The sequence below is a fragment of the Anguilla rostrata genome, chromosome 6 (genome assembly GCF_018555375.3).
Source record: "Anguilla rostrata isolate EN2019 chromosome 6, ASM1855537v3, whole genome shotgun sequence".
NCBI lineage: Eukaryota > Metazoa > Chordata > Actinopteri > Anguilliformes > Anguillidae > Anguilla > Anguilla rostrata.
This window is the reverse complement of record NC_057938.1, coordinates 49863664-49933774: the sequence shown is the minus strand read 5'-3', so window position 1 is coordinate 49933774 and position 70111 is coordinate 49863664. Positions and strand designations below refer to the sequence as shown.

The 70111-nt window shown below is 46.8% G+C and overlaps 4 protein-coding genes across 7 annotated transcripts; 3 read left to right on the top strand and 1 right to left on the bottom strand.

The window, feature by feature from the left end:
* The first annotated feature begins 245 nt into the window (after positions 1-245).
* dcbld1 (discoidin, CUB and LCCL domain containing 1) lies at positions 246-29992 on the top strand. Of its 3 annotated transcripts, none has more exons than XM_064340320.1 (15): positions 246-534; positions 4487-4705; positions 8241-8387; positions 9519-9570; positions 10169-10241; positions 15566-15699; positions 18970-19010; positions 20768-20968; positions 22883-23004; positions 23201-23348; positions 24092-24199; positions 24291-24375; positions 25163-25212; positions 26236-26352; positions 27734-29992. In XM_064340320.1, the coding sequence occupies exons 1-15, from the start codon at positions 459-461 to the stop codon at positions 28261-28263; spliced, it is 2103 nt and encodes a 700-aa protein (XP_064196390.1). In that variant the 5' UTR covers positions 246-458; the 3' UTR covers positions 28264-29992. The 3 variants fall into 3 exon arrangements, with proteins under 3 accessions (XP_064196390.1, XP_064196389.1, XP_064196391.1); XM_064340319.1 differs by having other exon boundaries at positions 26233-26352; XM_064340321.1 differs by lacking the exon at positions 246-534 and adding an exon at positions 3776-3809 and having other exon boundaries at positions 26233-26352.
* Positions 29993-31641: 1649 nt separating this feature from the next.
* On the bottom strand, positions 31642-47421 carry gopc (golgi-associated PDZ and coiled-coil motif containing). 2 transcript variants are annotated; one of them, XM_064340315.1, is made up of 9 exons: positions 47149-47421; positions 40585-40749; positions 39726-39749; positions 36985-37160; positions 36321-36486; positions 36062-36157; positions 35797-35961; positions 34924-35092; positions 31642-34619 (listed from the first exon to the last, which is right to left on the bottom strand). In XM_064340315.1, the coding sequence occupies exons 1-9, from the start codon at positions 47419-47421 to the stop codon at positions 34501-34503; spliced, it is 1353 nt and encodes a 450-aa protein (XP_064196385.1). In that variant the 3' UTR covers positions 31642-34500. The 2 variants fall into 2 exon arrangements, with proteins under 2 accessions (XP_064196385.1, XP_064196386.1); XM_064340316.1 differs by lacking the exon at positions 39726-39749.
* A 470-nt stretch (positions 47422-47891) lies between these two features.
* On the top strand, positions 47892-52228 carry LOC135257516 (nephrocan-like). The gene is made up of 4 exons (XM_064340317.1): positions 47892-48060; positions 48893-49028; positions 49987-50888; positions 51434-52228. The coding sequence occupies exons 3-4, from the start codon at positions 50086-50088 to the stop codon at positions 51858-51860; spliced, it is 1230 nt and encodes a 409-aa protein (XP_064196387.1). The 5' UTR covers positions 47892-48060; positions 48893-49028; positions 49987-50085; the 3' UTR covers positions 51861-52228.
* Positions 52229-52529: 301 nt separating this feature from the next.
* nus1 (NUS1 dehydrodolichyl diphosphate synthase subunit) lies at positions 52530-64330 on the top strand. Its single transcript, XM_064340318.1, has 5 exons — positions 52530-53098; positions 55282-55413; positions 57612-57764; positions 58872-58971; positions 60626-64330. Exons 1-5 carry the CDS (start codon positions 52735-52737, stop codon positions 60714-60716), a joined length of 840 nt encoding a protein of 279 aa, XP_064196388.1. The 5' UTR covers positions 52530-52734; the 3' UTR covers positions 60717-64330.
* Positions 64331-70111: the final 5781 nt, after the last annotated feature.

Below are 70111 nucleotides of genomic sequence, written 5' to 3'. Positions count from 1 at the left end.
TATTTATTATTCCAGAACTTTCATCCACAACATAAAATAATTCAAATTAATGCATAATTCTACTTTCAGTCAGCCTGAGGATATGACTTTTATAAATCAAAAGTTTTTGGTATATGTCGCCAGTCCTCTCACTCATAACTTAGTATTATAGAAAACCTTAATATACACTGTGATCGATAAATACTAGGCCTATGTGCGCTGATTGTTTCGACTATGGTGAGTGTGCTCCTCAAAAGCAGTCAGACAGGTCGAGTGACCGCTGGGTGCCGCCTGTGGGAGAAATCCGGAAGAGTTCATTCAAGGAACCAGTGTTTGGAGGGGCAAGCAGGACTTCAGTGCGGCTCGTCGAGCTCCCAAACTCAGCGAGGGAAAATCTGCACGCGAAAGGAAATGTTTTACTGAGGATTCGCAAATGTTCTCTACATCTCGTCGCTGTTTCGCAGAGATTAACAGCCGAGATGTCTGGAAACGAAAAACTTTATGGATTCTTTTTCGTTTGCTCCACACTTTCTTTGCTGTTTGGTGAGAAACCGGGTAAGTAACATTAGCTAGCGGCTAGTGAATGCAGACGTTTGGTTAAACCTGAAGCGCTCTTCGGAAAACAAAACATTCAAGACTTTTATATATTAACCATGCATAAAATGAAGTCGAAGCCGTAGGCTATTGGGACAAGGTTAGCTGTTAATTCAGAGATTTTACTGGACGTTACGCTTCTTGGAATACTTGTGACGGTAAAGGGTTAACACATTGTAGCTATGCCGACTGTTCCTACAATTTGGAACTGAACCTCTCCTGGCTGATCTGCCGGCTAAAACTATACAAAGCTGAAACATCACATGTCCGCGCTAAAAGGTTGCTGTGGGGGTTTTGTTGAGTTCCATATTTAGGCTGTGTGCCGCCAAACTGTCATTTCAACGAATTCTGGGGATTCAGAACTTTTGTCGAGGGAAATGACAAAAAACATCGATCCATGTAGTGCTTTCTTGGCGTGGGAAATGAACGAATTAATTTTCCTCAGATTACCCTATTAGTTTTGTCATCTGCTAACTTCTGCCACGACCAGGCCTGTATTGTACAAGATTTATAAATGATGGATGTTGCGCTATTGGGACAAATAAATGTAAGATAAAACTCTGCAGCAGGACGCGTTAATGCATGGGTTGAAAACCAAAACAGTTTCTGTGGTCACGACCATTTCCACTGGCAAAAATGGCAAATAAATCAGTAATTTTAAAATGTTAAATGGTTGCAGGATGGTTAAAACGTTTAATTTCATTCCGGTTAGTTCTGCTCATTTTGAAGCATTGTAGTTGCTTTTACTGTTTCAAATGATTAGAAATGGAATTCGCATTTTCATAGTCTATAACCACCTTTTAGTCATGTGCACCTTACAAGTTTGAAACGACCTCAGCCGTCGTGTTGCCATGAAGTGGTAATACTGGTGTGTAGCCTATCTTGCTTATTCAACACGTACTGCTGTTATGCTGTCTCCTGTTCGTGTGTTGCGCTTGTACGCGCTTGCCAGTTTACTTATCTGAAGTAGAGTTCGTGTTGCAACGGACTTATCAGGCGTTGGTATGGGAAGACCGCTGTCAACGTTGTTGTGCATTGAGTAGTTTTTCTTTTAATTTTCGGTGGTTGCACAGTTACACTAATAATCTATGTCGGAGTCAATGAAGGTGGTTTAAATGTTAATAAAACAGTTGCATTCTTTAAAAGGGAAAGCATGTAGACCTTTGAGGTGTTTGACTTTGCCTGGACCTGCCTCTGGGACTCTACATCACACTGACAGCGGGGTTGGCGGCCGAGATTTCATTTCACGTTCCCAGCGTTTGCCTGCCCAGAGGTCCGTTGGGTAGGCTGGGGTGTCATGGGAATGACAATGCGGCGGTCGTCCCATTGTGCCTGCGAGCCTGTGCCATTGTTGCACTGCGCCGGAGGGGACGGTCAGTCCCCTCACCGCTGAGGAATGCGAAGGAGCTCCACGCATGCCTAAGCACTCGCGCTGCAGTCCCACTACGTTCAGTGGCCCAAGGAGGGCTGCCAGATCTGTCCAGTCTGTCAGTTCTTGATGTTTCGTGTGTGCTCGCGCGCGCCCGTGCGTGTATACTGTTCGTTTAAGTTAATTGCGGTGGTTATTTGGCACCCCTGAAGTTCTGGCGTGACGTCCTTTCTGATATTACCGTGCACGTCAGGCTGCCATCGCGGTGCTCGTGCACGCACGACCATGCCCTGAGTCAGATGTGAATTTGTAATGCTTACTTGGAGCAAAAAAAAGATGTGTAGGTGTGCACACAGTGGATAATTGTGCTTCAGATGGCACGAGGACAAAGCTCTGTACTAATTAAACATATAGCTAGTGAGTCATAGAATGCAGTTTTGGTCTAAAAACGTTGCATGAAAATGTCTGTTATAAAGGCCTGTTTTGAAGTGTCAGGTAATTATCCTGTAGAATAAGTTGGTTTTGTACATTTTATCCCACACAAGTTTCTGTATTTTTCTTGTCTTTTGTAGAATGTATGCAGTTTAACAGTCTGAAAATGGAAATGGTGTCAGCATTTAAATGAACCTGTATTTTGTTCCTTTTTTGAAGAAAAGCTGTTAATATTTAATCTTGCCGTTGTTCCTCAACATGTGGTGGAGGTTATCATTGTCCTGACGCTCCATCCGAACTGTTGTTTGGACAATCTGCACCAAGTAAATGACACTTGCAGAGCTGTGTGATAACTGCTTGGCAACCTCCACCTACACACTTTCTCTGGGTGAATGCATTTAAGAAAACCTCTTTGTGCAGCTTAATGAGGACCGCCAGATTGTTATTGAAAGGAACACAGCCATTACCATTAACCCTTAAACACACTGCCCTTAAACACACTGAGTTCAGTGTTGTCGTGCAGAGCTCCATTTCATAATTCCTCGGCAGGGTAGTAGCCTTTGCAGTACTGTGGTCAGAAGTGTTTAGGTGGGGCCTGGCAGCGGTAGGATTATGATGTCAGTGGTCTAGCACCTGCTCTCAGGTAGCGGCATCCTGTTTATGTTTCTCCAGTACTTTTTCAGTCACCCGCGCAACCTCTTTTGGACTCTGGCCAACTGGTACCATAATAGGCTCCCTTGTCTGGCTGCTAACGCGCTAAGGGTGCGGTAACGACAAGCAGCGTCGAGTCGGAGCTTTTATTTTCGCAGCGTTTCCCCCGGTGAGGAGTGTTTTAGAGTTCCGCTTTGTGCTCGCCTCTGTCCAAAAAGAAAGGCCGTTGCGCTACAACGCCCGCTATTGATTTCCCGGCTTTTGTGAACAGAAAAGCAGTTAACACGTTCAAAGCGGTAGATTTCCGTTAGGCAGTTACGGGCGACGCAGCTGTGAAGCGGTCCCTTGACTGGCGTGCCGGTGCAGTCGCAGGTGTCGGCTCCTCGCCCTCCGAGACGGCTGATTAACCACAGCGTGAGCGAGGTGTGCCGTGTCAGGTGGCCAACTGTCTCGGATTCAGCCAACTGGCGTCCGCAAACTTTGACTGTCAATAATAACAAAAGTAATACATTTTGTATAAGCAGCGCGTTCCGAAAACTGACACTTTATACAGGGAAGCAAAATACAGGTGTTTGTTTTTACCTTCACGTGTACAGTTTGTCGAGTTTAATAACCACCAGCATGTACTACCTACCTAACTGTTTTCATGAAAAAAAGCCAACACTTTTTTTTGTAAGGTAAAGTTAAGGGCAAAATTTAGTTAAATCCTGACCCAGTCTTTCCTCCCACTTAACAGAATGCAGGATTTGAGGCTCAGTTTTTCTCATGGATTTTTCCCTAACTGGTACGTTCAGAGGCACACTGGTTGTGTGGAGTCACTGTATGTGTTTTGACTTGTAGCTCTGTGAAGCCAGTGTTGCCTCACCCTGACTCACTATTATGTGATTAGCATGGTTTCTGCTAGCTTTTTCTGCTGTGCCTTTGTCTGGTGCAATAAAATGTAGGCATTTGATTCCCTGTTGACCTGTTGAAACTAGTTTTATTGCCATAATTAGTAATTATCCAGGGTTGCTCATTTCTGTCACATTTTATGGTATAAGGAGACCTCTTTGCAGTTGTTCGGTTTTGTTAGCTGGCTTCATTGGCCGTTGGCTTGGTGAACATACCACTGTTTTGCGAAATATGATAGTTTGGTTAAATAAGAAAAATGTGGATTGAAACAAGCTGTGAAGTACAGAAGCACTCATGGCGTTTTGAGCAATAAAGTTCATTCAGAACACCCTTGTAACTAAAACTTGTCTAATGTAATGTTCTAAAGACTATTTTTGTAATTCCCAAAAACTAGCCTTTTCGGTGATTATTAGTTTTTCAGGATGCCAACAGTATGGTGGTGCCCAGAAAACCTTTTTTTTGTCTGTAAACATGCGTTTGTTCTCTGCAAATTCTTTGTCTGAACTTGTGAGATCGGCATTGAGTTTTGCGATCGCTCATTTCCGCCTCCTCCTCCTCCTATCCGAGCAGGAGACGACTGTGGCCACGCCGTCCTGGGCCCCGAGAGCGGAGTCATCTCCTCCAAGAACTACCCCGGCACCTACCCCAACAACACCTGGTGCCAGGTGAAGATCCGCCTGGCCGGGGGCGCCGGCGTCCTCCTGAAGTTCGCCGACCTGGACATCGAGGCCAAGCAGTGCGACTCCGACCACGTCGTGGTCCTCCAAGGGGCCTACGGCGGCGACCCCGGTGAGTCGCGGTGGGCCTTCGTCTCGGATTCGCGCGCGGAACTCACCTCATGACTGCGCTGGCTGCGCTGAGGCCTCAACGCAAGCCGGGGCTTTGTCTCGGGGAATCGCGCATGGCGACCGTTTCCGTAATCGCTCTACTGAGGTCAGCAGGGCAAAGTTGTGTACTTTTCTAATTATAGACCTGAGTGGATGCCCCTTATATAGCCGACCACCGAGCACCTAGAGGAAACAGGAATCCGTTAATGCTCTTTAGGAGGGTTGAGGAAAGGGGGCTAGAGTCGCTTCTGACCAGAGTTATTTTGGGTCAGGGAATACTTTTCTAGTTTGCTTCTAAATTGACTCAATTGGGGGTTTTCCTGTTTTTCTTTTCTTCTTAATTCTCTCTAGAAAATGTGTGCTGTGAAGAACTGTGCGACAGCCTGTTTTTAAATGGGGCCATACAAAATTAAAGTTAGATGAATCGACTCCCTGATCCGACCAGATGATAATGGGTTTCCCCCTTGAGCCTGGTTCCTTTCCGAGGTTTCTTCCCATCTGCCACAGGGAGGTTTTCCTTGCCATTGTTGCTTTAGGCTTGCTCCTGTGGGGGTTTAGGCCAGGGTTGTCTGTGAAGCATATTGTGACAATCGCTGTGAAATGCGCTGTATAAATACAATTTGATTGATTGAATTTGATTGATTGATAATAGGCGGACCTGCTTAAATGAAAGTTTATAAGTACCGTCACTGATAGCGGAGCTTTCTCTGCCTGAACTGTGTTGTTTGCTGGAAGACCTTGCGCTGGTCAGGTGTGTAGTCAGAAGTGTCGGATTGTGTGGAATTGGCGGTAAGCTGGCCGCGCACCTTCGAACCCCACAGGCCCGATTTAGGTAGCCGGACCTTGTTAGCCGCAGCCGCCAGCTTCAGCTCCTGGGGGAGTTCACCACAAATGAGAGATCCACATGTCTGGGAGTCTATTTTTGCGTCTGTTTTTCCCCGCAGGACTCAGGAAAGGGGGCAGGTGGTCAGGAAGTCATTGTGTTTGGTGTTTAGAGGAGCGGTTGCCTGTTCTGCTCCTAAGGACCGCAGCAGGGGCCCAGTGTTTGTAACGGGTCAAAGCAAAATGGCTCAGATTTGGTCTTAACTGACTAGCCTGCTTATCAGCAAGTCGTATTAGTTATCTGGCGAACAGTAATTATGCGATCAATTGTTTGTCATTATTGGTTCTATAATGACAAATCAATTGAACACAACTATTGTTTGGCAGAAAGCTGATAATATAGGACCATAAAATTAGCTGAAAAATCAATTCATTATACAAATTGGTTAAATTGAACATTGATACACAGTACAAACTTAAGGGGCAGGCATTAGTGGAAATGTCAAACTCAAAGGAACCAAAATGTCAGTTATTGCTCTTTAGTCAGTTAGAAGCTCTGTCAAAGCTAGCTACTTTAGAAGTGCGTTATCTAGATTTGGAGAGGCCTATTTATTGGAGACCTATTGTTGCTCGTCGCTAATTAAAGACACATTTTTAAACGAAGTGTTCATTTTTTAATTTCCTGTTGAGTGTCCTTGACAAAGCTTGGGGTCAATAAGGCGTAAGGAAGCGTTTCTAAAGACCAGGCGTTTGGTGGACCTCATCTTGCGTGTTAGCCCGTTCCTGCCCTGAGGAAGAGTCGGGAGAGACGAGGAAGGAAAAGAGGAGACGCACGCGGGAATTACTCATCCCGGCCCGTCAGACGGCGACTCGGCGGGGCTTCTGTTTTTCGGGACGCGGGGCTAGAGCGGCCTATAACAGGCAGCGTTTATCACCCCGCGTCTCAGGCAGGGGGTGGGGGGTTTTTGGGGGAGTGAGGGGTTTTTTTGGGGGGAGTGAGGGGTTGCGCTGTCTCGGCAGTCACACGGTCCTGTGAGTAATGGCGACTGCCGTGTCTGGAGAACCCAGGATGTCACGGGATCTCAACCGAAAACCAGCCTGGGGGGCCGAGCTGTCGCTAATGCCGCCCGCGCCCCGCTAGCACGGTGGAAAGAGACTTTCCCAGCGCATGACAAACAACTGTGGCGAAAAATTTTTATGATGCATCGCCATGTGATTCAAGCCATGTACAGGAAGTGTTTTGGACCAAATTACTCAGATTGAATGGTTGAACATAGTTTACATACATTGGATTCTAAAGAATTTGGGATGGTCCTCAAATGGCATGTGTCATTACTTACATACCTATGAATCATATTTTCCAAATTTGAACTTAATTTAAATAATGCATAAAATCCCCTAATTTGAATATATGTTATGAACCGCCATTGCTAAATATTACTCCTTCTGTTAAGAGAGAGTGTAGCTTACCAAAAGCAGGCTTCCTGGAGTATTTAACCGTGTCAGTGTGTTTACCACTGACCAGTCAGAAAAATAATAAAATAGCCCAGTGCATACGATTATGCCAAATCTAGGAAGACAAACGTTAGGAGGAATGGGTTTCCCTCAAAAAGTTTTAGTGAGCTCTGTAGCACATTGCAGTGCCAGTACTTTGATTTTGATATCAAGTCGAGGTTAACCGATCCTCTGAAAACATGCCGGAACACGAAACGCGTTTTTCGTCCGTCGAAGTTTCACTCCAATTACGACGTTTCGCGCCGTTGAAAGTTTGGTCGTGTCGAATCGGAGTCAGACGTGCCGGGTTCTGAGCTCCACCGCCAGTCACCTCGGGTCTTTGTAACGTCGGATTAAGGGGCAGGCATGACGGTCTTTCGCAGGAAGAGCCGCCGCCTGTCGGGGCGATGAGCCGCGCATTGTGTTTCGGGCGCGTCAGGTGAAAGATGGGAGCCGTCGAGACGGAAGCTCCATTATAGCCGGGCCTCGCCACGGCAACGCTCTCTTTGAGATGGCCCCGGGGCCCCCTGGGTGTCTTTACCTCCTTTTGTCCACTGTACAAATTATTTATAGTCCTAATTCCGGCCTCGGGCGCAAAAGGGGAAACATATTTTCTCCTTTGTTTGAAAGGGAGGGAGGAAGAGGGGGCTCGGGTGACCGTTTTCAGGGCAGTGCCGTTGACCTCTGGTGAGACATCTCACCTCAGGACCTCATTATCTTTGTACCGCAGACGATCTCGCTGAAAGGATCTCCCACACCCTTTGGGATGATGTCAGCAGTATCTCACAGTGCTTCTGGGAGTTGCTGTATTTCTGTATCTTGCCTTAGGACTGCTCTGTAAGGGTCCTCATCATCATCATCCTTCTCCTCATCCTCCTCATCACCATCATCATACCCCAGACATACCCCATCTTGCTGAAAAGAGTTTGACACATTGTTATTTTGGGATGATACTTTTTTTTTTTTTTGTTGGCAGTGTAGTATCAAGGCTCTGCATATCAATAAGTTACTTGAGGATCTTTGTTAAAATTTTCAATGGAGACTCACAAGAAGTAAATTAATACAGTTCAGCATCTTCCAAGGGCTTCCAGGCTGGAAAAAGCCGAAGTGGTTTTTAGCACGTGGCACTTTCAGAACCTTGCGTCTGCTCTTGAGTGACAGGCTGCTTGACGGTGTTTCAGTGTTCGGGCCGTCCTGTGGGAACCTGAAGACGCAGCCCAGAGACACGGTGCTCGTCGACTCCAATGAGATCACCGTCCAGTTCCAGAGCGGAGTTCACATCTCTGGCCGAGGGTTTCTCCTGTCCTACGCTACGAGGGATCACAAGGGTGAGGCCCAACTCTCCTGCTTGTCGAACTGCAGCCATTTTGCCTCGTTTCGTTCAGTTAACGTGTGTGCTTTCAGCGTTGTTAACCCTTGAATGCGTAAGATCACAAATATGTGATTAGAATGTTCTAAACATTCTAGAATGTTTGGAATGTTGAACAACTACTGGTAACTGAAAACAGTGGAGCTCTAGAACACTGACTTGGAATGTTGAAGAAACATTCCAAAACACCTACTCTTCCAAGGGTTAAATAGATTTTGGTAATATAAAATAAAACATAATACTGCTCTGCTCCAGGTGCTAGATTTTGCATGTGCAGGTGTGGAGAGCCTTGGGCTGATGACACCGATTTCATAGCTTGGAACTGTTATTTGCAAATCAAATGGCTCTTGCACATTAAGCTGGCGAGGAATGTCTGCATTGCTGGGTCACACAGGGTTGAAGGATCTCTTTCACGTGTAATAACCATGGCGGATGGCAGGTGTCGATGTTGGAAATGTAATTGCTCCGCGTCCTCTGCGCGTGACGCTTTTGTGGGCTAGCGGTCGCTGCCTCGGGGCGGCGGGGCCTGTGCAGGGGCATGTCTCTGTTCCTCTCCTCAGGGTAAATCCCGCAGGATCGCGGATCCCCTGACGGTCAGCGCATTGACACGTTTCAGCAGCTTAGCGCTCTGCCTGGTCTAAAACCGCTGATATCTTCCCTCACACCCTCCCCCGGAAACGGCCCGGCTACCCCCAAAACATTCTCGCAACGTTACCGGAATGTTTTGTGAATGTTATAACATTGCCACTGCACGGCAGCAGCATTGCGAGAACATTGTGTGTTAGCTGGGGAACGTTCTTTGTGCTTTGGATGTGTCGGAGCTTTTGCTCTTCTCTACCCTGTTGTGTGTGGTGTGTGCGGTGAAAGTGAGGACACGCGTGTGGGTCCCTGGTCGGTTGGCGTGCGATATGTGTGCGTCTGTGATAGGGAAAACAGAGGAAAGGAACTGGGTACGTTGTCCTGTTTTGGTGTTTTTTTTTAATGGCTGTTCTGCGGTTGGTTGCCTGTGTATGCTCCATCCTACCAGCCTGTATCGAGCCGTCGCCTTGTCTGCCTCCTACAATGTGTCTCCTGTTCTGTCTCTTCCCAGATCTGCTCACCTGCCTGGACAAAGGCAGCCATTTCTCAACCTCAAAGTACACGTGAGTCCTCTGCGTTTAAATCGCCGCTTGCGTCTGTCTGTGTCTGTCCATCCGTCTGTCCGCCCGCCCGCCCTTCTGTCTGTCTGCGTGCGTGGGTGTTTGTGTGTGTTCTTAGTCTCTGGAATTCAGACAGTGCTGACGTGATGTCTGGCTGGTCACTTATGAGACAGCGTTAGGCCTGTAATAGAGTGTCTGGGACGACAGTATTGCAGGTAGTCTCCTGAGTGTGTAGCCGTGTGTCTGAAGTGGCCAAAAGGCCAGCAGCCTTTCGTTAGATTTCTTCTCTAGAAGACACATAAACGAACGACAACATTTTTGCTATTTTCGCCATGAATAATATCTCTTCAGATAATCATTAAGGCATTACTGTATTAGTCACACTGTTTATGTTTGCCTGTGTTTTCCGTGTTCATGAGGCCGTGAAGCAATCTAAATTTGCCTGTTGTTGTCTCTGTGCTAAGCTAACACAGACGCTCTCACGGGTGTGTGAATCATGGAAAGATGTCGCACCGGTGTACTAATATGGAGCGGAGCTGTTTGGCAGGATGCAGAGAGAAGGTGCTCACGGAGCGTGCCGCATTGTTGTCCCGTCTTACAGGAAGTACTGTCCGGCAGGATGCAAAGCGGTGGCCGGGGACGTGTCCGGGGACGTTGCGCAGGGCTACAGACACGTGAGTGAGAGAGTGTGTTTTTCCTCTTTGCCCTCTTTCGGCTGCCACGAGGCACACTTTGGGGATTTGGCCAAAATCAAAGTCTCAAAAGTCAGCTTTCCCCCCCCCCCCTTTACAAATGTGGGCGAAAGGGGCTTTTACAAGCCAAGCGTGCAGCCCCTGCAAACGTGGCCCCCGATCTGGGCCCTGACAGGTTACGCCTGCCCCCCCCCCCTTCCCAAAACCCCCACCCCCACCTGGCCGCACACTTGTTTGTTTACAGTCGCCCACTGCTGTCTTCCGTCAGGACGAACATCTGCTCCCCCGGCTCTAAGAGCGGGGGCCGCCTCTGCACAGGTGCGGAGGGTGGAGTGAACGGGGGTGGAGGTGGGGGTTGGGCGGGGGGGGGGGGCATGTTTGCTAAGAAACGCAGGGGCCAAAGGTTCCGCTGCTTTATTGTGCCCCCGCAGCCTGTTGTCTGTTTGGTGCGGAACTGTTTTGCTGCTCTCGTGATTTTTATCAGGAGAGGAAGAGTTTGCTGTGTTCCTGCAACAAGGCCTACGCAGCCCTGAGGAAGCGGGGGTGGGGTGTGTGTGTGTGTGTGTGTGTGTGTGTGTGTGTGTGTGTGTGTGTGTGTGTGTGTGTGTGTGTGTGTGTGTGTGTGTGTGTGTGTGTGTGTGTGTGTGTGTGGTGTGTGTGTGTGTGTGTGTGTGTGTGTGTGTGTGAGTGATTGTGGGGGGGGGGGTTGGGGTGGCTTTGGCCTGCGGGGGCATTGTTACCCGTAGTTTGGTTCTTTCACAGCGTCCTCAGACAGAAAGCTGTTTATGTAACTGTGCATACTTCTGCCGCAGATTACGGTTGGCCGTTTTTGTTACATCACAAGCCTCCCCAGTGGCCCGAGGCAATGGGTGGTTTAATGGGCCTCTGTGGTCACATACTGCAACATGCCGAGCTAACGACCATGTGCTGGTAACTGAGTCGGCACACGCTGTACACCCAATTCACAGATTTTTTACTTTGTAAAAAAAAGTTTATATATTCCAGCCTGTTAAATACAGTGTGCGCACAGCTTAGGAAATGAAGCTCACTGTTTCCCCTTCCATTCAGCCCAACCAGCAAGAAGAGCCATGTTATTACATCATTTCACAAGTGTGTTTTGTACAAAAGAAAGCAGAACATCCGAAGCCGGGCCATTGGCTCCAATTATTTTTCTGTCACAACTGAGTTCTGGTGTATTTTCAGAGTATTCCATCATTTATTCTAAAAAGAAAGAAAGAAAAAGGATCTTTCACCATATCCTGAGCGTAGGTAGACCTTTCCTGTCCAGCCGTGCGGAGGAGCAGAAGATGATGAGTGATATTCCTGTAGTCTGAGTAATGATGACCTGTAAAATCCCTCAGGGTTAATTCAGCTCAGAGTTGGACTCTACACCAGGTTCAAGGTACTCTGTCCATTTGAATTTATATTAAGTAAGCCATTTAACGCTCTTATCCAGATGAGTGCCAACAAAATAAAAATACCTGTGGAAGAGATGTTGGAGTTTTAAAATCATTTTTCAAATGTATTTTTGTTTTTGGGATTGGAGAATATTGGGTAGATGGGTGAAAATATTGGAATTGGGATGGACAAGGGGGGGGGTTTGTGAGAGATGGGTCTTCAGGTTAGGTCAGAAGCTAGAGAGGGACTCTGGTGTCCTGACTGTGGTGGGCGGGTCGCTCCACCGTTGGGGAGCCAGTAGAGAGTAGACTCAAGGCCGGGAGCCGCGATGACCAGGTTGTCGCGGGAGGAAACGCTCGGCGCCTGGCAACAGCAGAGCGTAGAACACGGGTTGAGGCGTAGGGCTGGACCATGACCTGAAGGTATGGGGGCGTAGGTCCTTTAGCAGCTGTTTACACCAACACCAGAGCTTTTGGATTTGAAGGTGGCCAGTGGGAGCCTGCGGAGGAAATGCATGACGGAGGGGGTGGTGGGTGGGAGGTGACATGGAAAACTCTGTAGGAGTTGATTTTCCGCAGAGGATTTTGCTGTGTGCGCGGGAATCTTCCAGGAAGGAAGCTGAAGAGCTCCTATCTGGAGGGGGTTTTCCCGAGCCCCCCCAGAGGAGACTGCCCTCGGGGCGGTGTGTGGCTCTGACGATCGGTCAGTTTGCCTAGCCCCTCAGGCTTAGGGGAGACAGCGGGAGGAAGTGGGTCTGGGGGGGTCTACAGCGGTCAGCTATGGGAGGAACAGGCAGACCTGACCTGTGTTCTGTTTGCTTTCAGATTTAGGCTGACAACATAAACTTTGTGGGTTACGCCACAGGTTATATTTCATTGGTTCTGCCTCTACTGGTGGAATTTTCGTTACATTTTTCATGCTTATCTGGGTGTGAGGGAGGTCACTATTGGGGGTTTATAGGAGTACCTATTCATGTGCCATACATACAGTTTTATTATCTTTATGCTTAGGGTGGTCTGTATACTATGTTTTTAGTTGCTAGTTTTGTCAATAGCCAATTTATTTGCAGATTAGTTTGCTGTACTTCAAATATGAAGGCAGAAACTTCAGCATCTTTGTTTCAGTTGAATAAATATGCACACTTGATTTGCTTTTAAATAAACACCATTCTGTAATTATGATTTGATTTCAAGTATCCTACTCTATTGTAAAAGGCAATGTACCAACTGCATTTGCATACATTATCCAATCAAACGGCTGATTGGCTTCTCCTATTACCTGCAGGCCACCTCTATATAAAGCTTTGTTTTGTGCACAGATCTTTCATATACAATCTTCCGTTGGGTAACCATATAAAATATTACCTTGAGATAAAATGTAGAAGTGAACTGTTGGTCAAAGCTGTCATTGGTTAATGTGCCTATACGAGCGCTTGCAGCACCATTTACAACCTGGTGCTAAAAGAGGTCTGTTTGCCACAGCACGCTGGGGGTTAATGATAAGCTTTGGTTCAAATGTGCCCACTTTGATAACTGAATGCATTCAAAAGCACTGCTGATCTACTCTTCCTGCGTCATATGTAAAGGACTCTGGATACACGCTGCCCCCACGGTTCACCTTAATTAGAATGCATCATGTATGAATGCGCTCGCTGAAGGAATAGCATGTTCCTCTTAGCAAAGGTCACCTTTTCATATTTAAAAAAGGAACCTTGTTTGGAGGATCACCTGCGGGGACTTTACCCACAGTGCTCTCTGCCCCAGTGAGAGGCAGGCCCTGCAGTGCTTGTTTACATTAGCCTCCTGCTCTATTGGATATTTACTGACCTGGTGTTCACCAGTGCCCGTTATGGGTTTTTTAAAATACAATCCCATTATTCTTTTATGTGTTTGAATGATCAGAGTTTTCTTTTTTGCTAGGGTTCCGAACTCTGTCCAGTATCCCTGATTGATTTAATTGGAAGGTTTAAAATGAAGAAGATTTTCATTTTACAGAACTGCAATGATTACTGTGGGCTTTGGCTAAATGTTTTATTTTTTGTCAAGACAAAAGAGTAAGGTTGTGTGGTGCACAAATTCTCCATGCATCAAAATTCATAAGTTGCCTCAAGACTGGATTTCTTTCAGTGCTGTATCTAATTTGATGAAATGGCACATAATTGATGTTTTAAAATGGATTTGGTCAATGGATTTGGTCTTTCTTTTATTGATTCTGTATTGGAGAAGCAGAGCAAAGAATGATTGTGATTGCTAAATGCCACTTTTAACTTGTGTAAGAAACCCTGATAAGCCAGGGAAATCTCCTGTCCAGAAGAGAATTGGACTAGGTGGCAGAAATCTGATCCAACCACTGCAACTTCGAACCCCCCACAGTAATCTGGCACAAGCCCCTGATTGGTTGGAAGACCACAACTGGGCCATGGCTGGCAAAGCATTGAAGACATGTCATGTGACAGCGATGCAGAATTCTTTTATTTATGATCACCTGGCAGTTTATATGTCATTGGGTTAATGAGGCAGTTAAATCTGAATTGGGACCAGCTGTTTTGACAGATAAGGACAAAGTATCCACTGTTACCCCCGTCCGTGAGTTCCAGAAGCTGCCCTGCTAATGGGCCCCAAAACCTGCCTCACATCACCGGAACGCTAATGTGCGGTCGACCCCCTTCACACGGTAACGGCGGCGCGGTGCTTCATGCACTTAATTAGAAAACTGGTCGTCCTTCCAAATTAGTGGGGCAATGCGTCTATTCACCGAACGTCTACAGAACGATCACCACCGGTTTTCCTCGTCCTGTAAATCTAGCGGAGTTAAGGCTACTCGATTCCGACCCTCTTCGTTACGTCACCGTGGAGAGCTGGTTGTATGTGGAGTGTTTGTGAATTCTCTGAGTTTACGGCCGCTTTCTATTGTCCAAACCCGTGGAGATTTAAGCTATTTACTGGGGACGGTCTCTATTCACAGCACCGTAATTATTATTGTTTATTACAGCGCATAACTCCCCTTCCCGATATAGGAAATGACTGGGCTGTTAGACTGTTAGGCTGTTTAAGTGCTAAGTTAGTCGCTAGGTCTGCTCTTTATGAAATGAAAACACCTCTCTCATACCTGTCTCAGCCCTTAATAGCAGCTGCAGCTCTAAGCCGGCACTTGAAGGCTGTTATTTTGAAGGCATTTTCTTGTAACAAAGTATTGCTTTCTTCAGTGATGTGCTGAGAAGAGAGCATTTAACATTCCTGCTGGCTGCAATTGCTCTTAATTGTTTGTTCCTGAATGAAATCATAATACAGATTTTTATCGTTTTAATTTAATTAAGCCTTACGTAAAGCTGAACTTAACCCTCTGTTTTTTTATTGCTGAAATGCACTGAAAAGTGTACTGTAGGCTGTATTGGAGACAAAGACATACGGCAGCACTAGGAACGAGAAGTAGCGTCGTCTGTCATCTGGTGAATTGTTGGCTCGTTGGGCTTTGTCACTTGGATGTGAAATCTCCGAATGTGACAGGATTGAAATATAGTTATGAGCAGCCTCCTCTTCCGAGGCAGCGATCCGGACCGCGTCGCATCACAAATCAAATCCTGCTCTTTGTCCCGTACATCCTGGGACGCCACCGGCTTTGAGCAGAACGCTGCCATTTCTCTTGCAATTTGTTCCATGTCTTTAAAAATATTAATAGACATTTTTGAAATAAAACTTTTTTTTTTTTAACAAAACATTAATTCCAGTTTGGCTTAATTTATGGAAATGGGAAGCTTTGTGGGCTTTGCTAATGTGAATGCGGTGGTTCGCGAGCCGTGGTTGTAAAGTTTTAAGAGGCGTACGCGCGTCACCGCTGGCTGGGGACCCACCTGCCTTTTGTCTGCGGTCCTTTCGGTCCGTAATGAACCCGGCCCTCTCTCGTTTCAGACGTCCGTCCTGTGCAAAGCGGCCGTCCACGCGGGCGTCATCCTGGACGAGGTGGGCGGGGCCGTAACGGTGGAGCAGCACAAAGGCCGCAGTCACTACGCCGCCGCCAGAGCCAACGGGATCCAGTCCAAAGAGTGAGTGCCCCTGGAGCCCTTGCGTCACGCTTGGCTACCTCCCCACTCTTCACACGCCAATCAGCTCTATGTAAAGAAGCTGCTAAATGCGTGCTTCTCTTCTGTCTTAGCTTAGGGTAGGTATACTCACCAGTAAGCATGTGTCGTAATATTCTTTGGCTGTTAAATCAGGCTAGTCAGCAGAGATTAGGGAAAAGCCTAACCACTGTTTCCATCTGATTATGCGTCTACTCCCCCACTGGACCCCACATTAAATATTTTTCATTTTTGAGTGTGAGGAAATAGTACATTTTGTATCTGAGGAAATAGCTTTGGCTAGAACGCCTATAAGCCACCCAGTGTGTGCGGTTGTGGTAAAGGTTTTGGTCTTCAGAATAGCAGTTTTGTATGATAAATGTGTTTCACGTTAGTTGCACGGAGAGGAGACTTCAGAACGGTAAAACAAAACGGACGAGAAAAACAAATCTGCGGTGTGAACGAATGCGCTTTTGAGTCATTAGGACGGCCGCACCTCCTCATGCAGCTTAATACTCCGTCATGGTGAGCTGGGTTTAAAATCACAGGCTGGTCTTGCTTTCCGTCGTTCGTACCTGGGTTTAAAATAAAGAGCTGGTTCTGTTCGTCGTCATACTGAGCGGTGTTCTCTATAAGAGACTGACTGAACCCTCTCATATGGAGCTTAGTTGTACGTGAAGGACTCGGTCCTGCTTTCTTGTCATGTCTGGCTGGCTTTGTGTAAAATGTGCTCCTGCCCTCCGTCACACTACGCCAGTTTCAAATAAAGGACCCGAAGCCGCGACTGACCTTGGGACCGGTTTCGCCGTCGCACCGCGTTTTTGTCGCGGGCCGCCATCTTGGCTGCAGTTCCTGTGATGAATTGGCTGAACCCAGGCTAATGCCCGAGACACTCTGTCAGGGTAATGGCAATCACTGAGATTTATAGGGGCCCCCAGAAGTGTAGAGTAAGAGGAAAAAAAATGGCGTCTGTCATGCATTATCGACTGTTGCTGTGCCATATATTCATGTAATTTGGTGATGCGTGGCAGTCATATTTAGAGGTTATAATCCTTGTCGGGGGGATTTGAAATTATTGGTATGGAACCGTAAGGAGATGGTCATAATTCATTCTGGGGGTCCTGTATGTAGACCATGAACGGGACATCGTGCTGAGATTATGAATGTTAATGCAATGTGATATATAAGATATTCAGAGAGCCCTCAGAGCAGAGGCATGAACTTCAGCAATGAGAGTAAAAGCTGTTTAGAGTAACTTCTCCAGTTATGACAAAACGCAAATGCGAAATAAGGAATGTATTCATTTCGCATAATGTTTTTTGTGCTGGGGCTCTTGATTGATTTTCCCATGAGGCATATCTGACACTGAATTCGAGTGAACCTTTCATCAGAAGCACGCGTCTCCGCTGGCCCCCGCCGAGCACCAGCAAGAAATCCGTTCCCCGGTTCCGACGACGCCTTCCTTCCCGCCAAGCGGGCGCGGGCAGAAACCGCACGCACGCGGACCGCCAGCTCGCACGCCGCCGTTTCCCGGCGCTGCCAGCTGGCTGTCATTAACGCCGCCGTGGGGGGAGCGTCTGTCTCCAAAAGTGTCACCGAGAGCCGGCTGGGTGTTCTTCCCCGGTCCCCCGGGCCCCGTGGCAACAGGAGAGGCGCGTCATTTTTAGCACCGGTCCTCCAGACTTTCTGCTCTGGCTCGGCGTGCCAGTTTTCCCCCAAAAGCTCAGAGGTTCCAGAGAGAAACTGAGGCGGCGGTTCAGTCTAAATATAGCCCCAGCACATTTCACGCTCAACGGTGGAATATGTTTTTGATCTTTTAAGCACTGCAAGCTCGGCAGTTTCTGAATTAAATTAAATTGGTCACGTGCGAGGGACGAGGCCCGTTGGTTTCAGCTGGGGTCTGTGGAAAGTTGTGCGTGATTCTGGAACCTTCTCATTCCGGCAGCTTGAGGCCAACAGGACTTTGATTCGGGGACGCTTTTCTCCGAAGGCGCGTAGCACCACATGCGTTTATGATAGCTGTAAGCTCGCATAAAGGGCTGTAGTCAATAATTAATGGACAAGCCCATTCGTTACATGAAATAAACCATGAAGATCACAGGGACGCAGTCGTGGGTTGTCGCCCTGTGGGTCCTTCTAGAACAGGGCTAAACTGCTTTAAGGACTGATAAATATGTATTTTTGTAGTGTCACGCATCGTGGATGGGATTTGAATTTGCCAAAATAAAATCACAAACGTGTGTAAAACCGTTTCTTTTTAGAAAATGTATGGGGAAAACGTACTCTGGCCACATGCCTATTGATTTGAGAATGTCACTGGAAGATTGAAATGACCTCTTAGGAGTTTAAGGGCGGACTGCCACAAGACAGCTAGAGGTAATTTCTAATTGTCATCCAAATAAGACACTTTCAACCTGACCTGTGCTACTGGGGGGTGCGGGTTGATCTGTGTGAGCGCTTTGCGTTCACCGTGATATCTTTACAGTATTTTAGCGAGCGGTATGTGTGAAATGCAGAAACTGTTGTCTGTCCTCAAACCGCGTTCAGAGAAGTTTGATATCTTTCCGGAAAGCTCCAGCGCTTTTCCGTTCAACAGGAGCAGAAGAGATCTGTCCGTCCGATCAGAACGGCATTACCAATTTGTTGTTTGAACAAAACATTTCCTCCTTTTTTATTTTAAATGTGTCATTTAGATCTGATTATCGTATTATATTTATGTTTATGTATGAAACACTATTGAAAGGAAATACCAGTTGTTTCTCTCTGCCTTTCCCTGGTTCTCTCTCACGGTGTCTCTTGCTCTCTGCAGTGCAGTATAGCTTTCTTTGCTAACAGATGATGGTTATGGTGAAGGCTGCACCCTTTTTGAAATTAAACGCTTGTTCAGGAAGTGATGTAAAAAGTGATTACTGTTTTTCGGTAATGGCATCCTTAAACCCCTGCTTGGCTCCATGTAATTAACACTGTCTCCCACCCCCGCCCCCTCAAACGGCTGGTTTCCTTGCCCCCCCCCCTTGTAGTAGAAAAGACACTAAAGAGGGGGTGTAGGAGGGCACCGCAGACAAAGCACCGGGCCCACCAGAGCTCTGGGGTGGGGCTGGGATAGGGGGTCCGACAATGGGGGGAAGGGGGGTGGGACTCCCTTGTGTCCCATTGGGCATTGTGTCTCAAAGGGAAATGGCCCTCAATTCATCACTGTAATTGTAATCGCTGATCCTAACAGCCCTTCGCTGATTGATTTATTCTGTCTTTCAGCGGCTCCCTGTCCGACACCCTCTTCACGTTCGTCACTGATGGTAAGGACCTTTCCCCCCCCATCCGCCATTTCCGCCAAGTTCTATGTCATGCCAACGCAGCGTTGTACATTCCAAGACAAGTTTAGTACTGGTTTCGTATCATTTCCACTATTCACAGTGAATTTGCTGTGTTAATTTGTGCTGCTTGTTAGCTACTGAATGTTTTCAGGCCTGTTGTGTAGGTTTGTTGAGTAATTCCCCAAACGGCCGGTCACTGCGAGAAATGAAAGTCGGTTTAGCCCTTTTGCCGCTTGTGGGTGGCGTGGGAATATCTTATCTGCGGAGTGTTTGTTCACGCCTGTGAGTTTGACTCAGAGTTCACCAGGTCTACCTGCGCTGACAGGTTGGGTCTGTTTCTCTGGACGGTTCTGGACGTTCCAGAACAGGCAGAAGTGGGAGTAATCCTACAGGATGCTCGAAGGGTTATAGATGGCACGTGTCATTTGTGTTAATGTCTTTATTGTCTGTTATTGTTATTGTTGTGTATATTTGGCACACACTGGTACTTTAAACCTCCCAGGTTACATACGGCCTCAGTTCTTGTTTGAAGGTGATTGTTTGTATAGTCATGATTCACGTGATATTTCAGCTACTTCATTCTTAGTATAAAGAAGCAATGTAAGATTTATGATTAGTGATCACTTTGCTACTAATTGAGTCTCATCTCAAGGATTTATGGCCATATAGACACACATGAGAGTCAAGATATCAAATGAACTTAAGTATGGATGTCAGTGTAACTGTGAAGTGTTGGTGTCGGTGAAAGTATATTTTGTTTCAGTGTTTGAGGTAATCCAGATGAGAGGAGGATTTTTAAATGGAAAGGAGTTTGGGTGGCTCAAGGGGACGGGAAGAGACGGAGAACTGGATGTTGGCAGTGACTGCTCATCGAGCTGAGGGAGAGCTCTTCTGCACAGAAAGGGAGTGATGTCTTGCTAGTGTTCAGGGAACAGGGGAGTCTTTTTTTCTTCCCCGTCAGCTTTCAGCAGATGAACATTCGGCCCGATCGATCCGGCCCTCCTTCCCTCCCCATCCAATTTGTCGAGCCGGCTGCGGCGTTCAGGGGGGGCTGACTTTGACAAACACCGCCATTACATCATTTCCCTGGACCTCGCTCTGCACAGACCTCCCAAACCCCAAAACTGTCAATGCAGAGCACTTCACTGAAGAGCTTTTCATTAGCTTTCTGTCAGGGCAGTGCTCTCTCAATACATACAGATGGATGATTCTGATTATGTCTGAATGAAACAGTTGTGACAGATTCTCATAGCAGTTATTCTTCTTTTTTTTTATGAATCGATCATATTTTTATCCAAGCTTGTGGTCATGTGACTCTCCAGGCTAGGGCTGGCCGCTCTTATTATGTCTTTTTCTTTCTTTCTAAAGGAAGTGGGTGTGGGAAAGATGGGGGTCATATTTCCCCAGTGTTTTTAATGTCTTTGTGCTCTGACTGCATGTGACTTCAGTTACCATGACAGATGTTTGGTTTAAAAAAAAAAATTTATTTACAAAGAGACTTCTCCTGTCAAGTCGATGCGAGCCACAAGGGTGAATTATTGCTGGCGCATGCATGTCCTTAAGCAATAACGAACCTAAAAAAAAACCTGTGTGGGGAAACGACTTGTAGCCTTTTCAGGCTGCACAATTGTGGTTTTGAGGCCGGTACAAAGGTAGACATGCCCGAGCCACAGAGCCAGGTGTAGCCAGGTAACTTTACGACATCCTGACCCGCCCCGCCCCGCTCTTTCCCTCTGTAGACTTGAAGAAGCAGACGACGTTGCGTCCCGTGTCGGTGAACGCCAGCTCCTGGTGCCCGAGATTCGCGGAAGCGTGGTGCTCGCGCGACTGGTCCCCCAACGGCACCCTCCCGGACACCGGGGGGCGCACGTGGGCGCCCGAACACAACGACCGCAAGCAGTGGCTCCAGCTGGACCTGGGGGAGAAGAAGAAAATCACGGGTGAGCCTCTTCCTGCCGATCTAGGCCCTGCCGCTAGGTCACCTGGCCGCTAGGTCACCTGGCCGTGACCTCTTGCCCCAGGGAGTTATGGGAAACGACCGGCGCGGGTAACTTTCTCCGCTGAAGCCTGGATGAACGGCCTTGCTTATTCAGCTGCAGGGCATATTTCAGTAGGCGAGCGTAATTAAGTCGAACCTCCGGGCATTCCTGGCTGGGGCTTAAAGGATCAATGAAAGGGCTCGCCGTGGATTCCCTCGCTTCGCCGCGGCAGTAGTTTCAACCGTTAAACGCCAGCGTTTCACACGGCTCTGCCCCAGAAGGAGGGAGGTGATTGGATTAGATATGAGCTACCCCCTCCACACCCTCCCCCCCCCCCAGCTCTCATATCTGCATCCTCATTACAGTTCACGGCCGTTACGCAACAGCAAAGAATGGCCCACTGTTTCGCAAGCGAGGAAGGGAATCACCACCAAAGGGCGTTTAAATATAGGAGCGCGCCGGACGCGGGTTATTTTGAGCACGGCGCGTACGGTCAGCCGGCCCCCGAGCCGATTTCACGCCGCCCGAGCGCGCGTCAGGACGCTCGCCCCCCCCCCCAGCCGAGAGAATGTCCGCTTTGTGCCGCGGTTTTTGGGAAAATCGAGGGGTTCGGAGAACGTTGTGATTTGGAATGCAGGTCCTGGAAAAAGGAGGCACTGTTATCGCCGAGGAGCCGTTGTTGAGCGATAGCGTTCGCGGCGGCGCGAGCGAAGAATGCGGGCCTTTCACGGACGGAAGGTCGTCTCCCCCCCCCCCCCCCCGCCCCCCCCCGATTCAGGCCATGCAAATTTCAGCCGGTTTGTTGTTTCTGTTGTCAATGGGTAAACAGAGGGCGATTTAAGAGAGTTTTGAGCATGTGCTTTTCACAGTAAAAAGCATGTGGTTGAACAATTTGTCATGAACACGCAAGATACCTTGCGTAACCTAAAGATGAGATGGAATAAGCGTATGTGTATGACTACATTGGGAGAATTTGTTATTACAACAATTACCAGGTTTTCCATTTGAAATGATGAATTTTTCTTCAAAATTCTAAGCCAGCATTCTAGAACTCCTTTGCTTTCTATTACCAGTAGTGATTGTTACGGCATTAGTTCTAACAATCAGCATTAGAATGTTCGGTTAAGACCTTTCTAATCGCATGTTTGTGATCTTACACTATGAAGGGTTAAACTGCATGAAATGCGCTGACTGTTGGCATCATACTGTGTTTGTTGAAACACTAATAAGCTTAAAGTGATTATTGCACTTTGTGAAAGCTGTTAATCGCGGGTGTGGTTGTCTGTCTGGTTCAAGGAGATAGAAAGATGGTTCTCTAAGCCCTGGGTTTTCAATGGGGGGGTCGGTGGACCCCTGGAGGTCCAAGAAGGTACTGTTGTAGGGGGTTCCTGGCCAGACTTGATATACAATGATAATACATAGATTTGGGGAAATACTTCAAAATATAAAACTTTTTTTAAATTTTATGATGGGGGTCCCCTGGATGCCTTTGAGCCTGGGTGGGGGTCCCAGGTTGAAACCCCTGCTCTAAGCTGATGAGGGAGGCTCTCTCTCTCTCTCTTCTCAGACATGGCACTCTCCCGCCGCACTGCGGGTCCGCCACACCGTCGCTCTGTTTATATCCCTCTGGCCCCGCGCCACTGAACTACCCGCCACAAAAATGCGCCGAGTCGCCACGTGCGGCGGGGGCCCTGATTGGCCGCAGGCATTTCCCGGCTCCGCCCTCCCTGCCGCGCGTCGCTGAGCTGGCGAATCGCGTCTGCGTCCCTGTTCCTGCGTTTCCAGACAAAACCACATACGCATAGGCAAAGCGGTATCACACCACAGTGTGTCGCAATGTTTTATAGTTTATCTTGCCATTGCTGCTTTCTACAGGGATCATAACCACAGGCTCGACTCTCCTGGAGTTCGACTACTACGTTCGGAGTTACAAGATCGAGTACAAGGAGAGAAACCGCTGGAAGACGTACATGCAGAACAACAGCTCAGACTACATGGTAAGCAACAAATCCTGTTCGTTCCGTTTTAGTTGTCATGGTGATTGTTCTCACTTGATTTAAGTTTGTTTGATGGACATGTAATGGTATCTACCATAGGTCTCACTGGAAAAATTTATAGACAGGAAGTGTGAATGTTGATATGTCATGCTGGTTCAGTCGAGCCCGTCACCCTCCACCCCCCGGCTGTCTCTAGGTGTTTGAGGGGAACGTGGACAGCCTCCACACGGTGCGGAACACCTTCCACCCGCCCATCGTAGCGCGCTTCCTGCGCGTCGTCCCCTACGCCTGGAACCAGAAGATCGCCCTGAGAGTGGAGCTGCTGGGCTGCCCCTATGTCAGAGGTCAGGGTCACACGCCCCCCCACACCCCCCCTACATACGCACCTCTGTCTCCCCCCCCACACACACACACACACACAGACACACTCATCCTCCCTATATACGCACCCACCCCCCCACAAAAACACACACACATGCTCATCCCCTGTATACTACACACACACAAACACACGCTCATCCACCATACATGTGCAACCAACCCCTCGCCACACACAATTACCCCCATATATACACCATACACCCCCGCCGCACATGCACATGCACACACACACTCGCTCACACACACTCACTTACACTTGCACTTGCTTACACACAATCTCTCACACATGCACAATCACTCACTCACTCTCAGACTCACACACACACACACACACACACACACAGCTTAAATTGACTGTTACAGCAGAACGAGCTCTTCCTGGCCCAGCCTCCGTGCCCCAGCAGGCCGCGGGGCTCTGTATCGAGCTGCTCTCTCTCTCTCTCCGAGCCATCAGGGCTTAACCACAGCCGTGTCAGTGGCTGTCAGCCAGAGGTGCGAATTAGAAAAATCACACTTCATCCCTGCTTTGGCCAGCTGGAGTAACACCATCACTGGCATCCACAGCCAGCTTTGAATGATATCCATGAGGCTCAGGCCTGTCCCACACAATCTCCATCAAGGGTGGGGGGGGGAATGCAATTATCCTGTCATGCCTTGAGCTTCCTGTCCAATACCCCTACCCCCACCCCCCTCTCTCTGCCCACAGCGAACCTGTCCTCCCAGATCATCCCCCTGGAGACCGTGCGGCCAAAATCCAGCCGCCCCAGGGAGGACGAGCAGACGACCCAGCCCGTGACCTCTCAGGCTGACATAGGTACGTGTTCGCAGGTGCATGCTGGGAGATTCTATTCCGTGTTTCGTTCCCCTTCCTTCATTGTGACTGACGCGTGGCGTTGTTTCCCCAGTGCAACTGGCCATCATCATCGCCTCCACCGTGGTGGGCGTGCTGCTGGTCGTGGTGGGAATCTGCGTTTTCAAGAGCCTGCAGAAGTGAGTGAGAATCTGCCTCGTTCATCCTCACGCCGAATCATACATTTACTGCTGCTTCTCACGCTAGCTAGTTAGCCTGTGAAGGTCGTTCGTTACACGTACAGCTTCGTTTAGAAGATAATGCCGTAAGTGATGCGGTCGGACAGAAACGGGGCCGTCGGCTTTTAGATAGCCGTAAATCATTACTGGCTGCTTCCTGGCACGGTGAAATCCCACGAGTGACTGGAACTGGGATTGATAAAGAGTTATCTGTGCTTGGGCTCTGTTCCTGAGGACAGGGTCACGAGTGTGTGCCTGTTATCTGTCCCGGCAGAGAGAGAGAGAGAGAGGGAGAGACACACACACACAGCTGTGCGTCAAAGAGTGTGTGTGTGTGTGTGTGTGTGTGTGTGTGTCTGGCCCTGATAAACGGACAGACCCCTCTGGTGTGTCGTGGGGTGATTGAAAACGCACCACGCACACGCGCGGACCTGCGTCATTAATCCTCCCATATCGGCCTCTGCTGTTCGGGGGAATGTAAAGGATTGGGCTTGGGGGGAGGGGGTCAAAGGTCAGGGTCAGGAGATGGGGGTCAGCTGACACAACCCCCGCGAGAGTGAGAGCGAAGGGAGGGGGAGGTGTGGGGGGGGGTCAGTGATGAACGAGATCAGAGAGGCGCGGCGGGAACAATGGGGAGAACCCCCCCCACCCATCACCCCCCACCCCCCAAACCCCACCCCCCCCAGCCTCGATAAACCCGCAGCGCTGCCTCCGGATCTCACGCTCTCATCCATCACCGTCTCCGCAGGAAGAAGACAAAGGAGACGCCGTACGGGGCCGCAGACGCACAGGAAACAGGTACGCTAGGACACCGCGCTCCGCACCTGTGCCGTCGCCCGGGAAACCCGCCAACCGCGCATACATGGGATTCTGTAGCGCACTCCACACCACTTGAGCACAAACTGAAGCACGCTTGATTGTGCTGCCCCCCCCTCCCCCAACAGAAAACTCACGTTTTCCTAGTTGTTCTGGGAAAAGGTATTTAATTGGCTGATGCTTTTACCCAGTGTGAGGTGTGTAGTGTTCAGGTGCTCTGATATGTGCCAGGTGGTGCATGCAAACAAACACAAGCAGCATTGCAGACAGAAAACTTAAACTCTGTTATGCTGTGAAGCCATTTGGTCAATATTACACAGCAGGTTCATGTTTGGCACCCACAGTGATAGGGATTTAACAGCCTTTTCTTTGTAGTTCACCTTTTAGCATTGTGGCCATGTAGAAGAATCCCTTCCACAGTACACGGCTGAATAGGCCAGTGAGTTGTGTGTGTGTGTGTGTGTGTGATTGAATGTGAGAGACAGGCAGGAGCAGTCAGGCTTGGGCTTGTCCCAAAGTCAGACACGCTCCAACAAGCACAGCAGGCGAGCCCTCAAGAGCAGGCCCCACAGACAGCTTCTACCCACCCCCCCCCCCCGTCCTACCTGTCCTCTGGCCAGAAACGCAGACTTGCCTTAACCTCATCCCTCCCCAGGAAAGAAAAAGCAAAGACGCAGACGCATCAGTGTGTGACACAGCTGAGCATAGAGACCTGAGGTCTGTGTCTCTGGGGGGCTTTCTGAGTAAGACTGGTGGAAATGTAGGAGACACAGTCTGTGTTACTCTCTGTGTCTGGTCTGAGTAACGCTTCGTAAATAGAGACAGCTGTACATTGAAGTTCCTCATCGTCTCTACTTCCTGCCTACATCTTGGCCAGAGTTCTTAATTCTCCCAAAATGGAGTTTACGTGGGTCTGTCCTGTCGTGTTTTCAACAGGAAAACAGTGTGGAAGGGGGATGTGTCTGTAGACTAACCCTGTTTACCCCCCCCCCCTCCCCTCAGCAGGCTGCTGGAAGCAGATACAGCCATTCTCCCGTCACCAGTCCACAGAGTTCACCATCAGCTACAGCTCTGAGAAGGACCCCGTGCAGAAGCTGGACTTGGTCACCAGCACCATGGCGGGTGAGTCCCCACAGCGCCATCTTTAAAAACACACAGGCTCCCCTAGCTCTGCCTTCTCTGCGACGATTAGCATTTAGCTTCGCCTGAATAGATACAGCACCTTGCATAGCTGCACAATACTCCATACTGCAGGCCCGAATACTTTTATTGGCCTACACTTCCTTCCTCTGGGCGAATGGTTGGGGAACTGGGCTTGTAACTCAAAGATTATGGGTTTGATTCCCTCATGGGGACTCTGCTGTTGTACCCTTGAGTGCGGTACTTAACCCAAATTACTTAAGGAAAAATATCCTGCAGTTTAAATGGATCACATGAGAAAATGTCATTTGAGTCCATCTGTTCAAAAGCGTCTTGCTAAATGACACCCAGAATTTTAGCCAGCACTTTAAACGGAGTCAAGCTGAACTCCACTATGGCTGAGAGTTTGAAATGCCCACTGCGGGCTCTTATTTGTAAATGATGTGCGATTATGCGTTAATTGGAGAGGATTTGAGGGTTGCATCAAAAGAGCCGAGTGGCAGTGCTCAGCAGGGGGGGGAGACTAATCCTGCATTTGGGAAAGTCTTTTATGAACCGAAGAAATGTCTGAAAACCAGCTGAGCGCCAGCAAAAAGCGGAATGGGTCCACCGCTGTCTAGTGCGGGGGCCTTTAATCACACCCACACACAGATCCAGGTCATTTAACGTTCACTTAACAGAGGACACCCACAGTTTGCCGTCCCCCAAAAAAAGACTCATTAAAATCTGAAGCATATCGAAACTAATCTCCTTTTTCCAACCGCTCTTAATGAAAGCCTACTGTGTGCTCGATGGAGAAATGCTCAGCCTGATTTTAGCCCTGTAAAGCTTGAAGAACTTTAGTTAGTGCTTTAGTGGTGTGACACATACATCTATAAAATGCCATGGACCAGGTCTGGCACAGCTGCTCATATAACTCTGAATTGCACATATGTTCTCCGACAGAAGAGCTGCCAAACCCTGTTCCTGGAGATCTACCATCTTGTAGGTTTTCACTCAAACAAAGCTCACCTTATTCAACAGCTAGAGATCTTATTGAGCTGCTAATTTGTTGAAGCAGTTGTGCCAAATTAGGGTTGGAGTGAGAACCTACAGGACAGTAGATCCCCAGGAACAGGGTTGGACTACTCAACTCCAGGGCTGCTCAACTCCAGGTATTTACTTAAACCTTGCACTACATCACCTGATTTCATTAATGAACTTACTTGCTTCCTGAACCAAGGAGGTAAAATAACTAGTAAAATCAGGCAGTGTAGTGCATGACTGGAGGAAATGCTTACAGACACTACGGCCCACAGGACGTGCAGTTGAGTAGGGCTGCTGTAAGTGGCTGTGGATGAGCCTGGTCCCCTGTGTGCCGCAGAGTACCAGCAGCCCCTGATGATCGGGACGGGTACGGTGGCCCGGAAGGGCTCCACGTTCAGGCCCATGGACACGGAGGCCAAGGACGAGGCCGCCGCCGACCCCGCCGCCGCGCACTACGACTACCTGCACACGGCCAACCAGTACGCCCTGCCCCTGACCAATCAGGAGCCGGAGTACGCCACGCCCATCATCGAGCGCCACACCTTCCGGAAGGAGGGCTTCATGCCGGACCCCTGCTACAGCGTGCCGGGCGCGGTCCTCAGCAAGACCCCCTCCTTCAAGGCCGTGGACTGCGGGCCCCCCAGGAAGGCGGGGGCCTTCTACCAGACCCCCCAGGTCAAAACGGACCGAGCCAACACCTCGGAGGGCGTCTACGACTGCCCCAAAGCGAGCGCGCCCCCGGCCCAGAACGGGACGGCCGGGGACTACCAGAGGCCCCAGGCCAAGCCGTCGGTGCTGGAGAGCTACTCCTCCCCCAGGGACTGCGTGAAAGCTGGGGGCGCTGTGACCCCGAACCCCGGCGTCTGACCCCCAAAACAGGACACGCTCGCGCTTCGGTCCATCGCGCTGGGTTAACAGGCCCGAGCGACTCTTTCTACCGTAAATAATTTTGTTTGGACCGCGTCCGGCGGCCGGGAGACGCCCGTGTCTGTGCCCGTGGTGTAGCGCCGATCTCCGCGGACAGACTGGAGGTGCAGTTACAAAGCCGCGCGACGGACCACACGTGTGTGTGTGTCTGTCGTTTTTATACGTGGGTCCAGATACGTCGGTTTTTTCACCCCGTGTAAAAATGTTTGAGGGCGTCGGCTTTCTCGAAGGCACACGATGAACGCTTTGAGGGAGGCGGTTGAAGGTTTGTAAAATGCGCTTGGAGCCTAGCGTTTGGGAAATTCCTCGCGTCTCCATACACCGTGACCCGCGATGGCAAGCGCTCACAGGTGAAAGAATCCGTGATCTGGGTGCAGGTCGGGGCACTGCCGAGCCCAGACTAAAGGTTGACTTGCCTTTAATTCTCATTCACTGGGATTTGGGAATTAGCAGCTAAATACCCAGCTAAGAGCGCGATCAGGTCCAGCTTTAACGTCTGCTTCCTTATGTCTTCCAGGGGGCCTGTTAGAAAGGGAAACTCGTATGTGCACCCGAAGCTCTGAATCATCTGTTTTAATAGCTGCCTCCCCAGATATGATTGTGGGGCGGTGATAAAAAAAAAAAAGAGAGAGAGAATCGGAACCGCTCCAGTTGTGGACGGAAAGTGCTAGAAGGGGGGAAGCTTTAAAGCCGGCTAGTTGAGGTGGCGGATTTGTGTCCTCTGTGAGCCTTGAGAGGGGAAGATTTATGCGGCAGAAGTGGCTCTTGCGAGAGAGAGAGAGTGAGAGAGCGAGAGAGAGTGAGTGAGAGAGAGAGAGTGAGACCGAGTGAGAGAGAGAGTGAGCGAGCGAGAGGGGTCTCCGGGAGACGTGATGCACGAGGATTCCCTCTCGATAAAGAGGCTGAAATGAGCCGTGTCGCGGGGTTGCGGTCGAAGTGCGCTCAGCGGTGCAGGTGACCGAGGCGCAGCTGGCCGACCGCGCAGGGCTCCGGTCCGACATCCGCCGCTCGTTTAAAATCCCGTAAAACAGGAGACGGGACCGAGTCAGCCAGGAGTCAATCAGAAATACTTTATGGGGTTCCAGGGGAGGGAGGGGTGCTTACTGGACTGCAGAATCACAGCTAAAGGAAAGCTGCTGTTGAGATAATCGGTTCAATCGAACCTTCTCTAGGGCCACCAGCACTTGGTGATGGTATGTCCCATTTTTTATTTTTTATTTTATTTTAAATGGAGGTGAAGACCGAGCCATGTTAAATGGTACCTTATCAAAGGTCTAGTTTTTAAACGGCATAATTGTTTGTACATACAGGTGTGCAGTATGCATGTAGATGTATTTAGTCGAGAGGAAAGAAAACCCTGTTTGTTGTCCTGTGCTGTCGACTGTACGAAATGCACCTATGAGCGTGGTGTTGCTGCTGTGTACAGGAGACAGGTCTCGGGACGGACTGAGGACTCTAATTTCTGTGAAATGTTTTGGCGGGGGGGAGGGAGGGAGGGGGATTTAACGACGTCTGTGATTTACACAAAGAGCTCTGCCGCAGACGCTTCTGCGATGACCCTTCTTCCCTCAGTGTTTGGTTTACATTGTTTTCTGAAAGCTGTGCAGTACGTGGGAACCTGAAATAAAAAGAAAAAAAACACAACATGCTGAAAACACATGCGGCGGAGCCTTCTTTGAGTCTTGTGTGAAAACGGTGTCTGGCTTCACACGAGGGCGGGGGGGGGGGGGGAGGAGGTGGGGGGGCGCCTGTTGGTCGGTTTCAGCGTTAGGAGAGTCCTGAAATTCCAGTTCCACTCCAGAGCAGAGCAGGAAGTCACGTGACGGGAGCTTGTGTGCGCGCTGGAATGTGGCGGATCGGTGTCAGTCGCGCGGAGCAACTGATGCCCCGGCCGCACTGTTGTCCGGACCCCCCCAGGCCTCCCGTCCACTAGGGGCAGCAGAGAGGCGGTGGCGACGGCGCGTTTGTGAGCGAGCGCGACCGCAAGTCCTCCTGTGGACAAAGGTGATTTGGCGGTACGCGCGCCAACTGAAAGGAAGTGCTCCCGGCGGCGGTGCATGATTACAACGTGTGATATCCTGGCCAGGGGGCGGGGACTAGTCTTGTGCCGTTAACGCCAAGGTGTGGAGCAATGAACTTATTCAGTTCAGTGGTGTGGAGCATCGTTTCCAAGCGTACTTCCGCTAGCTCAGGTTTCAGCTGTCCCATTACACTGCGCACACACGCACACACACACACACAGCTCAGAAGAGATGAAACCAGAGTCAGTGCTGTCAAATGAAAAGGAGAAGGGTGGTCCATCCATCTGTGTTTTACGCTCCTGGCTGTTCGGCTTTTCCTCAAAATTCCATTCATGTCTCGTCTTGCTTTAACACTTTTCTCTCCCGTGCGTGTGAGTCCAAGAGGTCCGTCTCATTTCAGCTTCAACATATCTTCTATCGCTAATTATAGTCATCTTAAAATTACATCTGGAATCGATGCTTGTCAAATGAGACCCAAAAGTAAAACTGATGATTAACCCATCCCAAGGATAATTTCTTATTTTGTGACTATCGAAACCTTATGCAGTGATCTTACCGTCAAGATAAAACACCCCCCCCAGCCTTTTTGAATGAAAACCTTACATTCATAAACAGTTAATTAATAATTCAGTTTAGTTATGGTGCATCAAGCTAAAATATTGGCTGAAGTGGCCAGTGCAGGAAAATGTGTTTTTCAGTTTTAAACACCCACTTAACTTTGGAATACTGTAGGTGAGCACCAAACAGTAAAAATGACAAATGGCAATAGATCAAGTTAATTTATTGCTGGCACGCTGACTGCTTACATTTTTTGTTCAACAACATTTAAAAGAAACTCAAGTGTGTAAATGAGAAGTTGATACCACCCCCTGGTGTCCGTGTCAGTGTAATGCAACTAGGCTTTTGCTGCAGTGAAATGTAAAGACTACAAGCTAACCTCCACTGAAGCTAGGCATTAACTGCCACATGACAAATGCTGAAATTTTATTTATCAAAAGTATCAGTTATTAGTACACATGAGAAGGAAAGCTGCAGCATCTGGAACTTTCCATTGTTAAAAGACCTTCACTTTTAAACCTTCATGGGACAGAATCAATTTACAGGTTCAATAGATCCACATGACTTGTGATAAAATGCTTGAGGCATGCAGAGACATGCGGAAAGGAAGCTCACAGAAAAGGCGACTAGAATAGCAGATAAAAGCCATTTCAGTCCCTATATTTTCGGTTTATTTTCAGGAACATCGTCCAGTAGAATCGACCCATTGAATTCGACAAACTGAACTGACCCCTTTGAGCACCATGTGGGCAAATAAGTTTATTCAAATGTTACATGTTATACATTTACTACAGATGTATATAAGACATTTATACCAAATCTCTCAAGGTCCAAGAAATATTTTTGTGACATAAAACAACGCAGGGGGTGAAAAGGGAAAAAAAAGCGCTCCCCAAAAAACAGTAAAAACCACGTACGAAAAAGGGCCTCTTTCTTTCCTTCAAGCGACGGCACTTGCGACAGGCGGTTGACGTGAGCGTTTTCAGTTGCATGCAGTGGGGGGGCGGTGTACTTCCGGAGATCTGGACCGCCCGACGGTGTGCACCGCTTCACTTGCACAGAACGGGAGTTCTTTGGGCGCGCGACCGAGCGAAGCATTTCAAACAGTGATCGATGCGCACTTAAAATAAAATTAAAAAAAAAAAAAGGGGGGGGGGGGAGGAGGGTTTCTTCAATTTAAACAGTCCCTTCACCAATATCAAATCTTAACACGCAGCCCTTACACGAAGAGGCGTGACAGACGATTGTCAAGACCGCCAACTCAATCTCCTCGCAGTTGGGGTTATGTCACATTAACAGAAGAAGACACATGGCCAATACTGCATATAAATTTCAGTAACAATATTGGTAAGTAACCCATATATATATTCTACTTTATATTGGCTTGCAACGAATCTATGTCTATATAAAGTTATATATACGATAGGAGCTAAGACAGGAGCTTGCAGCAGAGTTATATTTTTACAACAATCCTTAGTGCATAAGTACTGACATGGTGTTTTATTGCTGTTCACTTGAGTTTCCATATTTTGCATGTAGATGACGCGTTTTGGTTCTTTACACAATTAAAGCTCTTCTATCGCTCCGATATGTCAATCACGTTTTAAGTTGAAACCGATACACAGTGTAAGCAGCTCAGACTTTTCATATAGTCGTCTTTGGAACCTGAAAAGCAGGAATATACTTTTTTTTTTTTTTGCTAGACTGCCACAGTAACCAACAGAACTTCAGAGAACACGGTAAGACGCGCTTCGATAGCATGCTCGCTGCAAGAGAAGAAACCAAATAGCGAATGAAGGTCAAGTAGCTAAGGAAGCTGAGATATGTCAGTTCAGACCCTGGGAATCTTGAAGAGCAAAGTATCACAGGAAGTTTAATGAAGTGTAAAACTGAGAAGAAAAAAAAATTGGCATCTTCACATTATAAACCAACGTATAGCACTCATATCTTCCTGACTAATTAAACATGGTGGTATATTTTCCCTCATTGTCATTTCCTGTTTGGAAAGATCTTTACAGTTTTATAGCGCAGGGCATATGTAGAAACTATACATAAATACTGTATGATACAGTTACCTTATTTCATATTTTCCAAGCTGAAGGGAGTTATGTCTGGGGGGGGGGGGGGCAAAAATACAGTAAATTCCATGGCATGCACATATTCGAGCACAGAAACTTAAGACATTGCGTGTTGCCACACTCTCCTTCAGAAATACTCATGTGTATAAAGACTTTGCTAAATATCAGTAACTAGCTGTGTAGTGATGCAGACAGGCGAAGTGCCTGTTCTGTGCTCCGAAGTGCTCAGAATCGGACTTCACAGCTCTCGCCTGCCTGCTTTCCCTCTGTACTGTAACCACTGAGACCACCAGGCAAAACGTAACTGAGTTCACCGTGGACTCAATTAATCTAACTGCAACGCGCACTTCACTTTTAGTTTTAATGTGTCACACATTTTCCATTCTTAGGTTGACATCACATGCCCAAAAGTGGCTGAAATTAATGAAAACAGGTGGGTGGGTGTTTCACCCTGACCCATCTCTCCCCCCCCCCCAAAAAAAAATTTCCTAACCCAAAATAAAGAACTATGTGCACTGCAATTAAGGTTTGATATAATTAAGGCCCATATATTTGCATTTCATTTTCATTTTTTAATCTTTACAATGACTATGTGCAATATCCCCCAATCCCCAAACTGGGAATTGTGGGTATGTGTATTACTATGTAACAAACCAGGCAGATCCATATTTTTCTGTGATCATTAACAACATCCCTTCACATCAGATTATCGACAGTCCTGCACCCATCTCTCTTCCTTTTCAAAGTGTGTATATGTAAAACTTGCATAACGGTTGCCTTTTCTGTTTCACAGTACCCCTGACGACCATTGGAAAAATGTTTTACAATTCTGTAGATCCATTAAGAGAATAGAGCAGTTTATATCGTATAGGGGACGAGCGTAAAAGGAGGAAAGACACAACCCTCAGAACCCGTTTGCAATTACAGGTGCGTAGACTACCTTTAAAGTATGTACAATATTGATGAATGGATTAATTTTTTCTATCTTCTGTAAATATTCTATATTAACAGCAGGGCTATGTTGGTGAGGTACGATGCAATCTGGTCACACAATGCCTGTTGGGTCGGCCACCACACAGACGCTACAAACAAAAGGGAGGGGAGAAAAAAAACAAACAAAAAGAAAAATAATGTATACCATTCAGAAAGCAGGTTTCGTGAAGCCTATCACAGTCCTGTGGACCGAATTAAGGATTCGTCCTCTTCCCGGCGACTGGAACGCAAAACTGATCCCCGGCTCCCCTCCATGCAGAAACAAAGAGAACGGGACGTGATTTTTCGACAAGTGTTCCGAGTGCGTTCCCACGGCAACCGAGTGACATCATCATTCCCCCCCTCCCCCGTCCGTGTTCCCCCACGCGTCCTCCAGTGCTTTTCCGACGCAGTCGGTTGTCAACGTAGTAGAAAACACTCGTTACCAGACATGTAGAGTCTTTCACCTCCACTCCTCCCCCGAACCCCACCCCCGCGCCCATCCACCCCCCCGCGCGATCTCCACCGCTGTCCTCCGTCCGCCCGTCTTAAGAGGAACTCTCCGCCGACTCGGAGGCCTTCTGGGCGCCTTCTTCCGACAGCGTTTCGCTGGAGGCCCCGTTGTCGCCGTTCTCCACCGGTGCGCTGGCTGCGTTTTTCTCCAGAGCTTCAGGAGGCGAGAGGAGAGCGTGATTCACTCGAGTGCCTCCCTCAAACCCACACTGCTTCCTTTTACAAAAACGGACTCGACTGTACTTTTGAGAACTGTCACATTTTAAAACTAGAAGCAAAACACATTCTGGCATTACATCCATTGGCTACGGAATAGAAGCCAATTAGTTTAAACTCGCCATCGTATTATTTGATATTACGAGCAGGTATTTTACCACACCATTATTCAGCTTAGTGACACGTTTCTGGATCAGCCAATTAGAACGCGTTCGCGCGCTTGCACAGGAAGGCGCACTCGCCTTGTAGCACCTCCCCCGTGCCGTTGTTCCGGCCGGCCGCGGACCCCTCCTCCAGCTCGTCCAGGTAGAGGCGGTAGCGATGGCCGCCGTCGTCCTCGTACTCCACGTTCTCGTCGTCCGAGTCCACCTCCGGGGCCACGTAGACCACCTCGAACTCGATCTCTCCCCGCTGCAAGCACAGAGCAGGACAAATTAATGGTGCCCTGCTATCCCTTTTAACACCAAAATGTCAAGACAAAATGGCACCCTGGCAAGCCGTCAAATGTTCAGTGGGAGGAATGACATTCAAAGGTGCAAGGCTACATGAATGTTAGGATTAAGTGAACATCCATTTTGGCACTGAATAGTTTAACCGAATGTTCCAATCATGTCCTACTGATAACTGTAAAACTGACAGAATTTCAATGTTTTTATCCTAATGGTGGATGGTCTATGGGTAGAGAAGCCAGAAAGGCATTTAATGTTACTGCTTAGGCTCCTAGGCTGATTACAGTGGGTGGCACTTAGCCTCTCAGAATCGTTAAAAAGCTCTTTGCTACACAGTTAGCTGTTAACACAGCAGGCTGTATTTAACAATAATGACCGCTTTCTGTCTTGGCTTCCCCAAAACTCTTTGCTTGCCTCACATTGATGCTCACAGTTTTTTTTACTCTTTTACTCAATCTGACTGACTGGGACAGTTGACATGGTGTGTGTCTGTTGGATAGCTTGTGTCACGCTTTATTGAAACACAAGCCATCCACTCAGTTTGTTGAAGTAGTGGTGATTTACACATTGCGTCATGTGACCCACCAGCTGGTCGGCTGAACTTTGGGCCCTGCAGAGGAAGCACGCGCACTCCTTGCCCCGCCCCCGTCGACCCCACCTCCTCACCTGCTGCGACAAGATGGTCACCGCCTCCTTGTGCTTGGCGTCTCGCAGGTTGATGCTGTTGACGGCCAAGATGGCGTCGCCCACGTGCAGCCCGCCGCAGCGTTCGGCCGGCTGGGCGGGGTGGATCTCCGAGATCAGGATGGGCACCCCGTGCTCCTTCCCTCCCTAGACGGGGGTGGACAAAATTTTTTTAAACCAATCAGAAAAGTTCAGAATCAAAAGAACAGAAAACCTCACAGGCTCTTTGTAGCTCAGCTCAGCTCACCGTGATGGAAATGCCCAGTCCTTCGTGATCTTCTTTGGCCAGCACTACTTTTCGGATGGGCCCGACTCCCTGGGTCTTCTTCAAAGTGTCTGTTTCCTGAACACAGGGGAAGTCACAACGGCTCGCTTTTAATTTGGTGTGCTGTGAAATTATCCACAAAGTCTATGACATTTGTCAACAAATAGATTAGAAAGTGACTCTAATTTTATGAAAAGTAAGGTGACAAAAGGTAATTGAGAAGAATGACTGTGCCACGCACATGTCCCACTGGTGACGGCAAGGGCTTCTTGGGGTCATTGCGCCCCCTGCAGGCTCGGATGACTGTCTTGTGGCGGTGGAGGTGGATCTCGGCCTCCAGCTGGTTCCACAGTTTGTCGTGGGCCGGCCCCTTCATGTCCCGCCCCAGCAGCTGGATCTGCTGGACTCTGAACGCGACGCCATGATGGAGGTTAGTGTAAAATTCTCAATGTGGAAAAGATTAATGACCCAGTAACAAAGTCAGTGAAACACAAGACTACAAGAAAGTGGGTCATTACTTACATACATCACATAAGCAGATCATTATTTTTCTAATACCACTGGTAATGTCAGGTTTATAGATTGTTTCCTAGTAGTACTTCTCAAGAAAACAACTTCAGTTAGCTAAAATATTTTGAAAGCCTATATCCTTCTTGTAGTAGTAGAAAACGGCAATGTCCTAGTAGAGGGCTAAATTGTTTGGAAAATAATTCATTCAAAAGAATTTCAATTAAACAACAATACGGATAGTGTCAATAAGTAGCAAACATGGATCACAATTCCTGAAAATTACCAGCCATTTTCAAACAAAAGATCCATTTTTATATGCTTGAACGTTTAGTCGAACGTTTTAGACGTTTAGAACGAGTCACAGAACAGGAAGTGGCTGATGGGAAGGGCTGTACCTCCCAGCCAGCTCCTTGTCCAGGTACTTGGCGGCCAGCCGCGCCCCGTACACCTCGGCCTGCAGCACGGCGATGTGCCTGCGGAGTGCGTCGTTCTCCTTCTTGTACAGTTTCACCTCCGCCTCCAGCTTCACCTCCTTCATTTTCTCCTTCTTGTTAGCCTCCAGCTCCCTCTCCTGTCACACACACACACACACACACTCAGTCAGTGTCTGCTGAGGATACGCACTGGAACCCCAGGCTTCAGCACCAGTCAGCCGGGCGTCCCATCACACACAGTCGGCCGAGCCGGGGGTCCGAGACCCCGTTCTGTCAGCGGGGCTCGCCGAGTCTCTTCACATCACCGTTAGAGCAAATCCGTCTGACGGCAGCGCCACAGGGGAGAAGTGGGGAGGGGCAGGGGGCTGGGGGGGGCGGGGGAGGGGACAGACAGCACTCGACAGAACCCTAGAAGGCCTGGGTTACAGCCAGCGCTACGAGGCGTGCCGCAGGCAGACGAGGACAGGTAGCCGTTCGCGCGGCAGGTCAATCCAATTACCCATCTGCGCGCTAGCAAAAAACGACAGCTGATGGACGGGGTCAAAGTTCACCCAAACAGCCCCAAGAGCACGTTAGCAATTAGCACCAAGTTTGAGGCTCGTATACCAGCATTACGTTTGGCTGGACATGTCCGTACGCATCTTCTCTCTCGAAGTGGCCTGGCCACATCAAAGAGGCATAGTCACAGCATCTTACCACTAGAGGCTGCTTCTAAATCAAAGGGGCAGATGGCCCCAAAATCCGATTGCCCTTGTTTGCAGTTCGCGAGTGGGTAATTGATGATTAACTTTGGTCCAATGTTTCATCAGAACTTGTTTATTTATACTAAGTGCTACATGACTTACACATACAAAAAAAGAAAGGCGATTGTGATACTGTAATTCATTAACACTAATGAGAAAAACTGAGCGATATGGCGGCTAATAGCGCATACATTCCAGGCGAAGGCTAATGCTCTGCAGATCAATTTCTTATGTAACATGTAGCACGTTTGATATCTGCTCGGTGTTCTGATGAGAACATGGTTTGCAACAGTTACCTATTGAATCACTCCACACAATCACCACTCTACCAGCATGGGGTATCCCCAGTGCTAGTATCGTTGCCACTGTGCAACTGGACAAAACGTTTCCGCAGACAAAAGCATGCAAATCCACACAAAAAATGACATTGAGAAGGACTATGAGAAAAGCATGAACCCACTGAAATGTAATGATAACATTTATATATGAGCATTAATACACTTTTTTTTTTGTAAAATAAGGTAAACTATATGTGGGGCTCCTGGATGGTCCAGTCAGCAGAAATTAAAGCTACTTCCAAGCACAGACCTGATAACCAAGACCAAGACCCTGCTCTTGGAGATCTACCGCTCTGTAGGTTTTCACTCCAACCCTAATTTGGCACACCTGGGTCTGCTAATTAACAGCACAATGATATCTCTAGCTGAATAATGTGTGCTTTGTTAGGACTGAAAGCCTACAGGGCAGTAGATCTCCAGGGACAGGGTTGGGCAGCGCTGGCCTAGACGTTTCAGGTTAAGCTTCGCTGACGTCGTTATCTGACCCACGCTGAGACTGTGCTGCGCGGTAGAGGGATGTAATTGGCCGCTTGGCCCCGCCAGGGTCGGGGTGGGGGTTACAGAGGGTTTCTCAAGTTACCGCCGCATTAGCTCATCCTAACCGTGCGCCAAACGGCCGCTGGCTGCTTCCCTCTCGGCCCGGGACAGCGCCTGCCAGGGGTGCGGGGCGTCAGCCCCAGCCGGCGATTCAAGAGAGGAAGTGTGAAGAACAGCTATGGTGATGAAATAACACTACACTACCAATAAGTGAAGACAAATAGAAGTAACAAGAGAATACAAACTGCTTTGTAACCATCTAAAGACAACTGGCTCTACAACTGTCCCAATTGATAGACACACCATCCAGTCTTGTCATGTAATGATTAATAGTAATTTGGCCATTTTTTTGTGGATCACAGAATATTAAACCGCAGAAACCTGTTAAATCCCTTAAATTATCTCCCCAGCTTATTCATTGATCATCGTTTCCTCTCCGATGCTTCACGGCAGTAGTTAGTACTCAATAGGGAATTAATGATATGCACTTGGAGATGGAGAACCAGATACAGAGGAGTGACAATTGATCTGGACAGCAGAAATGAAAACAAACGTATTCAACGCGGGGGAGATGCGTCTGAAAATGCTCGCGAGTTTCAGGGCATGCAGAAACTCTCTGGAGCCCTTCAGACCGGAGCCTAGCGAACACTTCAAAGGGTTAACGCAGTATCTCTGATCAGCTTCGATCTCTGTTCAGCCCGGCCAATTCCAGCTCCATTTATAATGCTCTATACATATTCAATTAAACGCAACGTAAATACGCACCATTTCGGTTTCTTAGAAAGCAGATGAATGAATGCGTTCATGAGCGAATTCATTCATTTTCTCAACAAGCCTGTAATTAAATCCGACCAAATTTTTTTCAGAATATACGAGAAGTACTGCACTATCCCATCCCAAAACTGCGCATGCGGACGACAAGATGAGGAGCTGGTTCTACTTCTACCCCATAATGCCCCCCGGGCTTGCGCACAGAGCCGTTAGCGACGTGAAAGGGGGGTGCGGGTTTCGGAAAGCGGGGAGACGGACGGGAGATGCACTGAGACTCGGGGGCGACAGGCGAATGGGCGACACTCAGACTTACCATCTCCTCCACGGACGGGACAGACTTAGGACACGAAGAAAAAAAAAAAAAACAGAGAGGGGTCAAAGGTTAGAAGTTCAGCACCGTAATTACAGCCAAGCAGAGGAACACCCGGTCGCTTTACGTAGCTTGCGCCTTATAACAGCTTATTACAGCTCGTTACAACTCGGGCCCCGTATCTAATCACACAAAATGTAGGCCTGAATAAATAATAGTATACAATTTGGATGACCCCCTCCAGTCAGAACTGTAATTCAGTCTCACTTGTAAGCTGGGAATGTTATCAGCCAGTTAGTGGTCAGTATTTGGAAACAGATCCGTCTGTCGGGAGAAAAACACACTAAACATGACAGCGGTGGTTACACAATCTAATATCTACACGCCTATCTGTTTGTTTTATCTAGGTCACAAATTTCCTTTCCATTCTCGGTTTCAAGATTCACCTTTGTACCTTAACACACACACACTGCCAAGAATGAATCATGAGTCATAGCCAAATCCTGTCACGGTGTGGTGTCCAAAAATAACTTTTCCATTGAAAGCGCGGTTTTCCACAAAGCCTATACGAGTTATAATATTTTGATGTCAAACAGCGCAGGATATAGCCGGGTAAAGTCAGTAATACAAGAAAACATATTGCCGCCCACCACTGTTCTCACCCATGTGTTAACAGCTAAAAATAAGCAGAGAGATGATTGTTTAGCTCTGTTCAGTTTCCACTCAATACCAGCTAACAAGATTGATTAGGCACTTCAGGCTGGGATTAAGAGGAGAAAAAGAGAGGGAGAAAGAGATGGCTAAAATAAGAGAGAGAGAAAGTGTGTGTGTGTGTGTGTGTGTGTGTGTGTGTACTGCCCACCAGCTTGGCCTTGATGGACCCGGAGTCCGTGTCCTGGCCAGTCTTGGCGTGGAGCTGCAGCTGGATGGCGTGCAGCTGCAGCAGCTGATCATGGACCTCCCTCTCCACCACCACATTCTCCGCCTGCACATCCGTCAGCTCCGATTTCAGGTCCACCACCTGGGCCTGGGGCACACGCAAGGTCAAAGGTCAAAGGCTGCTTCTGTGCTACTGAAAATCAAAACCTCATCAAAAAAGTCATCCTCTCCAGAATTACTATATTACTACTACTACTACTACTAATACTAATAATGACAACAATAGATATTCAATTGAACTTGATTGCTTTTTAAATGTCAGACATAACATTTTTCATACATACCAGCACAGACCCATTCCAGAGCTGAACTGCTCTATTAATTTGAGGTACATGAGCCTCAAATGTCCATTCTCTGCCCTTTCACATTGATGTTCTGATGGCATACACCTTTAAGAGCACGTACGGGCCTAATGCGGATGCCTCTATCGATCCCTCACACGGTCATACCGCGCAACCTTACCCTACCCAGAGACCCGGGAAGTTAAAAAAAACTGTCCTTTGAGTCAAATCATCGATTTATTCGGCCGGGCAGCGGCGTTCAGAGCCCGCGGTGTACCGGGTCGAGGGGCTCCCGCCCGCGCCGCGCCGAGCCCAACACGGACTCCGGCGCGAGCCATCGAGTCTTCCGCTCCTCCGCTCCCACGGCCTGTCATTCATGCCGTTTTTAAAGTGAAAAGGAGGCCGAGGAGAAATCGTTCGGGACGCCGAGCAGCGAAAATAAACAGCTCGGGAGATTTAGAGGACAATGGCGCGCACCCGAACGGAACTGCGCTGTCCATCAGACAGGATATTAAAAGGACACAGCAACGAGAAGCGGGGAGAAAAAAATCTTATCTTCTCTCTGGAATTCAACTCAACGCCGAGGCCAGCGTAAACTTCACCACTTTGCTACGGTTAGTTTGAGTCTGTCTGGCTCTCCTGAGCCCCCACTTTGAGGATATCGCTCACGCAAATACTCGCTTGGCCACGTTTCCTCCAGCTCTCCCATAATCCCTATATGCTCGTCTTTCACATCCTGTTCTGTCCCTTTCTCTGATCTTTCTCCCTTCTTCTCTGTTCTCTCCGCTCACACCCCTGTTTGTTCAGGAAGTGGAGAGTTTCCCTGTAGTCCGATTACGTAATGTTACGCAAGGAGTCGCGCTGCTGTGGAGGCAGTACAGTGATGCGAGTTACAACGCGCGCTTTCCACCTCTGCCATTACCCGGGGAACTACAAATCGCAGGGACAGGCCTCGGCTGAGTTTGCAAAATGCCTTCCTTCTCTTTTCAATGTCGTTTCTCCCCGAGCTCAGCATGGCCTCCCTTTACTTGACGATAACAGAAGTGTGACTCAATTAGCCACACGGAATAAAACGCTGAGCTAAGGCATAAAATGTGCTTTTGACTGTTTTTTCCCCCTACTGATTAGTCCTTTATGGCAGAGCACCCAGCCAGCAGGCATTGAGAAGAAACGCACCCATGACCAAAATTTTGTGGTAATGCAGACAGTGCTGCATTAGTAAAAATGAGTAATACTAGAGTTAATAACAAACTCTTATTACACTGAAAAGAGACAAACACTCCAAGCAAAGGCAAGTGTGTACGAGGACAGCAGCCACTGTAGGGCCCTGCCGCCCGGAGAACAGAGACCCGACAGGTCTGCTTAATCTCAGCGAGCGTGCGGACCGAATGCGGGCCCATTATCCTGCCACAACAAAGACTGGAGCGGAACGGCAAGATGGCAATCCTTCCTGAAAACATGGAGGGAAAAAAAACAAGACAGTAAAGTATGCGAACGGGAACAGGAGCGCGGGGGGGGGGGGCACCTTGCAGGACACCTTAGCCTCTCGACAACAGCTGAGACAACCTCCATCTGTTTAAAGAAGAAAGGGTGCATTGAGCGGCTCGGACAGACACAGCGTTTCCAGCTCAGCTGCTGACCACCCCGAGCCCCCCCCCCCCTCCCAGAAGGTGCATCTGCCAACTCGGGGAGACTTCCTGACGTTGACAAGAAGGGGTGTCTGGCAGCCTGGGCACTCTCCCACAGGAAAGAGCGCATGCACCGACGACGTCTGAACTGCTCGGGTGCATTCCAAACAGCTCCCTCACTCTCTCTACCCCCTCATTAACCCTTTAAATGTGTGAGATCACAAATATGTGATCAGAATGTTCTTAACTGAACGTTCTAATGCTGATGTAACAATCACGACTGGTAATCGAAAGCAATGGAGTTCTAGAACACTGAGAATCACTTAGAATTTTGAAAAAAATATTCCAATAGGGTTAAAACTGATCTCAGACCAGTGGTGTGGGGCAAGTCACTGAAGCGCTGGCTGTGTGCACTCTTATAATGGTGCACAGCACCATTTCTCTAACGTTCTACGTTGGTTTCTACTCCCCCCGCAACCCCGGCTTTGAAAAAATGTAATTGTTTTTTGATTGGTTAATCGGCTAACGAACAGAATGACACAAAGGGCAAACGGACCGGTCCGAAGGGACGGAGCTAATCCCACCGATAAAGCCGTTAGCATTGTGCATCGGAAAAGAGGCGTCTTTTGACAGGGCAGCGCTCAGAGCGGATTACTGCAACAGGCTCCCGGGGGAGGGGGGGGGGCGGTGAAGAGCCCAGCGACAACTGACGCGCCAAATGCGCGGGGGCGAGGGACAGCTGGAAACGGGACGTCCCGGGGTACGAGCCGCTGGGGCGCTCACTCATATTGACGGGGCGGTATAACGGTTAGGGAGCCGGGCTCATAAACCCTTATGGTTGGTATGATTCTCGCCTGGTGCGCCGCTATTGTACCCTCGAGCAAGGTGCTTAACCTCAATTGCTTCAGTAAATATCCAGCTGTATAAATGGATTGTATATTTTAAAGTGCAATTCTGCGTGAGTTGCTCCAAGTAAGAGCAGCTACTAAATGCTAAAATGTAATATCAATGAAACAGCCGTCAGTACAGAGCGGTCAGTGAGGTTAAGAGATTTTTTGGACATTTTCACTTAATTTATTTGCACGCCGGCTTCCGAATACCTCCACCAGTGGTAGGTGGAAAAGAGGACGTGTTACCACCTCCTGCCTGTCTGTCTGTCTGTCGGTTTTAGAGCAGAATAACTGCCAAATGTGCCAAATGACTTGGCTGACAACAGTTAGAATTAATTCCAAGGCTGATTAGGCCTACATTCTAAGTCTGCTACGTAACGCACGAGGCATCCTTGCGTGATACCCTGGGGGGATCCATTCATTTTGAAACTGCCATTTAACAAGACCGACTGTTAATGGGTGCTGAAGGCAAGCACTCTCGGAAATGGCCTTTAATTAAGAAAGATACTGAATGATTGCATCAATATTTCAGCAGGTGCCTGCACCCATCTCCACGCCAATGCGGAGTAACTGTGTAATGGTAAACCGGCTTCTCCCTGCTCATAAACAGCACTGACTGTGCGGGGCAATCACAGCATCAGCGAAGGCACCTTTGACTGTGTCATCGTGGAGACACAACCTGGCTGTCGCTTGGGCCTTGGCTTCCGGGCCAGGAATGCTGTGGCGGCGCTCAGGTGGGAGAGGAGGAGCGCTAACCCCCCCCCCTTGCCCCGCCCCCCCGGGCTGCGGAGACGCATTCCCGCACCCCTTCACGTAACGACCCAACGAGCTTGGCAGGTTCAGCCAGCTCCGCACAGTCGAGGAACCCACTGACCCGCACGGCCTGCGGGCTCTCTCTCCCATGCGATGGGCTTTATATCTCACAACAGCTTAAGTTTGAGGTTTCGCTCCGTCATGCGTTGCGGTTTTTCGTACTCGCCGCGGCACATGACGCGCGGAAGCGGCCAATCGCATCGCTCATAAAGCAGCCAATCACGTGGCTCATAAACCTGAGACAGAGCCACTGTACAGAAGCTATTTTGTCAGCGGCTCCTGCTCACATGTGTGCGCATGTGCTGGCACCTGTTATTTCATCATGCATGTTAAAAGTTTCCCCGAGTCCATGTGCGAGAAATCGCTGGCTGCGGGGAGGAACACAGGGTCTGTACAGACTGGTGTCTGCGTAGTACTGCCTTGGCAAAGGCCATGAGTTATTTGGACAAATTAACATAATGCCATCTATTGAAAAAGAGCGTTCATTTTCTTTCAATAATAGAGTCATTCAGAAGGTTTTTTTTCTGTTCAATACTTCAGAGAGGAGATGAAGAAGCCAGTCAAAAACACAAAAGGCAATTATTTCCCTCTTTATTTTTAAGGGCTGGTGACATTTGTGTGTACTGCATATCGTTTCTTCCGAGTATATCTTGCCTTGTGCAGTAAATGTTGAGGCTTCCCCCCTGAAGTTTTGCTTTTTAAAAAGAACTCCTCAATTTTAAATATCAACACCTTATCTGTGTTACTAATCCTCAAGTCTGAATCGAAGGCCGATACTGATAGCACCCTCTTTTACACTACAGCACAACTCCAAACTGAAACCAAGGTTCCACATTCGTGGAAGAAGTAGCTAGACAACCACAGACAATTTATTAAAGAACACTGGAACACATTTCTTCTGTATAGCAAAATATTTTGATTGGCTTACTTTATAATTACGAGAGAGCATGACTCTAGAGAGCTCCAAGGTCTCTGCATAGCCTTGCTTGTGAGTTTGGTTGGTAGAAATGATAAATTACAAATAAATACTAAATAGAATATGCTAAGATACTTTTTGAGAACGACATTTTGACCTAAATGTTGTACAGCATCAGCAGAACGCTCCTCTGCATGTATGTTGTGCTGTCATACTGCCCATAATTCTAGCATGTCGGCCAATACTGATATTTGTTTTAAGCCATTATCAGCCAATACCTATCTGTGAACCCCTACAGACTGTGTGGACTCTCCTGCACTGTTCCCGTTATGTGAACTCATTTTCCGATAAAATGCCCACGCAGGTCAGGCTGGCAGGGCAGCATAGCTAATTGTTAGGAAACTAGGAGCCAACCCAAAGGTCGTGTTTTTCAACTCCCAGCTGGGGCACTGCTGTTGTGCCCTTGAGGAAGATACTTAACCTAAAATGCTTCAGTAAAATATCCAGGCAATAGAAGGGCCTGTATGTTAATAATGCTATCTGCGTAGGTCGCTCTGCTAAATGATTAAATATAATGCACTGCACAGCCCTGTTTCAGGGAACAGAACAGAACGGATGGTGATGCATACTCCTGGCCTCCAGCTTTAAGGAAATGACCGCTCATTTATCATCAGGCCAAGATGTATTAGGCTATATATAAAAATGTAGCCTTATAAATATAGCTGTGTGCACAGTAAAAAGCCATGGCCAGTAATTGAGATCTGCACATTATTTTCAATTTGGACTGTTGTGTCTAGGTCTGATGTACAGAGTCAATTACTTGCAGATAAAGGTAAGTGCACTGCAGTCAGACTCCAGTTCATCAACTGAAAGCGAGACTACAACATGCAAAAAAAACAGTTAAAAATTTAAATAAAACAAAATAAAGAAGTGTACTCTGACTGTGGCAGAAGCACTTGGCTACATGTTACGTATGAAAGCTTTAGTGGTGTTTATTGTCATTCATTAGCATAAAATGAACTTCAAAATGGAGAGCATCTGTAATACAGTTCCTACAGCATCTGACGCTAAATGGTTTTTATAAATAGGCAGACTGTAGTAAAGGCAACTAAGTGCTTCAATGTGGTATTGATTACTGTGTTGCGGGCACTCCCATCAGGACTGTGAATACTGAAAAGGCCTAGTTTGCCGTGTCAACAATACTCCTTGACCAAGAGCACACCATCACTCGACCAGGACAATTGTAAGGGAACCACAGGCAGGTATCAACTGTCTATGGATATCCATAGGCAGGTATCAACTGTCTATGGATATCCATGGCTTAGTTTAACAAGAAAGTTGTACACTTTGTCACTAAAGTTCCACCACGAAAGGAATGTTGTGTGAGTGGGAGTGAGTGAGTGAATAAATAAGTATTATTTTTTTTACCAACATTCGTTTCCAAGATGTCAAAATGACATGTAACCTTATCGCTTCTTAAATTAATGTCTAACGTTGGATGGATTGCTAATACACTCAATAACACAACACATAATTATAAGCACAGTTACTCGGTTAGCAGGCAAGCTCTGCAAGTTGTATATCTAGCGATCACGCAGCGCAAATAATTACACTATCCACCCTGAAAAGCCAACATCAAGTTCCTGAATAGCTTATCTAGTCGTGTTGCACTCACACGCTCACAGCCAGGAAGAGACCAGCCAACGTGGAGCCTCACTATTGTTGATTATCTTCCATTGGCTGCTGTCGTACTGATTAGCTAGTTATGTTAGCTAGCCAGCGTTAACAACTACACATTTTAATAAGGTTACCTACGATCCCACAATCAATCTAACAACCGATAAAGAAAACCAAGCCAAGTAACATGATATTTGATGGCCAGCACAGTTTCCATGTTCCGTTTTCGTGGTGATTTCACACTTAGTCTAGCGCAAATACAGTCAAATATTTTGAGCTCACCTCTAATTTGTGGTTAAGTTGGAAGATGGTTTGCGCTTTGTGGCAAAGCTGGGCAAAACAGGAGCTGAGACTTGTCATCTTTTGTCGGCCCTCATATGTGATGTCTGCTTGATCTGGGTCGATCTCACCAAGTAATAAATCCACGTCCACGAACGCCTTGTCAAACTCCTTCTCCAGAACCTCCAACCATCTAAACATCGACATCCCAGCGCCAGAGCTGACGAGAGCCGTTCCCTGGGCAGCAGGAGAGACAGCGCCGGCCGAAGCAGACATTTCAGACCGCGCAAGCAATCCTCTTTGCTACTTGTAAGATTACGACAGCGCTTTGTTTCCCGTTCTTTTTGTAGCTAGCTACTTTTGTAAATCGGTAGCTATTTCAGTAAACTAGAAGTGGGCGCCTCAAAGGCCTGCTGGCGATTGCAATCTGACAAGGAGGTCTATTTTTGAGATACTGTCTTCGGCTTTCTGCGGACCAGGAAATCGGAAATCGGAGACTCAGGATTGCAGGCATCGACTACCACTGCCTGCCACACAGCTGAGCCCTTGTAGGCAAAAAGCAGCCGAGTGCAGAATTAATCGATCGGGAGGTGTCAAAACCAAAACAAACCAAAGATTTCCGGTCGTTACATTGTCTTTGGCGTTTTGCATTCCTCATCTTTATGTACTCCTTGCTATAGGGATAGAATGAATAGACAGTCTTAAAAATATTCTGTCCATGTGTCTTTTCCTATTTATTCATGCTGACCCCACCCTGTGTCGGAACTCTGGCCTACATTTTTTACGAGCTGGACACAGATAGGCTAACCACAAATCAATGGCAGTACGTTTAGCTATATTTGTCCGCAGAAAACAGAAAAACTAATGATTATTAATTGTGGTATTAAGTTGTGCTGGCTTACTTAATTTAACAAGGTAATGCTGTAATGTTAAATTGAAAATACAAAATTTTGAATTTAAGTAAACATAGTGAAAGTTGCATTAATTCATATCCTAGAATCATTAAATTATTGGATATAAGTTACTGCCAGTTTATATGTTTACTTTTATATGAAGGATGTAGTGGGAAATAATGATGTTATAATAAATGCTAAAATGAAGAGCTTAAAAACTAAATATGTGTTTCTCTGTTTATTCAGAGACTGATGTGTTTATTTAATTTGGTTAGTCTTCTTCTGTCCATGAAGTACAACTGAAAAGCATCACTTTCCATGGGGAGTTTATACTGAGAAAGATTAGGAAATACAAGATACATAGAACACATGGGACAACAGAGGTTGCCAATAGACAACTAAAGGACTGGTTATTAATTCATCCACCGCGATATACAACTTTTTCGAAGTCATGGTGAAGTTAGTACTCTTAATCTAAAAACAAAACAAAAAGACAGCACTTAAAGGAGCTCCTTCATTGTTGAACTTAGGAGACGGTCAAGTATTGACAGACAAAGGAAATTGCATTTGTTCAACAGAATGGGCAGTAAATTGTTTATCAGCAAGTTTCTCACGTCCACAAACAGAAGGGCAATCTATTACTGTTTGTCAGTTCCTTGTCAGTGTCAAATGTTGTTTTTACTAAAGATAAAATCTCTGCCATTGTTCCAAACGTTGCAAAGAAAACCCACTCTCACCGACTAAGCAGATCTATTTAAGCAGCAGAGTCAATGCCTGACTTCCAGGGATTTCACAATGTGGTTTCTCTTGCTTTTTATTTGCGTAATAATGCAACCTTATTGCTGCATTTGCAGCAATTCGTGTCCAAAGAAATGCGTCTGTGAATATTCAAAATCTGTGCAGTGTTTCCGGGTGCAAGCTGTTCCTTCCGGCATTCCAAAAGATGCAAGGAAACTCAACTTGGGATACAACCACTTAAAGGAGCTAAAGGTAAGGGCAATGGCACATGGGCTTTTCTACAGATCTACTGTGTGAATTAATGCTCTTGTATTTACTACAGGTTAAGTCACTCTGTCTAAACTATTACTTAAAAAAAAACAACTTTACGCACCGAAAGTATAAAAGTATGCATATTTATATATCATCCCGTTTTCATATATTTTAAGTAATTTAAATGTTATGTAAAACCATGATATGTTCATATACAAAAATATGAATTTTTGCATAGCACATTTCAGTTTTTTTTTTTGCAGATATCAACAGAATGTTTTTGATTGTACCTGAGGTTTCTCTGTTATGGATTAAACAAAATGATAGAGGGAACAGGAATGTAGTATTTCTCTGGAGACCGTCTTCTTTTTCTTGACTTTTGGAGAGTGTAATGTAAATAAGATGGAAAAATTAGATGGCTGAAAAACTGTAGCACATTGGAAATCACAGCAATTCTTTATTTTTTATTTTAAAATAAATATTATATTTTTATTTTATTTTATTCATTTTTTTGGAGGGGGGTGGTGCACATTAACGTGGTGAATGTGCATAATTGATTATGGTTCATACTGAATGCTATTACATGTTTTAAAGTGTTATAAGGTATTAATTTTTTGTTTGTCTCCCATGCCTTACACATATATTAGCTAAGTCACAGAAAGACTTCTGATCTAAATTTCATATTACCTAACATAAGTGTGCACGTGTAGACTAACACTTTTGAAACAATGTGCAATATATGAATTCCATACTTTGTGTTATATGCTTGCATATTCTTTTTTAATTTTTGTACAATTAGGTCTGCACACTGATATGTGATCAGTCTGATTCATATGTGATGTTAAAGGTTGCTTTCCCAATGATAACTTGCATAACTACAGCATTTATCACTCATTGAGTATATTAATCTAACTATGGATTTGATGCATAATTACTGATCTTTTTTGGTGCATTTCAGAGCAGGGATTTCCATGGCCTGACAGGGCTGGAGGAAGTGATTGTGTCCTCCTGTGGAGTAGAGGTGGTGGAGTCTGGGGTGTTCAGGGCTCAGGGGAACATGAGAAGCCTGGAGCTCCAGAAGAACAAGCTGAAACATGTGCCACGTGGCCTTCCCCACAGCCTGGAGACCCTCAAACTGGGCAACAACAGGATCCAAGGCCTGCAGGAGTCCGCATTTGAGGGCCTGAAAAAACTGCGGGTGCTGGACCTGCAGAACAACCTGATAACCAACCTGCGTGCCAGCGCTCTCTCCCCCCTGGTAAAACTGGAGTGTCTTTATCTGGACAGTAATAATATCGAGAGCGTGCAGGGCTCCCTCAAACTGGCTCAGCTGAACCTGCTGAGCATGGCGAACAACAAGATTCCCTCTCTGTCGTCGGCCTTCTTCACGTTGCTACGGTCCCTTGCGACATTACGGCTGACGGGGAATGGCCTCGTCAGAGTCCCGCATGACCTCCCCCAGGCGCTGTCCTCCCTGAACCTGGACAGAAACCAGATTCGCTCCCTGAGGAGTCGGGAACTGGGCCACCTCCGCCACCTTGCCGCGCTGTCCGTGTCCCAAAACAAGTTGGTGTCCGTGGATGGGGGCCTGCGCCTGCCCAACCTGACGGTGCTGGAGCTGTCGGGGAACCACCTCCGGATGTTGCCCACCAGGGTGACCCCCAAGCTGGAGAAACTGGACTGCGGGCAGAACTCCATCCAGGAGATCACCTATCAGCAGCTCTCTGGGATGAGGCAGTTGAGGCACCTGTTCCTGGAGAACAACTCCATCCAGCACTTTGAGGCCAACGCCCTGAAGAACTGCATCCACCTGACCGACCTGGCCTTGGAACAGAACCTCCTTCCGGCTATTCCAGAGGGGTAGGGGCACATTCAGACTTTGCTCTTACAATTCTTTTCACGTTACAGATGTTGAAAGTGGTAGTTCATTATATGGGATTTGAAATGACAAGCTGCCTAAGTTTAAGAGAATTCTAAGAGTTAGAATGCAAGCTGTTCTGGACTCAAAGGTGATCGTGCTCATATATCGTATATTCTATTAAGAATAAGCAAAACCATATTAATAATTTGAAATTTGAAGTCTGAAAGCAGGTTTGCCTTTTGCGTGTGTGTGCGCACATGCATGCATGCGTATGTTGCATTTTAGTGGACCGAAATACAAAAAAACCCTCAATATTTTAAGCAGAGCAAGAGAGAGAGTGAAATAGAGAGACAAACTAAGGTAGGAAACCTTGAAGTGGGAGAAAGAATTGGAAATGAATTTATGCCCATCAAATAAATAAATTCTTGTAATTCTTAGCCAGAGAAATCTACGTGAGGCTAGTACAATTTAGTGGTTCAAACGTGTTTTGTTTGTTCATTTGTTTTTGTTTTCTGTTTGTGTTTTTGTTTCTTGACCACCCCAGTCTCCCCGAAACACTGGTTCGACTGGATTTGAAAGGGAACCGCATCGCAACGATCCGCGAACGGGAGCTGATTTCCCTCAAGCGCCTCCAAGTGTTGAATCTGCGCAACAACAAATTGTCCTCTCTTAGCCTGTCCGCACTGGAGTTGCTGCCTAGGCTGAGGAAGGTCTACCTGGATGGGAATCCCTGGAACTGTAGCTGCGAAATTATTCGGGTTAAGAGGAGACTGCTAGCTAGGAGGGTGGAGATTCGCACCGAGCTGTGCAATGAGCCGATTCGCGCGCCGGGAGACGACTGGCGCGCGTACCTCAGGGAGCAAGATAAGTGTGAGGAGTATATCCGAGAAACGGTTGTGGAGAATCAAGAAAAGAGCACTGTACAAATTGAGCAGACAGACAATGAGGAATACTATGACTATGACTCTTAGCATACTTTATGCATATTAAATATAGTCTTTTCAACAGCCTGTCGTGTTTCCATTTGTTTTGTTATGGAATAAACAAACAATTGAGTTTGCTTGTGAGCTGTGTAAGAAGGAAATACAAGTTTATGTTTTGCATACCATACACGATATACTAATGAATAATCTCCATTGCAGTCCATAATCACAACTAGCATTTTGTCATTTGTTTCTACTTAAAATACCAGTACTATTGTTGTTGTGTATTTGTCTCTTTTTTTGTAAATGGTTCTTTTTAATCTAACCCACTTCTTGGCTAATATTTTATAAATGTAGTAGCTGGTTCGATTAACTTTACATATAACATTTCCTAACATTAAATGAGTTGTTCATTCTTTTATCTGACTATCATTGACTTAAACTTTTGAAAAATGCCCGCACTAAAGAAGAATCGATTAATGCACAATGATTGCATTTCATTAGATTATTGTTTCCTTTCGCAGAAACGGAGTAGGATTCGGTTTGAATAATGGCAACCAAGGAGTACCAATAATAGCATACAGAATTCTGAATTGTCATAATCGAATCTGTACTCAGTACACTAGCGCGGGATTTCCTCTAGATGGCGACAATTCTGAACTGTATTTTCCTTCTCTAGCTCTGCCCCCTTACGCACTTGGGCAGTATGTCCTATCACCGAGCTCCATGTAATCATGTTAGTTCAAAGTTTAAAGGTAAGAAGGAGGAAAAATGGCAGCCGGCAAACTGAGGTGTTGGCAATGAATTGAATGGCTTATCCGCGAGTATATTTGGCTACCCACGCCCGTCTCTTTAAAAAATTGGAATGCGGCATTGTGTGAATTCCTGATATATAAAAGGTTTTCGATTTAAGAAAGACTGTATGATGGCACTGGTGTACGAGTTCGTCTGGCGGATTTTGCATGCCCTCCTGCATCTACAACGAGTGCTCATCTCCTGGTTCCGAATCCGCCTGTGGAACTGGCGTCTCTGGAAGCGGGCTGTGGCGGCTCTGCTCGTGCCACTGGCTCTTGGTTTCCAGAACCATAAAAAGCTAGGCTCGTCTGCGGGCAAGCGGGGTCTCCGTCGAGTACGGTGGGGAGCGGACGGGAAATCTCTGGAGAAATTACCGCTGCACGTAGGCTTGCTGATAGTGGAAGAGGAACTGCACTACACAGACATCGCCAACCTGGTCGTCTGGTGCATGGCTGTGGGAATCTCTTATGTTAGTGTTTACGATAATCAAGGTAAGCTCAATCACAGCGTTTAGGCGATATCTATTGGACCTGTACTAGACCTGCATGCAATCAGTCTATTCTGAGAGCTGAATCAGCCAACGGTGTGAAAGTTGAAACAGAGTAGGAAGTGCTGTGTGAATTTCCTGATACGTATTGCAACACAGGCAATCATGTGAGCTAGTGCGGTACCCCTAATTAGACCGAAAATGCTAAAATGTTGGATATAGCTAAGTTAGATACAGTTTTTTTTATTTTTTTATTTTTAATCAGTTTGATCAGTGTCACAAGTTAACCGTCATGTTTATTTGGTCCTGTCAGTTTGGAGATTAGCTTGCTACGGTGTTCTTTCCTAGCCACAGATTTGTTTTCCAGCACACAAATCTCCGTATGATTTACGCTCTGATAATTTTTAGTACACTAACTAATCACTATCAGTAATGATGTTTGGTCGTTAACTCCTGCACATGACTTATGTTGTCTGATATCTTGTTCAGCAGTCGTTAGCATCAATCACTCTCGCTCCATCGTTAATTCCATATATAATAATTGTGCCAGTTATTGCCAGATCCACCTTAATATCAGCTGGCACGTGGGGCGTCGGTGGTCTTCCCGTCTCTGTGCTTAAATACATAATTGGATCAGTAATTAGGCTTATGAATGCAGGTGACCGTGTCCTCGAGGTACCCTCAGCCTTTCACCTTTCACAGATATAAGGAATCTTTAGGGTTAGGACACTCCAGGAATAGAGTTGCTTACTGCTAGTCTTCCTAGGCAAATGCTTTTGAATTTGAAGGTGTGGATTTCCTGTCAGTAAGCATACAATGAGGTATCGGTTTCTATTATACAGTACAATCCCACTCTACCTCTCTTTTCCAGCTTGAGACAATCAGTCCCTGGTATTCCAGTAGCTTTAGGTTTTCTTCCTTCTATCATAAGTGTATGTTATGTCCTTCTTAGGTTCTATACAGTCCAGCTATTGGTGCCTGAAAGCAACTGCAAAACAATTTCCTCTACAAAAAAATGAGCTGTGAGATTCAATTATTTGTAGCAAATGAAGCATATTTCTTATTGTATTTTGTGTAATATTGCAGTCTGAGTATTATTTCTGTTGAAAAGTTGGCAGTAACCAGTCTGCTTTACATGTCCTTGAATGTGATGTTGTAAACACTTCTGAAGTCTGGGACAGTGGCACAGTTCAGTTTCCCAAGAATTAGGCCTATGCTGCCTTTAGCCTGTTCAGTATTTCCCAATCTTATGAGAAAATGAGCTTGACGAATGGATTGCTTTTAATGTTATTCAATCCGCATTGTCCGTACCACAGTAACCACATTGATACTGTTCCTTTTAGTTTATTAAAGAAACGGCAACATTTTCAATGGCAAGAAAAGCAGTAAAAGAGAGCTAGTGCTTATGGATAGCTGGGTCAGACGCTTGGAAGTGCCAGACTCAGTGTGCGCGTGTGAATTATTCCCTCGGATCACATGATTGAAATGCCAGATTTGGCGAATGACTCATGTCTGGTATGAGCAGATATACTATAAAAAAAGAAGTAATTTGAGCAGTTTACAGAAAGCCTAAAATGCATCAGATGAAATAAAAAGACATTTTTTCTGGACAAGTGTCAGCCAAATAACTAAAGAATCGATAGGAAATAAAACATGCTCAGCTGAAGCCTATTTGTTAGTAATTAGGTGCTGATTCCCAAAAAACAGTGGAGAAAAACACAGACAGCTCTCTATAAAATTCACTTATGATATATTACATAAATGTATGAAGCACGAATGTTTTGGCCAGAGCCTTCCTCTGTGTGCTAAACATGCAAAAACTTTTCTCTTCACCGCCAAATAGCTAACCAAAAAACATCTTAAATTATTTATGCAAAATATATATTTATATAAACATTATTTATATGAAATATGCATTTAAAATGTTCTTAAGGTGGAGAAGTCGTTGGCAGGGGACGGAACAGATCCCTGAAGATCCCTAATGCCTGTCAGAGTTCAAGACATTTTATTCAAATATATTCAAATGTATTCAAAGTTCTGATTAAATTCACATTTTCCTCAATGGAACTCCGGGGGTAGTGCTGTTGGTTTCGATTCCTACTTGCTGCCTTGCTGCTCGCTCTTTGGAAGTCGTTCATTTGCACCGTTGACATGAATCACAGTCCGGAACGTCTGTGTTTTGCTAAGGTCTCTTCAGAAGAAACAACTCCAGACTGATGGACGAAATTCTGAAGCAGCAACAGGATCTTCTGGGTCTTGACAGCGCCAAGTACCCTGTCGAGTTTTTGAACAACAAAAGTGAAAAACTGGACCATCAAGGTGGGTGGAAACATTGCCCTTTGTGAAAGTAACATTAGATGGATTGTAAATTGTGTTGCTTTTGCAAGATTGCACTGCTTCGGGATAGGAATGCCACTCCCAGTCCTTTGTAGTTTGAGCCGTTCCAGGTCTTACTTAGAACCAGGGTAGTGTTCCAGGTGGGAACCACCCACAGGCGGCTGCACTGACCTGCTTCTCGTGAAACCCGGAAAGGGGCTCAAATTACTAGGTGTCGGGAGTTGTGATTTCCATCCCTGTAGTTGCTATTAGTTTGTGCTCACTGCTGGCGGGAGTTTCTATGTCATAAGTCGTATGTCTGTCCTAGCTCCAGGGGACAGGACTTCCAGAGGCAGGTTGAAGTTAGAAAAGTATCCAGTTTGGGGAGATTTAATGTGACTTTTCTGTTAGCTAATGCTACTCTGCCCTGATCACAAATACTGCAAGTCTAACAGCGATCTACTCCTGGGGGGTATTTCATGAAGCAGTGTTACTGAGTTAGCTGCATGACTGCATTGGGTAAAACCCGAAGCAGCTCTATTTACTTCAGTCCATGTTCCAGATTTGGGAGGGTTTTGGGTTTCACTCAGTGCTGTTATCCAGCTAACTGAGTGATCCTGCTTTGTGAAATACCCCCCTGGTCTTCTCACGATCCAATTTTAACTTGTGTGTGGTGTGAAGGAATTTGAACACCCCTGTGTGAAACCGCTTACAGGCCGATCTGCATTCGCGTCTTCACCTGAGGTCAGGGGTCTTGGGCAATGACCGAAAGCTTGGGATGGTCTTAGGAGTGAGGTTTATCAGCTGAGATTTGAAGGCCCTCCACCCTGAGACTTATATCCTAAACCCTGAGAATACAGGGCTTCAGGGCTGCCTCCCTGTGATTGGTTGTGAAGCTTGTTTATCTGGCATACTGGTAGCCAAGGGGTTTCGCGAATATCAGTTGGACTGAACTGTCGGGCACTATTAAACTCACCGGCTCATTTGAATAAACCGTTGTCCGTTACCGTGTAGAGAGAAGAGTCCTTCGGTGTGTTTGTACAAAGACTGGCGGCACATGTTGGGTCCCATTCCTCACAGGTTCGTTGGAGCCTGAAGTTCACGAACAGGAGGAACCTGTTGAGGTAGTTCAGGCATCTTGCACAGGTTCCCTGGGAGCCTTCCTCTCGATTCATTACCAGCTGGGCGGAGACTGCAGGGTCGACCCAGGCAGCACTAGAGGGACTATATCTGTTGGATTGGGCTGAGATTACTTTGGGATCTGTCTGGAGGAGCTGTGACGTACCTCTGCAGTTACATCATCTAGCTACACAAGGACTGCCCAACCTTATTCCTGGAGATCTATTTCTTGTAGCTTTTCATTTCAACCCTAATTTGGCACACCTGATTCTTCTAATTAGCAGCTCAACAAGATCTCTAGCTGTTGAATGAGGTATGCTTTGTTGGGGTGAAAACCTACGCTACAGGGCAGTAGATCTCCAAGAACCTGTGCTAGAGGATGTAATGCATGGATGCAAAGCTTCTCATTGATGAGTGTTAATGCAGTGATATTTAATGCAGGCATCTGTCATTTAAAAATGCTGAGAGTCCACAGCACTGAAATTTAGTCAGCGCTTGCTGGTAAACTGGAACCGAGAAGCCCAATACCAGGACTGTTGGCCCTTCTCAATAAGGTGTTTCAAATCAGTTTCAGCAGCAATGCGTGCGCAATGTCACATGACTGGCCGTGGTTTGTTTTTGCGCCTGCGAAGGCAGTCCTCGCGGGTTAATTAAGGAGCGGAGTGCATTCTCACAAGTTGTCGGCGTTTGGAAGTGTATGAACTGCGCCTTGAGCGAGCGAATCTGTCGAACAGCTCGTACGCACAGGAGCATATGGAAGAATAATGAGCTGGAGGTCTAAGCGTTCTCCTGACTGTGTTTAAGTATGCGCGATCCGTCGCCCTGTGGATGTTTTCCGTTCGATACCTCGGGTGGTTTTCTTATTGGCACACACACACATCCCTGAAATCCAGCAAATATTGCACCCATTAAGAGCCTGCAGTGTATCATTAATGTGCGCCATTGCATGTCTCTTGGAGCCACTTGCTGGAGCTGAAGCATTATTTAATGAAATACTGAGGAGAGATTCACCGGTACAGATGATGATCTGTGGGAACAGGAAGTGGGTGACAGAGCTGTGTCGTTGTTGCCTCCCCCCGTAGTGCTGTCATGCCAGGCGGTGGTGAAGGCCTTGTCTCCTGACGACGGGAGACCCAGCATCGTGAGGGCCGCCCAGGAGCTGTGCAAAGCCGTCGAGCAGAAGGAGAGGAGGTCCAAAGACATAGACGTCCACACGCTGGACTCTCTACTCAGAGGTAAGGATATATTCATTATCTTTATATATTATCTATGCATTCATTCTATATATCATTCTATCTCTATATATTATCTATGGTATTCATTATGTCTCATATTGGGCAACATTATGGTGCTGACATGGTATTTCCAAAGGACATTCTTATACAGAGTTGTAGTACTTACAGTAAACAGTGGTATTTAAAAAAATGCACGGTGTTTTAGAAATTATTTTCTAGTCCATTTTAAGGTGGTGAAATTCAGCTTCGATCGATTAAAAAAACTTTTTTAGAGGACTCAGTGCGATCCTCGTGTTCTTCTGACCGCCAATTATGACTCTCACGCTACGTGTTGGAGAAAGATCGGCGTAATAAAAAAATTTCTTTATTTTTATACTTTTTATGTGATGTGCTAGATAAAATTCTGCGTTTGAGGTCACGCTGAAACTTTCTTAAAAGACTTCAAAGCAGTGGTGCGTGATTAAAAGTCTCGGGTAATGAGAACCGAAGCCGGTTCCGTGCCAGATCTCTCAAGAACCGCTGAGCGCTGTCAGGAGTCCTGGGTCCACCTCAGCCCGCACCAGAATTAATTACCCGGTAATGCGCATTTAAAGTCCCAGGCTTCAGATCAAATATTTAGAAGGCTCTGTAAATCAAATCGATGCATTCGCAGAACACTAACCTCAATATAACATCCCTCCCCCCCGTTTAGATCAGCAGATTCTCCTTCAAGAGTTACAATGAGGTAATATCGGAGGTGGCGGGAGAGTGATCTGCGCGTCTCGCGCGAAAATTTCTTTTTACGTGCCGGTGTTTAAACGGGCGGTTTTTTTCTTCTCCGCGGCATCATCCTCTCTGATAACGAGGAGAAGTGTCTGGTTCGGTCTCTTGCTTTCCCGGCGATGTGCTCAGATGCATCTGAACTCGTATTCGGAACTGACGCGGAGGAGCCTGCGGCGTAGCTCATTTCAAACCTCATTTTAAAAAGGGATGAATGGAGGACTGCGGTCAAAACGCTGTTTTCACTTAATGTGTATATATGTGTAGTTGATAAAGTTTATAAATGTGTAATATTTATGGCTGCAGTGCATTGTGGGAACTGTGTTTTGTTGTGATCTGTTTGTACAGACTCTGCGCACATACCGGACCCGGACCTCGTTCTGAAGTTCGGTGCAGTGGAGAGCACCTTGGGTTTCCTCCCGTGGCACATTCGGCTATCTGAGTTCATGTGAGTCCCCCCCCCACCCCACCCCCTCGCCCCTCTAACCTCACCTCTTCCCCTCCCTTTCCCAGAATCCCCCATCTAAGCAAAACTGCATCCCCAAACACGGGCGTCCAGTATTTCAGAATTGTGTTTTGCTCGAATGCGTTATTGCATTATTTATTTGCTATGCGCAGTCCCACATCATCAGTCGCTTGCGCTGTTTGCATTACACACGCATGCCTAGGAGAGGCTGCACGCTTACTGAGGTAATGCAGCTGAAGGGCTGTGCTCAGAAGCACAAGGACGCTGACCCTTTCTCAGGATAAACGCACGTACCGAGTAAAAGCAAAAACCAGCAGACCCTGCGACTCTCCAGGACCGGGAATGAAGATCACTGCTTTGGGCTTCTAGGCTGGTACATCCCTCCTCCATGCAAAAAGGTGCATAAAAACAGGGTAAAGGACACTACGGTAAGGTGTCTGTACCAGTAGCAGAGTGGAGACTATTGTCCTGTGCGGGACACCGTAGTTTAATTTCACGGGAAACAGCTGCACTGACATCAGATGGGTTGTAGCATCCATTAAACGCGGGGAAATTCCCCATGGCGAGCGTAGCCTTCAGCGAATATGGGGAATGAGTTCTGCTGCTGGAGCATGGCAGCAGTGAGCCTTGGGTGTGTGTGCGTGTGTGCCCGTGTGCGCTACACGCGTGTGATCAGTCATCCACATTCTCATGCCCATACGTCTATCTGACAGATCCTCTGGAGTTCACCTGCTCTGGGGGAGACTGGGAGAGAATAACAATGAGTCCTTTCTCCTTCAACACCACCACCTGCTTTGAATGCTGTGTGTGTGTGTTTGAGTGTGTGTCTCCACACCACCACCTGCTTTGAATGGTGTGTGTGTGTGTGTGTGTGCTTGTGTGTGTGCGTGTGTGTGTGTGCACACATGCGCCTGTGTGTCTATCATCGAGGTTCATCTGTGTAGAATGTCTGTGGCTCCATGTTCAATTGATGATACAGGTGTGATCCAGCACTGATGTTATGTCTGTTTAGAAGACTCAGTCAGCATAATCAGTTGCAACAGACATCAGTGTAGATAGGCTCTCCAGGCCCGGCAAGTTCCGTGCGATTACCCATCATCCCCCAGTCTGTGCATTCTGAAGCTCCTTAAATGGAAGTAATGGTGAATCCAGCTGAGAACAGTGTAGAGATCTGCCCCACGGTCTGTGTCAGCGTCCAACTGGGTCAGTACTGACTGTGATTGGGAGTCCCATAACCAACTGCATAATTGGCCAGAACACTGGGCATCGGGCTTTCCGAATTGAGATAGAAAAACTACAGGCGAAAAGAATTGAAATATGCACGCCCCAAGTGGTCAGCAGTATAAATTATTCAGCACTGATATTATCGGATGGCTAGTTCCTCATATGAACACTAGAGGGCAGTGTCCAGCCGTAGAGGTGCTAACCACATGGAGGCCATTCATCTCCTGCTTTCCAGGAGGAGGGAAAGCGGATGAATTCCTGCAGGGTCAGGGAAAGGGCAGGCGGGGTGACGTACCCGCGCAGCGGTGGCGGAAACGCCGTGGCTTGCCCGTTTTTGAACAGCCCCGCACCCCGCCGCTCTCTGCTCCCGTCGCCATTGACGACCCCCCCCCCCCTCTCTGTTTCCCCGCAGCTCCCTGCCCTCGCACACGGACGTCTCGTACGAGGACTTTTTCAGCGTGCTGAAGCGCTACTCGGCCTGCGAGCAGCGGCAGGGGAAGTGAGCCCCTCTCCCCGCGTTCACCAGCGCCAGAAAACAAGCGGCAGCGACCTGCTGCGCCCCCCACCCTCCCCCCCCGAAACCCCTCCCACCGTGCCCCGCCCCCGTCCCCACCTATGTGTAATTTCAGCTCCTCAAACAGAACGCAAGCCAGGAACACGTGCCATCTCCGCCCCCCTGCCAGAGCCAAGGTAACCACGCACACGGGGACCACCACCCGCTGGAGAGGTTCAGAGACTGAGGCGTCCAGGCCTGTGCCCGTTTAGAAAGGAGCGACCTGAGATTACCTGGAATGACTCTGTCAGAGACATGGTGAATACCCTTAACACGTTTTTTTGTGTCAGTTTGTAATTTAAGCGTATGGTATTCAAAAGATCAAAAAGTGAGAATCCTATTTAAAAATGTCTCTGGACATTACGGTTTGTCGGGGAACGGCAATTATCTGTCGCTTTAAAAAAACAACGCATCTGTCTGTCTGTCTGTCTGTCTGGACGGACGGAGCACGCAAGCGCTGTGTAGAGAACCCCTAGGTAATCCTCCGTGATCTGTGAGTCGATTCTGAATGTGGATATTTTCAAACATAGAAGTCAAAGGGGTTTTTTTTGTGTGAGTGTGGAAGAGAATGAGAGCTGATCTGTTAATGGGTATTCTGCATGCATTGGATGTACTGGACAATTACATGGTTGTACGGTCATTCGGAGTGAGAGTAATGTTGTGTCTTAATGTGTCTCTCTGTCACTGCGTGTGCAAGCGCCCATCTCCCCCCGCCGCCAGCAATCTACACTAAATCTGCACTGAATCCGGGGACTCTAATCTAAAATGCATAAAAATGGTTCCGTCCGTGACATTTTCCCCAGTAAACCTGTCTGAAATTATTAGAAACGCTGAAGAAATTTGCACAGACAGAAGAACTTAATATTAACAGATGTCAAGTAGCGACTCCTGGTTTATTTTCTTTCTTTTTTTTAACACACACCTTACTGGAGAGGCAAGTTACAGTACATTTCCAAATACATATGACTGTCTTAAGATGATTTCCTTCAGATTTTCATTTCGCATCGCCCAGAGTTGTGTTGAATATCATTTGTGTTTGATTTGAAAAAGAATTCCACTCAAGTATTCCCTACTGTCTCGGGTTCAACGCTCCCAGCCATTCATTTCCAGTGTAGACACTAGTTAAGCATGTGTCAGGATGTCGTATCGCTTGGCCTCTCCCACTGTCTGTAGATGGCGATCAGTATGAACACCTAATAAATGCTACTGGTCTCTCTGCTGGCCAAGAACTGCTAATTAGGTTTGGACGGAATTTGTCTATTGTCTTTTTCATTTGGACATTATTGTTGCTTCTATTTCTATACCTACGGTGTAGAGTGGAATTGGCTGTATGCAGTTTTTTGTATTATCAGGAAACGCTAAAACAATTGGGGACTGGGGATTCCTGAAGAAGCGTGTTTTGTCTTGTGCTCTCATTACCCATCTGTTTTGCCGTTTTATCAGTGGTAGCATCTTTGACACCACAGCACTTAATCCTGGTCTGGTAATAAAATGTATGTTTTATTGTGTTTTTTAGTACTTGAAATCAGTTGCTACAGCGAAAGTTAAACTTTTTTTTTAATGCCTAAGAAATTTCTCAGACGACATGCTTGAAATGGCAGCAGCATTTGGAGCTGTTATTTAAAACATTGAAAGGGCCTCCTATTGCACAGGCTTAATGCACCTAAGCCAACGGAAAAGGAGCGTTAATGCACCATAATTAGCACAGATCTGGAGGTGTGTAGCTTCACCTTCCCGCATTTTCCTACCGGGAGCACCACAGTAAAGTAGTCCCTGTTAACGGGGGATTTATTTATTGGAGGCGATAAGAGCGTTTCCCCCGTTGTGCGACTGCGAAATGTAACCGCAAATTGCCGGAATGGCTGTGCTGCAAATTGCTTAATTTGACTCTAATTGAAAGTGTTGATCTGCTATTAAGACATTTCCCCCCCTCGTAGTCCCGGTAATTGTAACAGTTTACGACCAAAAAGTTTAGTTGAAGTATTTTCAGTTCTCCACTTACCAAAACTCCTGTTCTGTTGGAAGGCAGCTAAATTCCCGTGCGTAGTGGATTTCTGGCTTTAAATTAATATTGGGGCATGGGGAGTCTTGGTGTTTTTAAGAAATGCTGTTTGTGGTGCAAAATGGGAACGTCCTGCTTGGGGTGGCTTTTAATGATTTTACACACAGCTTTCCTAACTGCTGCACTACCATAGAATGACAAAAAACTGCCTTGCAGTTTGTTTCTATTGTACATCCTGTAAGAACTTCTTCTCTCCCTTCTGGTGTTTCTTACATGTATTTCTCTCATGTTAGATGTAACAGTCAAAATGCTGCCTGTAATGACATTGCTTTTTCATACCTCAGATGAGTGTCATGATTTTGTAACTGTGCTTCTGACTTGAGCGAGTCTTGTTTAAGCATATTGATTTTGCTGCAGACCCCAATCATACCCGATCAATAACTGAAATAGTGGCAGCACAGCTGTGATTGAACTTACCGTAGATTTGTGTTATTCATGGTAATTCAATGTCATAGTAATGCGCGAGACCATAAAATCTCAGTTGATCTTGGAATCGATTTTTCCAGCGAAGAAGTTCTTTGAATCTTCCACCAGGAAAGATTTGTATAAAATATGAGTACAAGGTTTTTGTCAGCTCTAAGCTCCTTAGAAAATTTATTAGCACTGAGCGTTTTGTCTGATTTTGAATAAACATGGCATTTAAACTCTGACAGTCATGGTTACGACTGTGGAAGATCATCTCCAATTCTGCTTTACAGTGCATTCAGGTTAGGCTGGACGGATCCCCACCTCCCCAAACACATACAAGTGCTGCTCCACACACGCGCACACACACACACACACACATGCATATGTGTGCATGCGCCAACCATTTTAGAAGATGATGGCATAATGGCTTTTCTCGAGGAAAATGCAGCCAGGGGATTTTTAGTTTTTTGCTGATTTTAGATTTCAGTCCCCTTCCTGTAATGACATAATGTTGCCAGTTGTTTCTACTTGAAGCGATTCCCTCCTGTGTCCGCTGTTTTCTCCAGCTGGTTTCTGCACACTTTCAAACGACAGGCTGTAGCTGACTTAACAAATTTCAGAGCTAAAATGTTCTTGTTGTATCTAAAAATAAGAAGACAACTAAAATTTTAGAAGGTGCAAAAAAAAAAAAGGACAGCAGTTTTGCGATTGGGGATATGTTTTTTGCTCTTGGCTTGGTTAGGTGAAAACAAAAAACAGTGAAGATGCCAAATAAAGGAAGCCCTCGAATGCATGCTGGGAAATGTCCTTGGCATCATCATATGTGTATGTGGGCTGAATAATCAGTCTCTTTTTAAAAATTTGATTCATTTGAAAAGGATCCAGATTTTATTTATTAATTTTCCTTAAAAGCTCGCCGATTTGGAGTGTGCCGCATTATTCCATTTACACTTTGTTGTCAGCGCACAAAGCGCAGAGACCTTTCGGCTCTTGAAAGGAGCTAGCAGCCACACACAGCCCCTCCTTCACGATGTTAGCTGCGAGCTAAAACATTCATTGTAAATAAAATAAAGGATGTAAACACATTACGCAAACGAAGGTAATAGATCAGGGATACTCAGATCTGGCCCCCGAGGCCTGCGGTACTGCTGGTTTTCATTCTTGCCCTCTAATCATTTAAACCCGGGGCACCAGGGGAGTCGAATCTCTGGCCAGTCGGTGGCATTAATCGATTAATTAACTGGGCATCAGGTAGAGAGGAAAAGCCAGCCGCACTCCAGGCCCCGAGGGCCAGGTTTGGGCATCCCTGTAATGGATTATAAAGGTGTTCTTTTCGCAAGATGCTGCTGCTGCTCCTTTCGCGGGAGCGTTTCAGCTCTTGGTCTCGGTCTCGGTGCTGTGGAGATGGCGGAGAGCGAGCGTGAGCATGAGAGAGATGTGCGTCTGTCCGTGGTGCCAAAGCCACCGTAGGATCGGGGGTGAAGCGTATGTGAATGTGTCTCTTTGTCTCTAGTGCTGGCCCCCCGCGTCCCCGGCAAGACCCGCTGTTCGTTTGTGTCCGACTGTAAATACTGTGTAGAAGGGTTTTTAAACAAATTAAGAGTCTACAATATAAAGATACCTGTGTACCTATTTTAAATGAACCATGATGAATAAAATGGGGAAGAAAAACTAGCTAAAAGCTCATCGACTCCCTGTCTCTCTAACACCTGTTTCAAGGTCAATTTTTTTTTTTTTTAAAAGCATAAAACCAGTGGAATTAGTTTTATTGAGCAGCCTCCATAAACCTTTCTATCCGCTGTATCTGGGAATTAAAGTTAACTTTTTAAACATTTTACTGCCCATTTAAATAAATTTAATTGTTTTCCCCTAAATTAAAACTGAAGCCGCTCTTGAGTCTAAGTGGTGTCTGTGGAACACAGCCAGCCAACATTCCACTTAAACTGCAGATGCCTCTCTCTGTTACCTTTGTGTTGTCCCACTCTGCATTTTTCTGCCTAATGGAAATGGTCTGAACAGCTGTTGCACCCTTACCTACCAGATATCCCTGGCCTTATCTGCAGCAGTACCCCCCTACCCTTACGCACACACACACACACACACACACACACACGTTCACGCAGTCACACACTCGCAGAATGCCCCATGGTTGACCCCCACCGAGTAGTTCAGGCAGGATGATTGGATTCCCCACTGACAAATGATCCAGAAGATTCTGGAGATTGGTTCGTTTTCCCTTTCCTCACTCATTCTTGCTTGAAGAGATAAGGACTCAAATCCATCACAAAAGAAAGAAAAAGGAAAGAAGAGAGAGACATCATGTGGAAGTACAGAGTCCTCTAGATAGACTAGAAGAAAGCATGATTTGTGCTTAAAAGACTGTGTATAGCTCTCTCGTTTGATTAGAACCAAAACAACAAACATGACATCAAGACAGCAGCCGACAACAAATGCATGATAATTTGGCAGTTTCTGACTGCAGTGTACCCCACAGGTCAGGCCTTGCCTTCGCCAGCATTATCGCAGTAGTACTGGAGAACAGGGTCAGTGATGATAATGCCACACCCTTAGCATGTCTAATGATTAGAATTTATTATTCGTTAATAAAGAAAAATGGAAAGTTGAACAACCCAAGGCAGTAATTAAAATGCACATTGCTAAAGTTAAACACGAAGCAATCCGTTACCCCAACTCCAAGGTCTCTGGAAGCGAGCTACTGATTATCTCATTCATGAAGGTGTGGCTGCTCTGCCATGCACACTGCAGTGCACACAAAAAAAAGCCTTTATTACCGAGATATCAGATCTCTGCATGTGTGAGAGGACAGATCCTCAGGTTCCTTTGCTTGGGAACAGATGTGTGGGATTGTTTCGCGGGTTATGGAGGATTGAAATTTTTTCCGAAAAACTATCTTACAGCGAGGGGTACAATAACATCTTCACCCAGATGAAACTTCCCTTCCGCCTGATTGTGTCAGGCCCGCTGCAGTTCAGTGGAAAATGCGAGTAAAGGCCGTTAAGTATTCTGTTTGTTTTCAGTCCGCTGCTGGGGAGATCAGGTGGAGTTTGACGGATGTCAGTTCAGATGTGCGCCTCGACATGACGGCTCGATCCTGGTTTCGTGAACGCAGTCGTGTCGCTGTGATGTGCTGCAGCGCGACGGCGGCATTATGCAAGGTCGTTCTGTGAAATATTACATCATCTTCCCTATGCAGGGGCACGGAAAACGAATGTGTAGATGCTCCGAAGCCTACGTGACGATATTAGACCTCAAAAATAAATATAAAAATCTTTTTTTTTTTTTACAGTGTATTACTTTAATAAGCTATTTTTCTATGGTTAGAAAGACTCGATGCGGTTATGAAGGAAAGCGGGACTGACAAATTCAGCCACGTGAACGAGCTCCTGCAATTCTTGCCGTTTTTAATGACACGACCATTTGTCTATTTTTAGAGCTGTAGAATCAGGCCTTTTTAAAGCGGGTGTTTGTCTCAGCAAACTAAGCAATAGTTGACGCGTGCAGCGGCACCGTGTGTCTCTCCTCTCGACAAACAAGATAAATGCCGCTGTGATGCATCGCAACGCTGCACAGGGCTTGAAACTGGAAATGGAGTTTGGCTGCAGCCCATAGCTTTTCAGTCACGGGCGACATCTATTGACATTGATTGATAATCTCGAAGGACCTTTATTTGCTGTAGTAATGATATCTTATACTCGCACCCAAGATTAAATATGAACAAAAAGAAGGAGGGAGAAAAAAGAAAGAAAGAAATCAATGACTCGATGCTACATTTATTCAGACCTGCTTTGATGATGCGATTAAGTCATAGCATGCAGGAAAAGCAACCATGAATGATATCCACAATAATAATAAAAAAAATTGATTCTCTTTCCCTTGCTCGGTTGTGCTGATCATATTACTGCCATACAAATATGATGGCTTTTCTCCGCAGCACAGCACAACACACACATGCGTGCACACACTCACACACGCACATACAAAGGCCTGTCATATAGCTTGGCCAAAAAAAAAACCAGCAAGGAGACGTTCACTGTTGCGGTACAGTACTTTCCACGGCAGTGCAATTTCTTGCATCTGGTAAGATGGCTATCTGAACAGACAGAGGTCCACAATAACAAACAAGTATATAGCAAGAGGGTAAATTAATCAGCACACTGATTGAATAAAATTATAATAACTAAGTACAGTAATAGGGACACTGCAATAACTGGCAACAGGGTGAGAAGGAGTATATACACTGAAAAGAAAGCAGAAGTAAACAGTGTTATGGGATGTAAAGCACCTGAACATGTAAATATGGGGTAACAGTATCTGCACACAGTATCAATGAGAATACAGTACCTGAACACAGAATTAAGGAGAGTATAGTATTAATGTACATAGTTAAGAGAAGCACAGTACCTGACTACTGAACTAAAAGAAGCTGAGCACCTGAACACAACAATTAAATGAAATACTAATTCCCAACCACTTAATCGGAGGGAAAACAGTAGCTGTACACAGAATGATTACGCTGACTGAACACTAATATAGAGGATGCACAGTAAGTGCTGTTTACTGGTCCGGAACAAAGAGACGCTAGAATCGCTGTCTCTGAGCACGGGGCAGAATACCCACGGGCAGCTGCAGGAGCAGTACACAGAAAAGAGGAAGTCATTGAGATGTGAAACGGCTATAGGCTCATAAATACCTTCCGAGAGGGCGTGCACGCGTGCGAGAGTTCTGCGCGGAACCAAAACGCGTGACCCCCCCTCCATCACCAGACGCGGCGCTGAGACCGGCGACGTCTCTCCCGCGCTGTCACAGACAGCCGACGCGGGCCACAGACACCGCTCCTCCTCCCTGCTCAACTGTTTCCATGACAACTCGGAAAGGTGACAGAGGGGAACGTGTGTTTCTCTACGGAAATGTCACGCCGATCGAAACGCGGCATCTGCTCGAACCCCACGTCCTCTCCCTCATCACCCTGAGCCACGGACTAATTAGAAGCTGTTGTCGTCGGACAGAAAACCAAACATTTGCGATGCGCTCGAGGTGAACAGCACCAGTCGCAGACCTGATCTGAATGAATTGCTACACGGAAACGCTCAATTGAATCACGTGCGCCGAAGGGCTTAACCGCAAATGGCTCGTCTTATGTGGCATGATCTGGAAAACCGCGCGAGAATTTGCTGAAATTGCCCGTGAATTATGCAAGAATGGCTGTTGGGGGTATTCAAATGAGTCCCTTAACCATAAGCTCTTATTCTCGTTAGAAGAAAAAAAAGAAAAACTGAAAGCATGCCCGATTAGAACTTTGGACGAACTGCGTCCCTCGCCATTTCTGGCTCCAACTTTAGGGACAGGGAGCTGTGAGCGTGAGGTGCCGTTTGCACCCGGAGGCACCCGCACTTTACCGCGCGGTGTCTGCCCGGACCCTGAACATCTGAGGGCTGACTGCGTGGTAAAGGGGGGCTGTGGCCGAGCTTCTGAGCACAGCCATCAGCTCGTCACTGTGAATGATTCCCTTTCTCGAAATGCGCCAAACGTCTCTCCACGGAAACCCGAGGTGCGGGATATTTTCGCGAAGATTAGATACTGTAGGAAATGTGGCATTAAGTTACAGTCCGCAGCCTTTTGTCTGAGAGGTTAACGCCTGACAGATATTCATTTTAATAAGGAGCCAGAGGTGGGTCGCTTCAGTGGACAATGGTCCTGATTTTGATCTTCAGTGGGAAATCTCCTGATGTCTCTCAACATTCTCAGTTAATTGAAGCTCACATATAAATCTTTTATGAGTAGTGATCTGCTCCATGGGCTGTGCTAGCTAGCAATCACCTTCAAATAGCGACTCAACTTTTCACAAAATTTTCAACTCTGTTTCATCTACTGTGACAGAAAGAGTCATGGGCCCCTGAGTGGTGTATCCAGCAGGGAGGGGGTACTTGCTCTCAAGTGATGCGTGTTCAAATTCAGACCCAACTCTACTGACCATGTTGGTGCCTGCAGGGTGATGCATAATTGGACATAGAGCTGCATAATTGTACATGAACCCTTTTCCGGGAGGACCGCACTGGTTACTGTATGCATATGGAGCATGCTGATTGCAGAGCCTGTTTGACCAGGGGCAATTGAGTTCCTGTAATGAGGCTGAGTGCAACCCTCTGTTCTTGGGGAGCGCAATCAGTGGCACCGTTTCCAAGGGCCCTGATTGACAGTGGCCCTCAAAAAAAAGAATAGTGCTGTAATTGTGCGGGGACAGGGTGGCCCGGGGTTGGTGGAGCCCGATGTGAGATCTTTTCATGCGGTCCAAAATCCCAGGAGGCACCCCCGGGCGCAATGACCAATTATGTTTGTGCTGTGGGGCTCCCTTCCAAAAGCCAACACTGGCACAGTTAAGATTTGATTCTGAACTGCAGGGCACCACACTGCAAAAAAGGGGGGAATGATTTTGCTGGGTATGCCCATCCAATATCCCAGGGCAGGCAGTTCCTAAAGTAAGGTTCTCGTCTTCTTAATCGAGACATGAATGTGCTCGCCTTTTTGGGTTACTGAGAACCCAGTACATCGCAACTCACATATCTCTCTGTTGTGGGATGTGTGTTCCGAAAAACAGGAATTTTTATTTGCTTTTATGACTCAGCTCAGAGGGATTTATAATCCCGTAAATGCTCTTGTAAACTCTCTAATGTAGTTTTTGTACTGAGTGTTTTCTTTGTGTTAGTGTGCAGTACTCTGTACAAGGGTCCAGCACCAGTGTATCACTTGGGATTTTAACCCGCACATTGAATTTCAGAAACGTAACTTTAGAGGCACATAAAACAACTTTTGTCTTGTATTCATATATAAATCCTTACTCCTGTACTCCACTACTG

Coding starts and splice junctions, on each gene's coding strand:
- LOC135257516 (XM_064340317.1), top strand. CDS start 50,086: ATGAGAAGCCTGGAGCTCCAGAAGAACAAGCTGAAACATGTGCCACGT. Junction 50,889..51,433: donor CTTCCGGCTATTCCAGAGGG/GTAGGGGCACAT, acceptor TGACCACCCCAG/TCTCCCCGAAACACTGGTTC.
- dcbld1 (XM_064340319.1), top strand. CDS start 459: ATGTCTGGAAACGAAAAACTTTATGGATTCTTTTTCGTTTGCTCCACA. Junction 4,706..8,240: donor GGCCTACGGCGGCGACCCCG/GTGAGTCGCGGT, acceptor ACGGTGTTTCAG/TGTTCGGGCCGTCCTGTGGG. Junction 23,349..24,091: donor GGGCTGCCCCTATGTCAGAG/GTCAGGGTCACA, acceptor CTCTGCCCACAG/CGAACCTGTCCTCCCAGATC.
- gopc (XM_064340315.1), bottom strand. CDS start 47,421: ATGTCTGCTTCGGCCGGCGCTGTCTCTCCTGCTGCCCAGGGAACGGCT. Junction 40,750..47,148: donor AACTTAACCACAAATTAGAG/GTGAGCTCAAAA, acceptor CGTGTGCCCCAG/GCCCAGGTGGTGGACCTGAA. Junction 37,161..39,725: donor TCCCGTCCGTGGAGGAGATG/GTAAGTCTGAGT, acceptor TGTGTGTGACAG/GAGAGGGAGCTGGAGGCTAA.
- nus1 (XM_064340318.1), top strand. CDS start 52,735: ATGATGGCACTGGTGTACGAGTTCGTCTGGCGGATTTTGCATGCCCTC. Junction 57,765..58,871: donor GCTGGACTCTCTACTCAGAG/GTAAGGATATAT, acceptor CTGTTTGTACAG/ACTCTGCGCACATACCGGAC. Junction 58,972..60,625: donor ATTCGGCTATCTGAGTTCAT/GTGAGTCCCCCC, acceptor GTTTCCCCGCAG/CTCCCTGCCCTCGCACACGG.